Source organism: Poecilia mexicana, unplaced genomic scaffold (assembly GCF_051168715.1).
Source record: "Poecilia mexicana isolate PSO_F unplaced genomic scaffold, ASM5116871v1 scaffold_2, whole genome shotgun sequence".
NCBI classification, from domain to species: Eukaryota; Metazoa; Chordata; class Actinopteri; order Cyprinodontiformes; family Poeciliidae; genus Poecilia; species Poecilia mexicana.
The window spans coordinates 11,941,787-12,013,875 of NW_028263371.1; the positions used below are offsets into that span (position 1 = coordinate 11,941,787).

General features: G+C 38.0%; 1 protein-coding gene and 3 long non-coding RNA genes across 5 annotated transcripts; 1 reads left to right on the forward strand and 3 right to left on the reverse strand.

Moving 5' to 3' along the window:
• Positions 1-4,673: 4,673 nt before the first annotated feature.
• On the reverse strand, positions 4,674-50,983 carry LOC106912772 (NLR family CARD domain-containing protein 3-like). Of its 2 annotated transcripts, none has more exons than XM_088010831.1 (9): positions 50,752-50,983; positions 47,750-47,896; positions 46,484-46,562; positions 46,177-46,378; positions 43,593-45,348; positions 41,647-41,820; positions 40,510-40,683; positions 39,834-39,986; positions 4,674-5,858 (listed from the first exon to the last, which is right to left on the reverse strand). In XM_088010831.1, exons 2-9 carry the CDS (start codon positions 47,875-47,877, stop codon positions 5,852-5,854), a joined length of 2,673 nt encoding a protein of 890 aa, XP_087866957.1. In that variant the 5' UTR covers positions 47,878-47,896; positions 50,752-50,983; the 3' UTR covers positions 4,674-5,851. The 2 variants fall into 2 exon arrangements, with proteins under 2 accessions (XP_087866957.1, XP_087866952.1); XM_088010826.1 differs by lacking the exon at positions 4,674-5,858 and adding an exon at positions 38,176-39,316.
• LOC148160430 (uncharacterized) lies at positions 17,684-18,240 on the forward strand. The gene is made up of 2 exons (XR_015764842.1): positions 17,684-17,914; positions 18,015-18,240. It is a non-coding gene; the product is annotated as an uncharacterized LOC148160430 (long non-coding RNA).
• Positions 25,663-26,278, reverse strand: LOC148160431 (uncharacterized). Its single transcript, XR_015764863.1, has 2 exons — positions 26,198-26,278; positions 25,663-25,788 (listed from the first exon to the last, which is right to left on the reverse strand). It is a non-coding gene; the product is annotated as an uncharacterized LOC148160431 (long non-coding RNA).
• A 14,634-nt stretch (positions 50,984-65,617) lies between the features above and the next one.
• Positions 65,618-68,100, reverse strand: LOC148160432 (uncharacterized). Its single transcript, XR_015764850.1, has 4 exons — positions 67,663-68,100; positions 67,495-67,590; positions 66,960-67,086; positions 65,618-66,747 (listed from the first exon to the last, which is right to left on the reverse strand). It is a non-coding gene; the product is annotated as an uncharacterized LOC148160432 (long non-coding RNA).
• Between the last annotated feature and the right edge of the window lie 3,989 nt (positions 68,101-72,089).

A 72,089-nucleotide genomic window follows, 5' to 3' on the forward strand; every position in this document is an offset into this window, starting at 1 on the left:
AGTTTAGGTAAACTTTGGCTAGTGTTCAGACAATGCTAACCCTATGTTAGAAGTAACAGGTAGAATAACTAACCTTTCAGCATTATTTGGAGAAGATTAGATAAAGGTTTAAGCTAATATTTTAATAAAAATTTTGACGTTATTTAGAAAACCTTAGGTAAAAGTTTTAGCTAACATTTAAATAACAATTTGACGTTATTTACATAACCTTAGGTAAAAGTTTTAGCTAACAATTTAAATAATTTGACATTAGCTAAAGGTTTTAAAATGGTTGATGCAACACGTTCTGTAAAAATAAATTGCCTCAATATTTATTAACTGAGACTTAATGACTTTATTGCATTAATGTCTTCCAATCATGAATCTCAGCAGTTCATGGAAAAGGTTCACCACAAAATCAGTTCAAAAGCTCAGATCAACTGAACAGGAAGTTTCTGTTGTTACTAAATAAACCTCAATTATTTAGTAAACCTAAATAAACAAAGTAAAAATGAAACTTAAATATATTTTAATTTCTTTGTTGATCCTAATACAAAAAGCTAGACAGCATGAAGGATTAAAATAAAAGGTGCAGTTATTATATTTGTACAAAGAGCATTATTAAAATATTTATTAACCAAATAACCCATATTAGGTTAGGAGAAATATAAAAACATGAACCAATCAGCACATTATCCCAGTGATTCTCTGAGGTCTGAATAAATCAGTGAATCTCAGTAAAGAGCCTGATGTGACACATCGAGTCCTAAAGTTCTCTAGAAAACTCAAAACATGAAACATGGAGTTAAAAAAGTAAAAACCAAAACAGGCTGAGGAATATTAAAGCTGAGGATCAATGAATATGATGCAAAACTTCATTATTTAAAGATTTTTAGAATGACTATAACAAAATAACAATATATACAGAATATTAAAATAATGTCCAGATAAATGCTGGATGTTCCTGAAAACTGCTCTAAGATCAGAGTTCCTGTGGGACATCCAGTTCTAAACTGGTTCAACTGGTTTCTGTGATGGAAGCTGAAGTTTCTCTGCAGTTTCCAGTAAAGCATCTTTTTATCTGTGGAGCTTTGAGGAACATTTTCCTGTCAACAGAAGAAGAAGCAGCAGAGAAAAGAGTATTTAGAGAGACGGTATTTAGAGAACATTAGCTAGAGGTTTTAGCTAACAATTTAAATAATTTGACGGTATTTAGAGAACATTAGCTAAAGGTTTTAGCTAACATTAAAATAACAATTTGACGGTATTTAGAGAACATTAGCTTAAGGTTTTAGCTAACATTAAAATAACAATTTGACGGTATTTAGAGAATATTAGCTAAAAGTTTCAGCTAACATTTGAATAACAATTTGATGGTATTTCGAGAACATTAGCTAAAGGTTTTAGCTAACAATTTAAATAACAATTTGACGTATTTAGAGAACATTAGCTAAATGTTTTAGCTAACATTTAAATAACAATTTGACGTATTTAGAGAACATTAGCTAAATGTTTTAGCTAACATTTAAATAATTTGATGGTATTTAGAGAAACTTAGCTTAAAGTTTAAGCTAACAATTTAAATAACAATTTGACGGTATTTAGAGAACATTAGCTTAAGGTTTTAGCTAATATTAAAATAACAATTTGACGGTATTTAGAGAATCTTAGCTAAAAGTTTCAGCTAACATTTGAATAACAATTTGATGGTATTTAGAGAACCTTAGCTTAAACTTTAAGCTAACAATTTAAATAACAATTTGATGGTATTTGGAGAACATTAGCTAAATATTTTAGCTAACATTTAAATAACAATTTGACGTATTTAGAGAACATTAGCTAAATGTTTTGGCTAACATTTAAATAATTTGATGGTATTTAGAGAAACTTAGCTTAAAGTTTAAGCTAACAATTTAAATAACAATTTCATGGTATTTGGAGGACATTAGCTAAAGGTTTTAGCTAACAATTTAAATAACAATTTGACGTATTTAGAGAACATTAGCTAAATGTTTTGGCTAACATTTAAATAATTTGATGGTATTTAGAGAAACTTAGCTTAAAGTTTAAGCTAACAATTTAAATAACAATTTGATGGTGTTTAGAGAACATTAGCTAAAAGTTTCAGCTAACATTTGGATAACAATTTGATGGTATTTAGAGAACCTTAGCTTAAAGTTCAAGCTAACAATTTAAATAACAATTTGAAGGTATTTAGAGAATCTTAGCTAAAAGTTTTAGCTAACAATTTAAATAACAATTTGACGTATTTAGAGAACCTTAGCTAAAAGTTTAAGCTAACAATTTAAATAACGATACGACGTATTTAGAGAATATTAGCTAAAGGTTTCAGCTAACATTTAAATAACAATTTGACGGTATTTAGAGAACATTAGCTTAAGGTTTTAGCTAACATTAAAATAACAATTTGACGGTATTTAGAGAATATTAGCTAAAAGTTTCAGCTAACATTTGAATAACAATTTGATGGTATTTGGAGAACATTAGCTAAAGGTTTTAGCTAACAATTTAAATAACAATTTGACGTATTTAGAGAACATTAGCTAAATGTTTTAGCTAACATTTAAATAACAATTTGACGGTATTTAGAGAATCTTAGCTAAAAGTTTTAGCTAACAATTTAAATAACAATTTGACGTATTTAGAGAACCTTAGCTAAAAGTTTAAGCTAACAATTTAAATAACGATATGACGTATTTAGAGAATATTAGCTAAAGGTTTTAGCTAACACTTTAACAATTTGACGGTATTTAGAGAATCGTAGCTAAAAGTTTTAGCTAACAATTTAAATAACAATTTGACGGTATTTAGAGAACATTAGCTAAAGTTTTTAGCTAACACTTTCAATAACAATTTGACGGTATTTAGAGAACATTAGCTAAAAGTTTTAGCTAACAATTTAAATAACAATTTGACGGTATTTAGAGAACCTTAGCTAAAGCTTTCAACTAATGTTTAGGTAAACTTTGGCTAGTGTTCAGAGAATGCTTAACAGATGTTAGAAGTAACAGGTAGAATAGCTAACCTTTCAGCATTATTTGGAGAAGATTAGCTAAAGGTTTCAGCTAATATTTAAATAAAAATTTGACGGTATTTAGAAAACCTGAGCTAAAAGTTTTAGCTAACAATTTAATTAATAATGTGACGGTATTTAGAGAACATTAGCTAAAGGTTTCAGCTAACATTTAAATAACAATTTGATGGTATTAAGAGAACATTAGCTTAAGGTTTTAGCTAATATTAAAATAACAATTTGACGGTATTTAGAGAAACTTAGCTTAAAGTTTAAGCTAACAATTTAAATAACAATATGATGGTGTTTAGAGAACATTAGCTAAAAGTTTCAGCTAACATTTGAATAACAATTTGATGGTATTTAGAGAACCTTAGCTTAAAGTTCAAGCTAACAATTTAAATAACAATTTGAAGGTATTTAGAGAATCTTAGCTAAAAGTTTTAGCTAACAATTTAAATAACAATTTGACGTATTTAGAGAACCTTAGCTAAAAGTTTAAGCTAACAATTTAAATAACGATACGACGTATTTAGAGAATATTAGCTAAAGGTTTCAGCTAACATTTAAATAACAATTTGACGGTATTTAGAGAACATTAGCTTAAGGTTTTAGCTAACATTAAAATAACAATTTGACGGTATTTAGAGAATATTAGCTAAAAGTTTCAGCTAACATTTGAATAACAATTTGATGGTATTTGGAGAACATTAGCTAAAGGTTTTAGCTAACAATTTAAATAACAATTTGACGTATTTAGAGAACATTAGCTAAATGTTTTAGCTAACATTTAAATAACAATTTGACGGTATTTAGAGAATCTTAGCTAAAAGTTTTAGCTAACAATTTAAATAACAATTTGACGTATTTAGAGAACCTTAGCTAAAAGTTTAAGCTAACAATTTAAATAACGATATGACGTATTTAGAGAATATTAGCTAAAGGTTTTAGCTAACACTTTAACAATTTGACGGTATTTAGAGAATCTTAGCTAAAAGTTTTAGCTAACAATTTAAATAACAATTTGACGGTATTTAGAGAACATTAGCTAAAGTTTTCAACTAATGTTTAGGTAAACTTTGGCTAGTGTTCAGAGAATGCTTAACAGATGTTAGAAGTAACAGGTAGAATAGCTAACCTTTCAGCATTATTTGGAGAACATTAGCTAAAGGTTTCAGCTAACATTTAAATAACAATTTGATGGTATTAAGAGAACATTAGCTTAAGGTTTTAGCTAATATTAAAATAACAATTTGACGGTATTTAGAGAATCTTAGCTAAAAGTTTCAGCTAACATTTGAATAAAAATTTGATGGTATTTAGAGAACCTTAGCTAAAGCTTTCAACTAAAGTTTAGGTAAACTTTGGCTAGTGTTCAGACAATGCTAACCCTATGTTAGAAGTAACAGGTAGAATAACTAACCTTTCAGCATTATTTGGAGAAGATTAGATAAAGGTTTAAGCTAATATTTTAATAAAAATTTTGACGTTATTTAGAAAACCTTAGGTAAAAGTTTTAGCTAACATTTAAATAACAATTTGACGTTATTTACATAACCTTAGGTAAAAGTTTTAGCTAACAATTTAAATAATTTGACATTAGCTAAAGGTTTTAAAATGGTTGATGCAACACGTTCTGTAAAAATAAATTGCCTCAATATTTATTAACTGAGACTTAATGACTTTATTGCATTAATGTCTTCCAATCATGAATCTCAGCAGTTCATGGAAAAGGTTCACCACAAAATCAGTTCAAAAGCTCAGATCAACTGAACAGGAAGTTTCTGTTGTTACTAAATAAACCTCAATTATTTAGTAAACCTAAATAAACAAAGTAAAAATGAAACTTAAATATATTTTAATTTCTTTGTTGATCCTAATACAAAAAGCTAGACAGCATGAAGGATTAAAATAAAAGGTGCCGTTATTATATTTGTACAAAGAGCATTATTAAAATATTTATTAACCAAATAACCCATATTAGGTTAGGAGAAATATAAAAACATGAACCAATCAGCACATTATCCCAGTGATTCTCTGAGGTCTGAATAAATCAGTGAATCTCAGTAAAGAGCCTGATGTGACACATCGAGTCCTAAAGTTCTCTAGAAAACTCAAAACATGAAACATGGAGTTAAAAAAGTAAAAACCAAAACAGGCTGAGGAAAATTAAAGCTGAGGATCAATGAATATGATGCAAAACTTCATTATTTAAAGATTTTTAGAATGACTATAACAAAATAACAATATATACAGAATATTAAAATAATGTCCAGATAAATGCTGGATGTTCCTGAAAACTGCTCTAAGATCAGAGTTCCTGTGGGACATCCAGTTCTAAACTGGTTCAACTGGTTTCTGTGATGGAAGCTGAAGTTTCTCTGCAGTTTCCAGTAAAGCATCTTTTTATCTGTGGAGCTTTGAGGAACATTTTCCTGTCAACAGAAGAAGAAGCAGCAGAGAAAAGAGGTTTGAAGTGTCTTTTTGATTCAAAGCTGAACTGAAATGATTCCCATGTTTCCATCTCAGACCATTTCTGGTTCCAGGATGAAAATGAATCAGAGAGAAAAAAGATCAACTTTCCAGTTGAATCCAGTTCAGATCAAAACTCCATGAAGCCTCAAAATGGAGCCCAGTTTGAATCGGATCTTTATTGATCCAAAGAGACAAACAATATCAGACACTAAATGACAGACATGAGAAAATAAACAGGAGGAAAATCTTGGAGGTCAGAGGTCATCATCAGGATCCAGTCAGAGTCTCTTTAGACTCAAACTACTGCAGCTTCAACCTCTGAGGATCAGCAGGACACAGAGACCGTTCTCTACTTTACAGAGATCAGAACCTGCAGAGAGAAGAAGGAAGGAGAGATCAGATCAGTGAGTGTTTCCAGCCTCTCCAGCAGCAGTCAGTGACGCAGCACATCCAGTAGATGGTTTCCAGGCTGCAGTCAGACTGATCTCAGAGCTGTGACCAAGATGAACCTGATCACTTGTTTCCTGTTGAACTGAGAGAACAAGCAGATCTGAGATCAGATCTGCTGCTGCCACAGTTTGATGAATGAGGACCACTGTCTCTAGACATGTTGGACGGCTGGACGCTGGAGTCCAGCTGGACGTCCTGGAGACATGGACACAGCAACAACACTCATCTTCACACCAACACAAACACAGGAACACAGCAAGCTGCTGCTCCTCTGATTGGCTGATTGCTGTCTCTGTGTCCAATCAGGAAGCCTGAACCATTCTCCTCCCACTGAGAAGCTGCAGCTTTACTGGGAACACTGGAGCTTTGCTTTGATGCTAACTGGGTTTAGTTCAATATGCTGACAGCAGCTGGACTCACTACAAACATTTACTTACTGTAAAGTCTCTACAAAACACTTCAGCTGCTGAACATCTGAATCCTTCAGGTTGTTTCCTCCCAGGTTCAGTTCTGTCAGATGGAGGCTGTTGGACTTCAGAGCTGAGGCCAGAAAATCACAGCTGATCTTTGACAATCTGCATCTGATCAACCTGAATAAAGAATAAAAGATGAGCTGAAGCCAACAGGATGCAGGTGAACCAGTCCAACAGAACCAGTTAAAGATTCTCATGAATATTAAAGCCAACAAGCTGCTGCTTCAATAAAGACCTGCTGACTTCAGAACCAGAACCAGAACCTGGTACTGGGTCATGTTGTGTTGGAGGATTTTAGTCAGTAAAATCATTCCAGGTTCTGATCAAAGTGTTGAAGCATCAATCATTGATTATTGATTTGTTCCTGTCAGATTCCAGGAATTCACTTTTCTAGACTGGGTTGAATGACCTTTGACCTGCTTGACATGAGGGGGATTTCTACACACTGGGGGTCCGAATGCTGTCCTGTTCTGACCTCAGGTCAGCAGGTCCAACTCAGTTACACAGAGGGACTAAATTAAACTCTGGATCCAGGAACAAACTCAGAAAATATTTATTAGAACAGAAGATATGAACTTTGATTTATGATCAATTATAGATAATTATTCACTGAAATATTGATAATTATATAATAACATACAACAATGATTTCAGTCTGCAGCCTTCAGTCTGTAGAAAACCACAGAGCTCCTTCAGTCCAGAATCTCCCAGGTTGGATCCGTTCAGGTCCAGTTCTCTCAGATGGGTCGGGTTGGACTTCAGAGCTGAGAACAGAGACGTCCAGCTGGTCTCTGACAAACTGCAGATCCACAATCTGAATAAAGAATAAAAGATGAGCTGAAGCCAACAGGATGCAGTTAAAACTGAAATATGAACAAATAAATAATAAAATGTAGAAAATTAATTTCCCTGAATGTAAAAGAAACATGATGAACTGATTCTAACATCTGATCCAGTCAAACTGGTTAAAAGAGTCCAAACCAGCAGAACCAGAACATTTGATCAACAAAGAAACTCAAAGTTTTCTATGAGCAGCAGCCTGGATGAGGTGAGCTATTTCTGCTGGTTCCTGATCATCAGCTGGAGACCCGACTTGGTAACCGGATCAGAACCACTCAGTTTATTCATGAATGGCCTTGGGTTCTTCTTAAAGCTGCTGAAAGCCAATGGAGGCCATTATTTCCTAAGGAGACGTGACCTGATGAAGCTTCATCACAGAGACGAGGCTCCAACCGACTGACAGCTGTCAGACTGAAGAGGACGGTTCCTCTCTGACCCGGCCCAACAGAACCACAGCTTCAGGACAAAGTGAGGAACCTGCTGCTGCTGCAAACCTCACTGTCATTCAGTTCATCTAGATTTGCTTTTCTACAATCAGTCACTTCTTAGATGTTTCATTAATGATGGTTTGAACTGGTCAGTGTTTGTGGCTCGACTGGAGGAAAACATTTCATTCTGGATGTAAAGATGAGAATCAGAAATAAAACAATCTGAATCTTTACAAACCAAACTGAAACATCTCCATCGTTAATTAACTGCATTTGAATTATTTTACTCATTTTGTTCATCAGTCAGAAACATTTTAAAAACTGAAAAACAAAGTTCAATGATCTCAAAGTCTGAAATAAGAAAATCATTTATTTATAAGGTAAAATTGTTTGAAATTTGAATCTGACATTTAAAAATATTGTTTTTAAATATTACAACTAAATTATTAATTAAACTAAGGATTAAAGTATCAATGAATGATTTTATTGTATAAATAGAGAAAACAAACCTCAGTTTCTTCACTTTACTGACTGAACTCTGCAGGATCTCAGACACATTCTTCATTTCAGAGTCTCCAAAGGTTGTAAAACTGAAAGGGTTTCCTTCTAGTTTAATCTCACTTATTTCCAGTTCAGTCAGATCTGGGTTGGACTTCAGAGCTGAAGCCAAAACTTCACATTCAGCCTGTTGGATCTCACAGCCACCAAGTCTGTGATGAGAGAAGAAATAAATTCAGTTCTAATGAAATCAATCTGGATCATAAACAGATAAAATATGATAACAGTGATGTCATCATGATGTCATCATCTGATCAACATCTGATCTTCAGTTTACTGAGTTTGACCCGACAGAGAGTCTGTGCAGCTCCTGACTAAAGTCCAGGTTCTGGTTCTGGTTCTGGTCCAGGCTTCATGTCCTCAGACCTTCAGCTCAGTCAGATGTTGAAGATCTTCTATCATCTGTGAAGGAAAGTTCAGTTTCTCTGCAGCATCAGAGCCTCAAAGGAGCTGCAGCAGCTGATGAAGAGGCTGACTGAGCTGAATGAAGGAAACTACTGGAGATGATGGAGAGGAGGAGGAACTGCTCACAGCTCTGACAAGTCACACTGACTTGGACTAGACCGTTTGGCTCCTTGAGATCTTCCACCAAGCAGGAAGTGAGTTATAAATGAAGTGAGCAGAGCAGGAAGTCCAGCCTGCTGTGGACCTCTGGCATCTCTGGGTTTGTTTAGCCCATATCTGCTGCTGCAGCATCTAGAATCCTCCTCATCATTAATAATAGTAGTATATTCTATAGAAACGTGGCTCCCAGCAGCAGATTATTAAATGCTGCCACAGAGGGAACTGGGAGCAGACCAGACACATGATGCTCCCAGTTGTGTCTCCGTCCATCTGCTGGATTTGATGCTGTAACAAAGTAGAAAGTGGACAGTCGTCAACCTGCTTCAGCTAAAAGCTGCAGATTGTTCTGGTCGTCCTGCAGAGCAGCAGCAGAACCGGTCCTGCTGCTCCTTCAGGTCTGGACTGTCCTCTGTTGACCTGAGAGGAACTGGGACAAACTGGTTGGAAGAGGGACACGTGTCTCTGCAGTGGTCTGTCCATCGTCTCAGAGGAACAAAGGTTTGGATGTCAGAAGAAATTGTTGCTAAACTCCTAAAGAGCTGAAGAGCAAAACCCCTGGAGGAGACGGAGCGTTTGGGTCCAGCAGCATCTTCATGGTGAAGCAGTGAAAGTTCTCCAGAACTAAAGAGGCTGGGATGTCTAAAGAGCTGAAGCTCATGTCTCTGCAGGTCTTCATGGAGGACAGCTAACAGCTTCAACAAAGGCTGCAGATGAAGAGTTGATGAGGAAAATGGTTCCAGCTCTGGAAGCAGAGTTCTCAGAGCTTTGGGAGGATCTGACAGAAACTAGGACTTTTTCTGGAACCAGACAACAATCACCACATTTTGGTCTCAGTTACAAACTCAGAGGAAACTAGTGGAGGAGGAAGAGGAGAGGATGATGACGGGATGAAGAAGATCAACACTGTTCACAAAGTTTATAATTAATGCAACGGTTTATTTTAATGGTTCAACTTTCCATCAAACCTAAACAATTATTTTATAAAAACAGTCAAAGATCCTAAAAGGTGAATTATGGAGCAGCAGCTCAATGAGTGAAGAGAGTTTAAAGTTTAAAAAGTCTCTCTGGCTGATTGGATCTGAGAGGAAATAGACATTTTCCAGAGTTCAGGGTTTTCTATTCATTTCAACCTGAAAACTGATAAAAAGTTAAATATTTTTAAAAGATCAAAATGTGTAAAAACCAGAAGCTGCAGCTGTCCTGGATGAACTGAATGTTTAGATGTTTGAATGGCTGAAATCATCCAGAGGATGAAGGAAGTAGTTAAAGGCCAAAAACATCCAGAATCAACTTGAAGAAAGAAGAAGAAACAGGAGGACAATAGTGCTGAATCAGCATTCACACAATGAAAACATCTGGACTCACCGAGCCTTTCTGCAGTTCCTCACAGCTGGAACCAGTCTCTGTCGTCCATCTGATGATGTGTTGTACTTCTCCAGGTCCAACTCATCCAGAACCTCTGACATCTGCAGCATGAAGGCCAGAGCTGAACAGTCAGTCTCTGAGAGCTCCTTCCCTGAATCCAGCAGCCGTTGGATCTCCTGATAAAATGAGACGTCGTTCATCTCCACCAGACAGTAGAAGATGTTGATGCTTCTGTCAGGAGAGATTCTATCAGTGTTCATCCACTTCAGGTTGGTGATGATTCTCTGGATGGTTTCTGGACGGTTCTCTGTCTGACCCAGCAGATCCTCTAAGAGTCTCTGGTTGGACTCCACAGTGAGACCATGAAGGAAGCGGACAAACAGGTCCAGGTGGCCATTTTTACTGCTGAGGGATTTATACATGACTTCCTCCATGAACTCATCTAGAGATGTTTCATTGTATTCTTCTTCCAGGAACGTCTTGATGACCTCTGACCTCCTGCTGGTGAAGCAGTGGAGCATGTAGACGGCAGCCAGAAACTCCTGGATGCTCAGATGAACAAAGGAGTAGACGGAGATGTTGCGCGTTCCTCTCTCCGTTTTAAACATCTCAGTGAAAACTCCTGAGAACAACGCAGCATCTTCGATGTTGATGCCACATTTATCAAGATCTTTGTCATAGAAGACCAGGTTTCCCTCCAGCAGCTGATCTAGAGCCAGTCTTCCTAGAGACTCAATCAGCTTCCTGTTCTCTGGACTCCAGATATTTCTTGTCTTTCGTCCTCCATCAAACTTTTCCTCCTTGATTTTGAGCTGAACCAGCAGGAACTCTATGTACATCTCAGTCAGGGTCTTGGGCAGCTCTCCTCCCTCTCTGGTCTCCATCACATCCTCCAGAACTTTAGCAGTGATCCAGCAGAAAACTGGGATGTGACACATGATGTGGAGACTTTTTGATTTCTGGATGTGGGAGATGATCCTGCTGGCCTTCTCTTCATCACCTCTGAATCTCTTCCTGAAGTACTCCTCCTTCTGGGGGTCAGTGAACCCTCTGACCTCTGTTACCATGCCAATGCACTCAGCAGGGATCTGATTGGCTGCTGCAGGTCGTGTGGTTATCCAGAGGAGAGCAGAGGGAAGCAGTTTCCCCCTGATGAGGTTTGTCAGCAGAACATCCACTGAGCTGGACTCTGTAGCATCAGTCAGGATCAGATTATCATCAAAGTCCAGAGGAAGTCGACTCTCATCCAGACCGTCAAAGATGAACAGAACCTGGAACTTTTTAAAGCTGCGGATTCCTGCGTCTTTAATATCTTCAAAGAAGTGATGAATCAGTTCCACCAAGCTGAACTTTTCTTCTTTCACTACATTCAGCTCTCTGAAAGTCAATGGAAATATGAACTGGATGTTCTGGTTGGTTCTGCCCTCAGCCCAGTCCAGAGTGAACTTCTGTGTTAACAGTGTTTTCCCAATGCCAGCCACTCCCATGGTCATCACTGTTCTGATTGGTTGATCACTTCCAGGTTTAAAGATGTCTTCTCTCCTGATTGTTTCTTGTCTCCTGGATGCAGTTTCAATCCGTCTGACCTCATGTTCCTGGTTGACCTCTCTAGTTAACCCCTCTGTGATGTGGAGCTCTGTGTAGATGTGGTTCAGAAAGGTTTGATTTCCAGGTTCAGCGACGCCTTCAGAGAGACTCTGGAACTTCTTCTTCAAGTTTAACTTGAATTTCCGTTGACATTTTCCAGCTCCAGTCCCTGCATGGAGACAACACACTGTAAGGTCTGGACAGGCCACTGTAGCTGGGGAGAGTGACCAATGAAAACAGCAAACTGGGACACAATATTACGCAGCACTGGGTCAAGCCAGGGAACTGTTCTCTCCACTGTCCTGTTTACTCTTTACAAAGCGACTTCCAGTAGAAATCCAGGTTCTGCCCTAAGCAGAAGGATTCAGAGACACTTTGATAGTTGGTTGTTTAGGGATAAACAGGAAAAACTGTAGAAAAACCTTGGCAAGAACTTTTTGAACTTGATCTGCATCAAATGCCTGCAGCTCAGTTCAACAAGGAGACCTTCTAGCCACCTCTTCTGTCTGGATGCATGTAGATGGACGGTAGACAGTCGGAGAGTTCATGTCATGCAGATCAGCAGCAGTTTATCATTTACTGGCCCTCAATGTTGGCGCTGCTGCATCACAGGGTGAATTTGGTAGCTGTCTGTGTGTTTCTGAAGGTTCTTCATCTGCAGCTGAATGGAACATTTTTATGTACTGGGTGCAGGAATTAAAACTAAAATGGGTTTTTATCTTGTGCATTGCTGCCATGTTTGTTTTTTACAGTATTTTACGGTAAATATAAAGTTCCCAAAGTTTATATTTCATGAGCAGCACATCAGTCACCACAGGTGATGTTTAAATAAAAAAGCTGCTGAATCCAGAACGTCATTGAGCTCATGTGACTGTTTGATTAAGATTTTCTGTGTTTGTTCGTTTCTCTTGTTTGATTTCAGTTGAATTCATTTTCTCATGTAATCATGTTTTAATTATTCAACATAACAGCAGAATTGTTGTAGAAATCCTCTTACTGCTCTGCAGACGGTCAGCCAGCTCCTCCTGCTTCATCTTCCTCAGGAAGTTCAGGGTGATCTTCATCACCGCCTCTCTGCTGCTCCTCCTCTGCTCCTCATCCTCACTCTGACCCTCTGAGCATTCTGGGTCATCTGGACTCAGAACCTTTTGGATCTTCTTCAGCTCGTTCTTCACGAATGTGACAATGTTTTCCTCCAGCAGCTGGAACAGAATGAGAAGATATCAGACTAGATCTGAACATCAGGTCCATGTTGGACAGACTGACAGTCCTCTGGTCTACAGACTGAACAGAACCGATGTACAGACCAGAAATATGGAGTCCAGCTGTGTTTGGTGCTGCTGGACAGACGGATCAGTGGGAACCTCTGAGCTCTGCAGATCCTCTCTGTGGAGGAACCAGGACAAATGAACCAGAATCTGTCTGTCCACACAGAGACAACATTATAGGTGCATGGCCACTTCTAGTTAGATTTTCTATGTTACATTTTAATACCTTATGTATATGTGGCTCAGATTTGTATAGATAATCTATTCCAGAGTAGCTTTTGTGTGGATCTGAGTAAAATGTGTCGTCTCTCTTCTTGGGGTTGATATTTCTCCAAGCATCAATCAGACCAGCTCTTTAGTAATATTATTTAGCATTCTGGATGTCGTTGTCTGTGGCCCATAATCAGAAGAGTATCTAACTAATATATTATTTTAAACCGTATTAAAGTCTCCCCCCATCAGTTTCATTCCTTTTCCATCATCAGTTTTTATTCTGACTGTTTGTTTCAGGAAACTGTCCTTCTCCTCATAAACATTTATTACTCAAATTGTCATTTCTCCGATTCGTCCTACAATCATTACATATCTTCCTTCTTTATCCTTTTCCTCTTTTTCAACTTCAAACAAAATCCCTATTTTGAGTCAAATTGCTGCCTTTTCCAAATGAAACAGAAAATGTCTGACCTGCCCTCTCCCTTCTCATTTTCTGTGTTGGTTCTCCATCAGGTGTGTCTCCTGTAATAAAGCTGCTGTGCATCACCTGAGCCAATGCTGGGTAACCAACCACAGCCAACATTCAGTGAATCTTTAAGATCATTCATCCTGCCTGATGTCTCATTGAGCACTGAAGCAAAGAGACAGTAGAAAACAGGAGCAGGAAGAAAGACTTTTGAAGCTTTGAGTTTAAAAACCTTCTGCTTTAGTCTGTCTGTTATTACTGTTTGAAAGAAATGTGTTTTTATCTTCATTTATGTTCAAATCAGCTTAAGATGCAAAACTGCATGATCACAATCCAAGTAGATAAATGTTATGTTGTTGGTTAAATCTTGGATTTAACTAGAAAATAAAAAGTTTATGAAGAAACTTTTTAATTTCAAGGTTTTAGGGTTGAGTTTTGTTGTGGAGTTGGACAAAGTTTATCCCATGAATCAATCACTAGTCATCAATGTTAATAAATATCATGGAGCAGAAAATGGACGTATAATAAAGCCTCCTTTACTTTCTGCCTGTCTCCTCGTGTATCCAAGCCTAGAACCAGTCCTGCTCTGCAGAGTCACATGAACCAGATAGAAACTGGTTTCTTACTCTGGTTCTGATGGTCCAGGTTCAGGACTGAAGTCTGGAGGTTTATCTTTGGACCAGTCACTCCTCATGGAGGAACAGCTGGATCCTGGAGGTTCTGCTCTCCCTCTGTGGTTCTGACCTCTGAAACACAAACATGTTGTTATTCAGATCAATCAGTGAGAAACTGAGATAAAAACCAGAGAAGAAGCTCTGAACACAAACTGCTGCAGGTCTGAAGCTCCAGAGTGAAACATTCAGACTGATCTGTTGGTCAAACTGAACCTTCATTCAACTTTATTAGTTCAGTTCATTTCAGCAGCAAGGCAGTTCAAGGCGCTTTGCATAATAAAGACAGAAAGCTATAAAGAAAACACCAGGCATTCAACAACTGAACAGACATTATATTTGATGAGAGCATCACCAAAATCATAACCATCAAATATGTTGGTCACTGTTTCATTTATAATCAAAGCCACTAAAATCAGATGGTTTTTAGTCTGGAGTTAAAGAAATTCAGTGTTTCGACTCTTGTACAGTTTTCTGGAAGTTTATACAATTTAAACTTTGACAAACTCACCTGGTTCATCTTCTTGTAAAAATCAGTTTAGTGACGTGATTGAGACGAGAGACTAGTGATGGAAAAGTTACTACAGAGTAAAGAGTCAACTAGTTGCTGCAACATCCAGTTCAGAGACAATCTGAGTCGTTGCTCCTCACATTGTTGCTGGTTTTTGTTTCATTTTCATCATTTTTCATTCAAACTGATTTACTGACCAACATCCTTCATGTTTAACTTTAAATTAATGTGGAAGAAATTTAAGTTACTTTTGATCAAACACTGAAGATCAACCAGTTAATATCATCTATATTTTATCTCTATAGATTCACATGAACCAGATAGAAACTTGTTTCTTACTCTGGTTCTGATGGTCCAGGTTCATTACTGAAGTCTGGAGGATGATGTTTGGACCGGTCACTCCTCACAGACGGACTGATGGGTCCTGGAGGTTTTGCTCTGTCCTTCTTTAGATCCAGATCTTCCATCTTCAGTCAGCCTGAGAAAGAAACCAGAACCAATCAGACCAGTGGTCCAGGTCCAGTAAGTGTCCTGTGAAGCAGAAAGCTGGTTCCCATCAGGAGTTCAGAGGATCAGAGTGAATCAGATGAATGAACAAGTGAACATTTCCTATGAACTAGTGAACTTGTTTAGCTCCCACAGTGGACCTGAACGCATCATGACTCTATTGTAGCTCCGTATGGAGGGAGTCAGTGTGCAGAAGGTTCTGAAGGAGCAGCAGCTCAGGTCGGGTCCACAGCTCTCCTCCAGACAGAACCGGGTCCAGCTGGGATCTCAGCAACATGTCAGCCTCTGTGGTCATGTGAGCAGCTCAGCAGGATTTCCTCTCAGCTAATGCTGCTTTCAGGGACCACAGCATCCAGCTGAGGTACCAGCTGGACCCACTGCAAGGAATCATGGGTAATCAGCTGCTTCAATGAGGGGATGAAGCCCCCAAACACTCAGCGAGGCCCGATTCTTTCTGCTGCAAGGAGCAACAAGAGGTAAAAATTAAAAAAGACCAAAGTCAGTGAAGAGGAAGAGAGGAAATCTGTGGACTGGTTAAAGCCGGTTCTGATCCAGACAAGAGAAACATCAGTTTGTGATGAACCCAGACTGATGAGGGACGGAGTGATGTGTTTCACTTTCTGCTGACTTCAACAAGCAAAGAAACTAGTTTAAAACTGTTTTTGTTCTGATTTTTAGGTTAAAAAGATTCACAGAGAGTCCCTACAACAAGAACACTGATGTAAAAAGTTACATGAGGTTAACTTTTTTAGTTTAGTTCATTTAGGTTAGATTGAGAAGGTCGTTGCTGCACACTCCACTCAAACAGATCAGATTTAGATGCAGCTGTCATGGTGGACCACTTTATCTCTAAAGCACTTAAAATAAAACAGCAGCTGACCAAAGGGATGCAGGAAAATGAAAACAAATGATAAAATATAAGAAAAATAGAAATCAAACATCAGAAATACAAGTAGCAGTGCAGCATTAACCCTTGTGGGTGCAGGACTGAGGCAAACGTAGAGGTCTATGGAAAATGATGCAGGTTTTACGTGTGTGGGGTCGATTGGACCCCATTTCAACATACAAGGTGGAGACAAGGGTTTTAACCCTATAGCTCACTCAGGGTTAAAACCCAGAGAAATAAATGGGTTTTAAGTGAGTTTTTAAAAGTTGTATCATAGAGTTGATCATTCACCAGGTTAACTCTGCAGTTACTGAGCTGTGTTGTGGTCAAGACCACCTAACCCGAGACCAAGACAAGACCAAGACTTTTAGGGTCCGAGACCAAGACCAGCGGCCTGCGCTAAATGACACGATAAAATTTGAAATATTATCAAAATTGTTTCTCAAATTGATCTGAAAGATCCATATTCCCATAAAAACACCTAGATATTAAATACTTAATAAATTTTACCAATATTAAAGTGAAGTGCTGCAATCCGCTGTGGTCTCGTGCCATCCCTAAAAAGATAACGCCCATATTAGTCATGTCAGAAACCATCACTGTCTGCACCTTTAAACATAGTAATTGAGGCAATGCTCTGACGGTAAATAACGCTCAACTATGAACACTGACCAGGGAGCAACAAAGAAGTAACCAAGCACAAGGTGCTCACTGTGACTGTTTTCACCCTCTCTCCCGCTACATGAGGCCAGGTAGTCTGACACCATGGCAGACATGACAGCTGCCACTTTGAACAAAAACGATCATAGAGCAATGTGCATGCTTTTTCATTCTTGTGTTTTATTTGTCAATTAAAAAAATATCAATGCATATGATTAAATAATGATAGCTACTGCAGTGTACCCAAAGCATTACAAGAACAAAGAACGGCTCTCAGTGACCCTCCAGTCCTATTTTCTAAGTAAAGAGCCGTTCAGAAGAACCGGACTGTTCCTGAATATCACATCATTATATTGCAGACTTTTGGACACAGCGTTGTCCCATATCTGGGACAAGTCAGTCAACACCTCCGCACAATAATTAAGTGCAGTGAGTGACTTTTTTTCCATCACAAATGCTTAGTGTCTTTATACAGCTAGCTTAGCTAACATCACGTCAACGGAGCTTACCTTTCTTTGAGCTACTTTTCTAAGTGACGAAAAAAGTTAGACGTTTTCCCCACTGGCTGTGAAAATGAAGCGCTGCTGAGTTAGCAGTGCCCATTGGATTTCTTATGATTTATGCAGCGCTATTATATTACTGACGATTAGACAGACATCTTCTGCCACTCAAAGGAAACCACTGCGCATGTCCTGGAGCGCCGCGTTGCGAGTGAAGGGTGGGCAGGGGGAGTAACAGAAACACGTTATTGCCTGGATTTTAGTCGGTGCGTTTGGCATCCACGGAAAACAAAGATGTTAACAAAGAAACTGGACAGTATGCTGTACGCTTAGTGATATTTTCACAGTTGCGGTCTCGACTGATCTTGCAATAAAATGCCGAGTCCTCAGCGCCCGAGACCAAATGCCATCAAAAAATGGTCTAGAGACCAAGACCGATCTCGAGTACTACAACACTGTTACTGAGCTGTGTGTTTATGGTTTGTGTTATTTCTCTCATAATGTATCCTCACTTAGAATCACTTTATAAGCAGCAACGTCTCACAATAAAACATTTCATTGAATCTAATTCCTTTCCAGATCAGAGCACTGCTGTGGGGACCACACCCTATGAGAGACGAGGGACCCAGACCGAGGTGGCCGAGGCCCCGGGAAGCCTCGGAGGGTTTATCGGTCAGAAAGGCTCCAGAGAGCCGAGAGAGACTCGGAGGGACCCGGAGCGGCAATACTTACCTCTGTTAACAAGTCAACATGTTATTTCCACCCTCCGCTCAAAATGGAGGCTGACTTGAAGAAAAATAACAAAGTTAGTTTCAGTTTCTTTTTCCACAGAAAGTCACGTGACTTGTGTTTCCTTCTGCGTCCAGAATCAAAGTTTGATTCTGGACGCAGTTTCAGTTTACAAAGTGAAATAAATCTAGAATAAAGATAGAAAACTTTCGGTATTTCTGTTTTGCTGTTATTGAAGAAGATTTGGAGCTGAGCAGCTTTTTGTTCTGCAGAAAACCAGCAGAACAAACGAGTTTAACAGGTTTTTGATTGTGGATTATGAGCGCTCACTGCCCTCTGGTGGTCAACTATTGTAACTACAGATATTCCGCTACATACTAACCAGGTAATTTGTTTAACTTCATTTGTTCTCATTTTCACCTTTACCAGGTCAAATAAAATCAGCTTAAATTAATGTTTTTAAAGAGCCACTGCAGGGTTAATAAATGGAAAAGAAAATTAAACTTACTTAGTTAAAAATCCTCACAAAAAGAGGATGTCTGTAACTTTAAGAATCAAGCCTGAAAAAATATATAAACTATAAAAATGCGTAATTAAATCCAACCTGCTGAGATCAGAGCATTGAGCAGGATGAAAATGCTGCTCAATGCATTTTTTTTCCTAATGGGAAAAAAACTTAATATAAAAGTTAAAGTTTAAAATGTGACTAGTTAATATTACTTATTTAACTGCAATCTGTTGCATAACTGAATTCATCTGTGAATAAATGTATTACATGTACAACAACATCAAGGTGCAACTGCTAATATTATTTAAATACTTTAATCTGTTTTAAATGACTAGGAACAGGAAAGTTATACGGTGGTGGTGGAAAACCTCGGCAGAATTTAATTTCATGCTTCTAAATAAAAGTTTAAGGGTGGAAACAAGAAAAGTAAAATGCATTATTTAATATAAAGCTAACAGAGGATATGAACTCATTTCCATAGCTCTTAATGTGAAAGTATTCAAAAGAAGTGGAAGTGATGTGTAAATTCTCTAGCTTAATGGCATAGCTGTAGTTTCTTATCACCATAGACATCGTACTGATTGTTTTGAAAAACACAAACCGGAAGTGTCTTATTTGTCTTTAAATTTGTCTCAGTATATAATATAAATATTACTTAATAATGTTGTAATGTTATTTACACATTTAAAAGTATTATTTAGTAACTTACCAATAATTATCATTAACATAATATTAAAAATTATTCAATCTCCCGATAATTATAAAGGTTCTTTAAAACCCCAGCAACTTAGTCTTGCAAGAATATTTTACGCTTTCTTATTTTGTTTTACTGTTGGATCCACGAGCGCATCAGTGCATATTAATACATTTTAAAATATTAATTAAAGTGTGCAGTGTTGTGTAGCTGGTGCCCCCTCTCTTCCCTAGGGGGCAGCAGAGAGCAACATGTAGGCGATGGGAGGAAGAAGAGCTAGAAAAGTGTCCGGTTGTTGTGGGGAGCGCAGTGTGTTAGTTTTAGGGAAGCCAGCTGTTTGTTGTACTTGAGACCAGCCCGTTTAAAACCAGCCTCTGATTGGACTCTGAGCCAATGACAGTCCACACATCCTCCTTTTCATGCAGGCCTTTAAATAAAGACCTGGACTAAAGATTCTCTTTTTATCCTGCATTGTGATGCTCGACCATTAAGAAAGGATAACCTATGTTTAATGGCTTTTTTTTTTTTTTTTTACAAGTATTTACCTGCAAGACAAAGAAAATGATTAGTGACCAAATGATCGATGAAGGCCTACATTCAATGACTCTCAGGCGGTCATTGACGTCAATCTGTGACGTGTGATTCGGGGTTTGAGTATCCGAGGATCACGTCACCAATGACCAGCTGAGCCAATCAGGTGCAGATTACGAACAGGCCTTATTACCTACAGTATTTCAATGTATTCTTTATAATTTTATATATTTCTATTTATAGCCCCTTTAGTTAAGATTGTATGTAATTTTTTTTTTTTTGGTAATATAAATATACATTTTATAAACTGTTAGAATATTTGCGTTTTTGTTTTTACAAACACTGACTTGACAAAAAAAGACAAAGTGACCAAATTATCACAGAAGCGTTTTTTCGTTTGATTTTTACCCAGGAAGCACTTCGGCAAAACCGTGAGTGAAACGGTCAATGGGACTGATATATATTCCATTGAGGGACTTTAACATTAAATAGTCTTTTCTCAACAGGCGTGGACCCACTTTCTCTGTCTATAAGCGACTTGAAACCGCATCCCGGGCCGGGGGGCAGCCGCACCCCCAGCCCCCCCCATAGCTCCGCACCTGGCAATGTCGTTATACAAATTATTGTTTGGTCAAATCAGGACAAAATACGTTGTCTTGTGGACTTTTTTTGTGCCTATACTTTAAAATATCACCGTACTCGTTATTACAAAACTTTGCTAAATAGATGTTGGCAGCGACACTGAAGCTGTGTAATATCAGTGTACGTGAATCATATCCTGTCATTTCAGGTGCACAGTGACCTGCGCAGTTCGGTGGACACATTGCGGCTGCGCTGCATTGAATAAAGTCTGTCATGCAACGTATTAATGCGCAAAAAAAGAGTTGCGGTGATCTGTATTTGTCTGTATCCCTTGTTGTGGGGAGGGGGGACAAGCACTGTTCGGGTAAAATTACTCAGTCAGGTTTATTTATGAATTGTGCACAACTCAGAGCTGGTAGGACAACCAATCATGAAGCAGATCTCGGTGAAAAGCTCTGCCACACAGTCTGGTTCTGATGCAGCTGCAGAAAACGACTCCCAGCCTTCTACATGTGACCCAAATAGCTCTTTTAATGAGAGCTCACAAGCATTTCATATAATATGATTAGCAGATGTTAACTTGTAGTAATTTTCCACCACTTTTCCCTCCTTTTGATTATTAGTAAATATGTAATATTTACTATTAATCACACGTCAAATTTTATTCCATCCCCACTGATTATATAAAAGGACATTTGTGCAATTTTTATGGTGAGAAGTGAGAAATTATCCCATACATTTGAAGACATTACATATTCATTCAGTCACTGAAACATTATTCTGTAAGATGAAACAAAAACATATAGGCAGGATACAAAAAACCTACCGGCATTCATCCATTCATCCCTTTATTGTTTCTCCTTGCCAGGGAGACGGTCATCTATATCTTTTGTCATCTATATCTTTTGTCATCTTTCACAAAACTTTAAAAGGAGAAATTTGAAGTAATGTATTTGGACCAGCAGAATACCAAACCGTTTTCAAAGTAATATGTCCAATTGCTTAAATAAGTCATTATTTTAATCCCAAATTCTTCCGTGCAAAATAAGTGCATCTATTTCAATCCTTAGACCTCCCTGTGAATAATTTAATTTTACATTTCTACACATGCATTACATGCTTTTATGTTAACCCCATTCACTTTTGATCTATGCACAGTTTAATTTTGGTGTTACAGCCTAAATGTACATATTAAGTCATTTAGTTCATTTGTTTAATCTAAACCTTAATGTCTTATTTTAATGTGGTAACAGAACATAAATTTGTGCATTCCTGATGCGTAATTAAATAAGTCCAAAGTTTTAAACTTATCAGTTTTAATTTTACACACATTAAAGTTAATTTTAAGTTGACTTCTCTTATGTCTAGAAGAATGAATTTCTAAACTCTTAAACATCCTGAGGAGTCAAACAACTAAGAAAGATTATAATTAAGCTACCAAATTTCATGTGTTTTCTAGGAAACCCCACAAAAAAATGACATTAGTGCAGTGAAGGTACAGATAAGTTTCTGTTCAAAACCCAACAAGAAAGCACAGATTTTCCATCTGTGGGTAAAGCGTAGAAGGAGGAACACGGATCGTCTGTCTGCTCAGGAGGATTTGTTCCCTCCTGTCAGAAAAGTCTAAATCTTCACTCTCCGCTTCGGTCACTCGCCAGTGGACCAGCAATAGTCCTTTGAGTGGAGATCCTTTCAGAAACATCTAAAGTCGCTGTTGCTCTGGACGTTGTCCTCTTTGGTGTCAACAGTTGAAGTTCTTGATACTTGGTAGAGGGAAGTCTTGCTGCTGCTTCAGATTTAAAGTCGTGATCTAGATGGACGTTACAGACAGGTCGTCCTTCACAGTGGTTGATGTGGATCCAGGTTGTTCCTTCCTTCTCGCCCCTCTGCCCCAGTCGGTCTCGGTGCTGCTGCAGCCAAATCCTGCCCCGTCTCTCTCCTCCAGCTTCCTGTCAGTCCAACTGGTTCTGGTGTTGGTTCTTTGGGTTATCCAGATCGTCCCTCAGGAAATGTCCATGTTGTCCACAGATGAAACAAGAGTCAACAGTTCAGAGTCTTTTTCTCTCACAGCTCCTGTGAGAGAAGAGCTTTTCTTCCTCTTCGCTGATACTGGACAGCAGACCAGCAGAGGTTTTCAGTCCAAATGCCCAACAGGAGACCGACAGTTGTCCCCTGCAGGTGATGGAGGTCTTTTTTGTCTTCTTCATCCTCCAGATCTTCTCCATCATTTTCATTGGCTGGTTTTGTAGGAGGGACAGATGGGAGGCGTTGAGGTCAGAGGTCAGATGCACCGTGTGAGGCTCAGACAGAAGGGAAGGGAAAAAGCAAACAGAAAATCGATGAGGGTTTGTCTTGTCATTTTCCTTGTTGTTTTCCATACATATACATTTATACTTATGAATCTTATTTTAACCTTTTACGTGATCATATAGTTTTAGTCATTTATTATCCATCCAGTATTATGGCTCCTGTTTTTGGAAAAGTTTGTCAGAGAAACCTGAGGGCTCATTGTTGGAACAGCTCTTAGAGCTGCTTTTAGTATGAAAGGGTCCCTTATAAATAAAATTCATTAATTGATTGATCCTTTTAAGAAATATTTTTTTATTTATTCAAACACACAAAAGAAAAATTAAACATATTAAGGCCTGTAATTTATCAACAAGAGATTTATGTTCAGCATTTTATTCCAATCAATTCACCCAGAGGAGGAGGTTGTGTGCTGGAACCACTTAGACCCGTTCTTCTAGAACTGGGTGGGATTTCCTCTGTAGACTGCAAACGTCTTCACAGAATCCAACAAATCAGCTTTGTGGTCGCTCTGCCTCTTAATCCTCTAAGAGGGGCCTTTATTTCCAATAAAGGTCTTTAGGATTCTCTAAAGGTTTGGTTCCCTCAATTTAGAAAACCAAAACTCAAGGAACCACCTGCCTTATTGACCTTCCTTACGGCTCGTGTTCAGTCTCAGGGTGCTGGATTTGAGGTGGAACCCTCCATGCATGGTTAGTAGCTTCCAAGTCTTAACATCCGTGGTGTTTGTCTCCTCCTTTGGCCAGCTAGTTATTCTTGCAGGGTGTCTGATTACTGGTAAGGCATAGCTGTTTATCACACAGATCTTGTTCTTGCCATTGAGCTGGCTTCTCAGGACTTGCCTTATTCGTTGGAGGTATTTGGCTGTGGCTCCTTTCCTTGTGACCTCATCCAGGTTGCCATTTGCTTGTGGTATTCCCAGGTTCTTGTAGCTGTGCTCTATGTCTGCTATTGTTCCTTCTGGGAGTGAGACCCCTCTGTGCGGACGACCTTCCCTCTCTTTGTAACCATCCGGCCACACTTCTCTAGTCCGAATGACATCCCGATGTCAGTGCTGTAGATCCTGGTGGTGTGGATCAGTGAGTCGATGTCTCGCTCGCTCTTGGCGTACAGCTTGATGCCATCGTCTCAAAAGTGAAAATCAGATGTTTACTTTACAAAGATCCTGGAACAAGTCTTTAAAGACACAAATATCTCCATCACGGTGTACAGCCTGCCCATTTAACATCCCATTGATGTAAAATAAACAAATGAGGGTGGAATATGGGGGTAAATACAACATTATATATTTACAAGGTCCTAAATATAGAACCTCCTCCTGCAGCACTATTATCTAAGGAATAAAAGTTCTTCAAATAAAAGTACCATAATGACAACTCAGTTTCCTGCCATTGATTTAATGCAAAACTTATTGCAAACTTTGATGTTGCTCTCTGTCACTATCGCACTACATGATATTACTAGTACTAGTACATCAAGCTACAAAAATGATCCAACAAAGAACACCAGGCAAATGAAATACAATGGTTATGTATACATTGTTTTATTTATTAAAATGTAAATTTAAATGGAGGAAGAGTTTGCTCCTCTAGCTTTATTTTCCTGAGCCAGATTCAGGAGCAAGAATGTTTTCACAAGCGTTTTTAGGTCATGACTTTATGGTGATTCTTATGCTTGTTTTTAGACTGTTTAGACTTTGTGTACTGTGAATTATGCCGAACAGGATATTATGACTAGTGTGTTTGAAAATTGGTTCGTAAGTCAAACTTAACATCACGGTTTCTGACAATAGGGATGACCTTCATCTGCTCAGACACCAGGCCATGGTATGTGGAAAAATGTATTGGAAAGAAATGTACATATTTTTAGTTTGACCTCAAAAATGAACTTTTCATGTTACCAAAAAAATACCAATTTTTGCTTTCATCATCCTATAAAACATTGCTCATCATTTTTCTTCAGTCCAGTCCGTTGGGCAAATTGAAACCTTTCATAATACAATTAATTTGATTTACATAACACTAATTTACAATAGGTAATCTTAAGACAATTTACAAAAAAGTCATTTCCATTCTACTTAACAGTGCAGCAATTTAAATGTATTATTTAAGACAGTAAAAAAAAAGTTAAGTTATCCTAGTTAAAAATGTGGATTGCATCAAGTCATTGACTTGTTATTGACTTGACTTGTTTATATGCTTCCCCCTCTTCAAATTACTTTTACCCTGTAATGACTGATTTTATCCATTTCTTCAGGGGAACCAACATGTACGTATGCTACCTTCTTTCTTTGTTTCTTTACTACTGGGCACCAATGGAGTTCCATAAAGTCTTGTAGTAAAAGTCACATTAAGACACAATCAGAAAGCCTCATGCTGAACCGATTCTCCCCACAACCAGCCATCCTCCAACGTTTGTTTATCACGTCAGAGTTTTAACAAGAAAGAGTACAACCGGTAAAATTGTTGCTTTATAAGTCACAACAAGTGTACATTTTATCTCTAGGTTTTATGTAACAACATACTAATAAGCTACATGATTGTTGGTAAATAATATCACACAAAACACAAATCCTAATCATAAATCTCTACTGGATCTGCTCCTCTCTTCTTCTTCTGCAGTCCCTGGATTAAAAGGAGCAATTGATGTTTGTTCGTTCTGTAAGAAAAAAACAACAAAGTTTTGCTTCTTTTACATTGTTGTTTTTAGAGCACACAAATTATACAGTACTTAATAAATTAAAATAAATGTTGTTCATTTACATTATATTCATTTAGCCACAAAAGGAAAGTTATTAGTTATGCTCTACAATTCAGAGGGGAAAAGGTTTTAGACATTTTAATGAGATCCACATTTTTTTAAAGTTTTGACAAACCTTGAAGTCTCTTCATCTCGTGGAGTCGTTTCAGTGAAGTTAGCGTTTGTGGAGGGAAACTTGCTGTCGCTGCTCTGCTCAGTCAGAAAGTTACTAATGTCAGAAAAATCTGCTGTCATGTCATGAGCTGGAAAAAAACATCAACAAGCATGTTTGCAAAAATAGAAGTCACATCGAATTTTCACTTAAGACCTATAAAATTGTTTTATGATTTTGGTTATGGCTGTAGAATTTAAACTGAGGTAACACTGAACAATAAATTGTTGGGTAAATAGTGTGAAAAAGAGGAGATATTAAAGACATGCTAACCTAAATGGCTGCAAATGCATCCAATGCTCAAAATGAATCAAACTCACGTAACACAGTGTAATGATTCACCTCTGCAGCACTTTGAGTCACCAAGCTTTATGCTTTTCAAACCCTTGTTATTTGGTCAGTTTGATTTCAGAAGAGCCGATGACATTTTTTATTACAGAAACATGAAATTTACTCTATTAAAATGTACTCATCTTTCAGATGACTAGAAGAAGACTCACTGCGTTCACTGATGGCGATGAGTTCAGCCAAAAGTAAAACATTCAGGAATCCCAAAGCCACACAGAGGCAGAGCCTCTTTGGAGCCGTTCGGACCTTAACGAAAACCTGAACTTTACCAAAATGTAATTAGATACATACTAGATTTATCTGTAACTTTATTCTTACCTGTGTGATTAGATGCAGTTTGTCCAACAGGTTCCATGTTGACGTAAATTTCCTCCATCGGTTCAGACTCTGTGCTGCTTTAAACACTGACTATAAAATCCACTGCAGTCGCAGAACTAAATGAAAAACTGTGGGAAAGAGGTGAGATGTCTGGTGTTCAACATAAAAAGTAACATATTTTAGAGATAACAGTCAAATAAAGAAATTCATGTGTGCGGTTTCAGAATTATTTTCTTACACAACATAAGATTCTTGAAGGTTTTCAATAGTTTCATAAGTTCATATTTGCTGATTCGGTTCTGTATCGTTGAATATTTATTTCTCCTTTGTTTTCCTTCAGCTCGGTTAATCCTACTCATAATAAACACATTGCACTTTTCTATCGGTGAAGAAAATAATTGACTTTTACAGTCATGCACAACTTTGCAGCCTGCCGTATGGTATCAGAAATTAGAAATAGTTTTAAATCGCTGATATAAGGATGAAAAGTGTTTGATATAAGGATGTTGTGATGTTCCTGCTCCTTGTGTCCAGACATAGTTCCTAAAGGGTAATAAATTGTTGGAGCAGATGACCGGTTGGATCATATGGACCCAACAGTTTTACGGGTCTCATTCTGTCCTGATAACTAGTCATAGCCTTTCTCCCAGTAAATACAACTATCATCTTTGTAGTTTTATTTCTAAATCCTCGTTTAACCCTATTCCTTGTCTTCTTACTGTCTAGTAGCAGAAACACTGACATTAAGAAACAACAATATTACCAAACTTCTATAACCGCTGGATCGAATAATTATGAAATTGTACGTATTTATTCATAATTTAAAGATATATACTTTTAGGACTGCCGTTTAGTAAAAAAGCCGTATGACCTGGCTGCTAGTGTCTAAAACTCAGTCACCATGTCTTCTGAGGGACATCAACAGTTTGACAAACAGTTTGCTTTGTGAAGCACCGCCTCACTGGGAGGGAATGGAAAGGCTAACAAGCCAATCAGCTGCATGTTGGGCGGGTTAAAGTAAGAGAAACCAGATACTGCATTCAAAGCATGAAGAAGACCAGCAAGCAAAGCTTTCACAGAGTGGATGTAGTAGAATATCAAAGTACAGGAGACACAGGATAGAAGATTTGACTGAATCGAGACATTGTGCAGAAGTTCAGACTGGGAAGCTAACTGGAAAATTGCTAGCCAAGTATGTGGAGCAGGAAAATGGGTTGTAGTTACTTAAATTTATGCAAACCAATTGTCTCAAAAGATTCAATTACTGCAACATGTAAAAGACAAGTGTAGCTACATTGTGTGATTTTGGCAAATAATATTCTTAAACTCATCCAAAATATTATTCAATGCAAAATGTATTTTACTTTCTGCCAGCAGCGGCAGCAGCAGCAGCAGCTGCGGCAGCAGCAGCAGCTGCAGCAGCAGCAGCTGCAGCAATGTATTTACTGCATGTCGTTACTTGACATAGCGGTTCTGTTCCAAACCTTTTGGTTTGCTTGAGTAGAAATGGAGTAATGTCTGTGTATGTTAAAATGTTAAACATTTACCACCCAAAATCCTCACTACTTTCAAATAGTTCACTTTTTATTTTATTCTAGTTGTTGCAGACTCAACTTAAATGGATTAACTTATAAAGCATCTTTTTTTCTTTTCTAAATCCAAAAGTTCCTGCCGCTTGTTTAAGATGAGTACAAACAAGTTGTTGAGAATGAAGTGATGTTCACTTGAACTCTTTAATAAAGCAGAATGTTTTATTTTACAGTGAGGAAGGCCGGAGTCTAGCTTTAGCAGACGGCTGGAGGCATCTGATCCACGCTTCAAACTCAGTACCTGTTTGCTCTACAGCTAAAATGTGGTAAGATTAAATTTAGTCGACTAAAGAAAGTCAGACGGTTCATTCTCCAACGAGTGAAATCTCTTGAGGTAGTCAAGTTTCTTGTTTGTTCAGATCTTGGTGGTCATTTCCATAGTATTGTTACTAATTAACAGTTGATTCTTTTGTGTCTAGATACAATCTAATCATTCAGTTCACAATTGAAGTTTTATTATCAGGATTCTGCAAATTGAATTTTTTCATAGTATATTTCATTCATTCTTTTCACAGTCAAAGCTCCCTAAAAGGGATAGATTACCTTTCTGTGAACTATAATTTTGATTCCTTGGAGTTTCATGATATTTTACGAAATCTGACTGATGTGATCTTCTTGAACGCAGACTGATGCTTCACATTTATACACTTATCAGTTACCAGAGGTGACCTGTCTGTTAGTGAACATTAATGAACAGGTAGCATCATTAGGACCAAGGGAAAAATAAAGCTGTAGATAATTTTAAAGGAAACAAAACAATTTACCACGTTGTGACCAACTCATGGAGCTTGGTTGTGTAGCGAGCAGGTTTTACTCTTTAGGTAAGTGTACCAACAGCTAAGTTGGTTAATGTTAGTATAAGTTGGGCCAGGTGTCAGAAGATGTAAGTAAGTCTCCGTGAGAGGGGCTACTTGAGAAAAAAGCAAAGATTCACTGATTGAATTGTTGGTCGATAGCCTGCATATGTTTGAATTTGTGCAACAAACATTGAAAGAAAAGCAAAAAGCTATATAAATCCTGAATGATCATTCAGTTTGATAAATATTTACATAGAGCATCATTCAATAAATCGATAGAAATCCAAGTGCTCACATCAAAACATCAAATCTAAATAAATAGAAATTTTACTAAATATTTTAAGACTGACGGTTCACATTGATAATTTATAATTTTTTAGTAATGGAACCTTAACAACTACAGGTGAACTATATTTTGTTAGAGCACTTAAGCATGTAAGATAACGGATGGAGTAAAAGAATCATTAGGGCCAACAAAAGCAAACAGCGTATAAGTCAGAGACAAAAGCTGTAGATAATTTTAAAGGTAACAAAACAATTTACCATGTTGGAGCAACTCTTGGAGTGTGGTTGTACAGTGTAAAAAAACTTTAAACTTTGGGGAAAACTGAAAGATAAATATGAGCAGCAGCCTCACCTGGGCCTGTTTAGTCGCTGTCACATATTCTTAAGAAATACATTTACAGATGAGGAACTTTTACTGAAATGTGTCACACTAGCAAGTGTTGCATAAAAAAAATCTGTGAGTTTCAAATGTACCAACCTTTACTATTTTGGAGAAACCATGAAGCACTGAGAAGATCAGTATTGATTCAACAACAGAAAAAAAAGACTGAAGCAAAGTAGCATTCACAATGATGTGAGGACAAATTCTGGAAAGGGATCGATGTTAGAGTTTGTCTTTCACTTTAACTGCAGAAAGCTAAAAGTAAAATTTGAGTAGCCTCATGTAGGCCTGTTTAGTACCTGACACATATCCTTAAGAAATACAGTTACCGATGAGGAACTTTTACTGAAATGTATCACACTAGCAGGTGTTACACATAAATATTGGAGTAAAACAGTTAAACTGTTGTTTTCCTTCAGAACAATTGCCTGAGACAGTCATCAACGGTTGCAGGGTCAGAGGTCAGCCCCTCTTAACTAGCTATAAGTCTGTTGTCTAACACCAAATAATGCAGTGTAAGCTATTGTCAGAAGGAATGTCTCACATATTCTAGGGATTTCGCATACTTTACGACATCAGAGGCTGTAGGACCAAAGATCAGTTCTATCTAGGACTTCGCATAGTTGAGGACATCACAGGCTGTGATGTCAGAGGTCACACCTGTCTGCCGTGCTCTAAGTTTTTTCTCATGTCCTGTTAAAGAGAACATTAGAGAACATTAGCTAAAGGTTTTAGCTAACATTAAAATAACAATTTGACGGTATTTAGAGAACATTAGCTAAAGGTTTTAGCTAACATTAAAATAACAATTTGACGGTATTTAGAGAACATTAGCTAAAGGTTTTAGCTAACAATTTAAATAATTTGACGGTATTTAGATAACATTAGCTAAAGGTTTTAGCTAACATTGAAATAACAATTTGACGGTATTTAGAGAACATTAGCTAAAGGTTTTAGCTAACAATTTAAATAATTTGACGGTATTTAGAGAACATTAGCTAAAGGTATTAGCTAACACTTTAAATAACAATTTGACGGTATTTAGAGAACCTTAGCTAAAGCTTTCAACTAATGTTTAGGTAAACTTTGGCTAGTGTTCAGAGAATGCTAACCAGATGTTAGAAGTAACAGGTAGAATAGCTAACCTTTCAGCATTATTTGGAGAAGATTAGCTAAAGGTTTCAGCTAATATTTAAATAAAAAATTTGACGGTATTTAGAAAACCTTAGCTAAAAGTTTTAGCTAACAATTTAAATAATAACGTGACGGTATTTAGAGAATCTTAGCTGAAAGTGTTAGCTAACAATTTAAATAACAATTTGACGTATTTAGAGAACATTAGCTAAAGGTTTCAGCTAACGTTTAAATAACAATTTGACGTTATTTATAAAACCTTAGGTAAAAGTTTTAGCTAACAATTTAAATAATTTGACGGTATTTAGATAACATTAGCCAAAGGTTTTAGCTAACAATTTAAATAACAATTTGACGTATTTAGAGAACATTAGCTAAATGTTTTAGCTAACATTTAAATAACAATTTGATGGTACTTAGAGAACCTTAGCTTAAAGTTTAAGCTAACAATTTAAATAATTTGATAGTATTTAGAGAACATTAGCTAAATGTTTTAGCTAACATTTAAATAACAATTTGACGGTATTTAGAGAATCTTAGCTAAAAGTTTAAGCTAACAATTTAAATAACGATATGACGTATTTAGAGAACCTTAGCTAAAAGTTTAAGCTAACAATTTAAATAACAATTTGACGTATTTAGAGAACATTAGCTAAATGTTTTAGCTAACAATTTAAATAACAATTTGACGTATTTAGAGAATCTTAGCTTAAAGTTTAAGCTAACAATTTAAATAACAATTTGATGGTATTTAGAGAAAATTAGCTAAAGGTTTTAGCTAACATTTAAATAACAATTTGACGGTATTTAGAGAATCCTAGCAAAAAGTTTTAGCTGACATTTAATGAATTTGATGGTATTAAGAGAACCTTAGCTTAAAGTTTATGCTAACAATTTAAATAGGTTAGCTAAATAGGTTTTAGCTAACATTTAAATAACAATTTGACGGTATTTAGAGAATCTTAGCAAAAAGTTTTAGCTGACATTTAATGAATTTGATGGTATTAAGAGAACCTTAGCTAAAAGTTTAAGCTAACAATTTAAATAATGATGTGATGGTATTTAGAGAACATTAGCTAAAAGATTCAGCTAACAATTTAAATAATGATGTGATGGTATTTAGATAACATTAGCTAAAGGTCTCAGCTAACGTTTAAATAACAATTTGACGGTATTTAGAGAATCTTAGCTAAAGGTTTTAGCTAACAATTTAAATAACAATTTGACGTATTTAGAGAACATTAGCTAAAGGTTTTAGCTAAAAATATAAATTATTTGACGGTATTTAGAGAACATTAGCTAAAGGTTTTAGCTAACACTTTAAATAACAATTTGATGGTATTTAGAGAACATTAGCTAAAGGTTTTAGCTAACACTTTAAATAACAATTTGACGGTATTTAGAGAACCTTAGCTAAAGCTTTCAACTAATGTTTAGGTAAACTTTGGCTAGTGTTCAGAGAATGCTAACCAGATGTTAGAACTAACAGGTAGAATAGCTAACCTTTCAGCATTATTTGGAGAAGATTAGCTAAAGGTTTCAGCTAATATGTAAATAAAAAATTTGACGGTATTTAGAAAACCTTAGCTAAAAGTTTTAGCTAACAATTTAAATAATAACGTGACGGTATTTAGAGAACATTGGCTAAAGGTTTCAGCTAACGTTTAAATAACAATTTGACGTTATTTATAAAACCTTAGGTAAAAGTTTTAGCTAACAAATTAAATAATTTGACGGTATTTAAAGACCATTAGCTAAAGGTTTTAGCTAACATTTAAATAATTTGATGGTATTTAGAGAACCTTAGCTTAAATTTTAAGCTAACAATTTAAATAACAATTTGATGGTATTTAGAGATTCTTAGATGAAAGTTTTAGCTAACAATTTAAATAACAATTTGACGTATTTAGAGAACATTAGCTAAAGGTTTCAGCTAACATTTAAATAACAATTTGACGGTATTCAGAGAATCTTAGCTAAAGGTTTTAGCTAACAATTTAAATAACAATTTGACATATTTAGAGAACCTTAGCTTAAAGTTTAAGCTAACAATTTAAATAACAATTTGATGGTATTTAGAGAAAATTAGCTAAAGGTTTTAGCTAACATTTAAATAACAATTTGACGGTATTTAGATAATCTTAGCTAAAGGTTTTAGCTAACAATTTAAATAATTTGATGGTATTTAGAGAACATTAGCTAAAGGTATTAGCTAACACTTTAAATAACGATTTGACGGTATTTAGAGAACCTTAGCTAAAGCTTTCAACTAATGTTTAGGTAAACTTTGGCTAGTGTTCAGAGAATGCTAACCAGATGTTAGAAGTAACAGGTAGAATAGCTAACCTTTCAGCATTATTTGGAGAAGATTAGCTAAAGGTTTCAGCTAATATTTAAATAAAAAATTTGACGGTATTTAGAAAACCTTAGCTAAAAGTTTTAGCTAACAATTTAAATAATAACGTGACGGTATTTAGAGAATCTTAGCTGAAAGTGTTAGCTAACAATTTAAATAACAATTTGACGTATTTAGAGAACATTAGCTAAAGGTTTCAGCTAACGTTTAAATAACAATTTGACGTTATTTATAAAACCTTAGGTAAAAGTTTTAGCTAACAATTTAAATAATTTGACGGTATTTAGATAACATTAGCCAAAGGTTTTAGCTAACAATTTAAATAACAATTTGACGTATTTAGAGAACATTAGCTAAATGTTTTAGCTAACATTTAAATAACAATTTGATGGTACTTAGAGAACCTTAGCTTAAAGTTTAAGCTAACAATTTAAATAATTTGATAGTATTTAGAGAACATTAGCTAAATGTTTTAGCTAACATTTAAATAACAATTTGACGGTATTTAGAGAATCTTAGCTAAACGTTTTAGCTAACACTTTGAATAACAATTTGACGTATTTAGAGAACCTTAGCTAAAAGTTTAAGCTAACAATTTAAATAACGATATGACGTATTTAGAGAACCTTAGCTAAAAGTTTAAGCTAACAATTTAAATAACAATTTGACGTATTTAGAGAACATTAGCTAAATGGTTTAGCTAACAATTTAAATAACAATTTGACGTATTTAGAGAATCTTAGCTTAAAGTTTAAGATAACAATTTAAATAACAATTTGATGGTATTTAGAGACAATTAGCTAAAGGTTTTAGCTAACATTTAAATAACAATTTGACGGTATTTAGAGAATCTTAGCAAAAAGTTTTAGCTGACATTTAATGAATTTGATGGTATTAAGAGAACCTTAGCTTAAAGTTTATGCTAACAATTTAAACAACCATTTGATGGTATTTACAGAACATTAGCTAAAGGTTTTAGCTAACATTTAAATAACAATTTGACGGTATTTAGAGAACATTAGCTAAAGGTTTTAGCTAACAATTTAAATAATGATGTGATGGTATTTAGAGAACATTAGCTAAAGGATTCAGCTAACAATTTAAATAATGATGTGATGGTATTTAGATAACATTAGCTAAAGGTCTCAGCTAACGTTTAAATAACAATTTGACGGTATTTAGAGAATCTTAGCTAAAGGTTTTAGCTAACAATTTAAATAACAATTTGACGTATTTAGAGAACATTGGCTAAAGGTTTCAGCTAACGTTTAAATAACAATTTGACGTTATTTATAAAACCTTAGGTAAAAGTTTTAGCTAACAAATTAAATAATTTGACGGTATTTAAAGACCATTAGCTAAAGGTTTTAGCTAACATTTAAATAATTTGATGGTATTTAGAGAACCTTAGCTTAAATTTTAAGCTAACAATTTAAATAACAATTTGATGGTATTTAGAGAACAGTAGCTAAAGGTTTTAGCTAACATTAAAATAACAATTTGATGGTATTTAGAGAATCTTAGATGAAAGTTTTAGCTAACAATTTAAATAACAATTTCACGTATTTAGAGAACATTAGCTAATGGTTTCAGCTAACATTTAAATAACAATTTGACGGTATTCAGAGAATCTTAGCTAAAGGTTTTAGCTAACAATTTAAATAACAATTTGACATATTTAGAGAACCTTAGCTTAAAGTTTAAGCTAACAATTTAAATAACAATTTGATGGTATTTAGAGAAAATTAGATAAAGGTTTTAGCTAACATTTAAATAACAATTTGACGGTATTTAGAGAATCTTAGCTAAAGGTTTTAGCTAACAATTTAAATAATTTGATGGTATTTAGAGAACATTAGCTAAAGGTTTTAGCTAACACTTTAAATAACAATTTGATGGTATTTAGAGAACATTAGCTAAAGGTTTTAGCTAACACTTTAAATAACAATTTCAAGGTATTTAGAGAACCTTAGCTAAAGCTTTCAACTAATGTTTAGGTAAACTTTGGCTAGTGTTCAGAGAATGCTAACCAGATGTTAGAAGTAACAGGTAGAATAGCTAACATTTCAGCATTATTTGGAGAAGATTAGCTAAAGGTTTCAGCTAATATTTAAATAAAAAATTTGACGGTATTTAGAAAACTTTAGCTAAAAGTTTTAGCTAACAATTTAAATAATAACGTGACGGTATTTAGAGAACATTGGCTAAAGGTTTCAGCTAACGTTTAAATAACAATTTGACGTTATTTATAAAACCTTAGGTAAAAGTTTTAGCTAACAATTTAAAGAATTTGACAGTATTTAGATAACATTAGCTATAGGTTTTAGCTAACATTTAAATAACAATTTGACTGTATTTACAGAACCTTAGCCAAAGGTTTTAGCTAACAATTTAAATAACAATTTGACGTATTTAGAGAACATTGGCTAAATGTTTTAGCTAACATTTAAATAACAATTTGATGGTATTTAGAGAACCTTAGCTTAAAGTTTAAGCTAACTATTTAAATAACAATTTGATAGTATTTAGAGAACATTAGCTAAATGTTTTAGCTAACATTTAAATAACAATTTGACGGTATTTAGAGAATCTTAGCTAAAAGTTTTAGCTAACTCTTTAAATAACAATTTGACGGATTTAGAGAACCTTAGCTAAAAGCTTAAGCTAACAATTTAAGTAACGATATGACGTATTTAGAGAAACTTAGCTAAAAGTTTAAGCTAACAATTTAAATAACAATTTGACGTATTTAGAGAACATTAGCTAAATGTTTTAGCTAACATTTAAATAACAATTTGACGGTATTTAGAGAATCTTAGCTAAAAGTTTTAGCTAACTCTTTAAATAACAATTTGACGGATTTAGAGAACCTTAGCTAAAAGCTTAAGCTAACAATTTAAGTAACGATATGACGTATTTAGAGAAACTTAGCTAAAAGTTTAAGCTAACAATTTAAATAACAATTTGACGTATTTAGAGAACATTAGCTAAATGGTTTAGCTAACATTTAAATAATTTGATGGTATTTAGAGAACCTTAGCTTAAAGTTTAAGCTAACAATTTAAATAACAATTTGACGGTATTTAGAGAATCTAAATACCAAATTGTCATTAAATAACAATTTGACGGTATTTAGAAAACCTTAGCTAAAAGTTTTAGCTAACAATTTGAATAATAATGTGACGGTATTTAGAGAACATTAGCTAAAGGTTTCAGCTAACATTTAAATAACAATTTGACGTTATTTATAAAACCTTGGGTAAAAGTTTTAGCTAACAATTTAGATAATTTGACGGTATTTAGATAACATTAGCTAAAGGTTTTAGCTAACAATTTAAATAATAATTTGACGTATTTAGAGAACATTAGCTAAATGTTTTAGCTAACATTTAAATAACAATCTGACGTATTTAGAGAACATTAGCTAAATGTTTTAGCTAATATTAAAATAACAATTTGACGGTATTTAGAGAATCTTAGCTAAAAGTTTCAGCTAACATTTGAATAACAATTTGATGGTATTTAGAGAACCTTAGCTAAAGCTTTCAACTAAAGTTTAGGTAAACTTTGGCTAGTGTTCAGAGAATGCGAACCCTATGTTAGAAGTAACAGGCAGAATAACTAACCTTTCAGCATTATTTGGAGAAGATTATATAAAGGTTTAAGCTAATATTTTAATAAAAATTTTGACGGTATTTAGAAAACCTTAGGTAAAAGTTTTAGCTAACATTTAAATAACAATTTGATGGTATTTAGGGAACCTTAGCTTAAAGTTTAAGCTAACAATTTAAATAACAATTTGATGTTATTTAGAGAACATTAGCTAAAGGTTTTAGCTAACATTTAAATAATTTGATGGTATTTAGAGAACCTTAGCTTAAATTTTAAGCTAACAATTTAAATAACAATTTGATGGTATTTAGAGAACAGTAGCTAAAGGTTTTAGCTAACATTAAAATAACACATTGACGGTATTTAGAGAATCTTAGCTGGAAGTTTTAGCTAACAATTTAAATAACAATTTGAAGTATTTAGAAAACATTAGCTAAAGGTTTCAGCTAACATTTAAATAACAATTTGACGTTATTTATAAAACCTTAGGTAAAAGTTTTAGCTAACAATTTAAATAACAATTTGACGTATTTAGAGAATCTTAGCTAAAGGTTTTAGCAAACAATTTAAATAACAACTTGACGTTTTTAGAGAACCTTAGCTAAAAGTTTAAGCTAACAATTTAAATAACGATATGACGGAATTTAGAGAACATTAGCTAAAGGTTTCAGCTAACATTTAAATAACAATTTGACTGCATTTAGAGAACATTAGCTAAAGGTTTTAGCTAACAATTTAAATAACAATTTGACGTATTTAGAGAACCTTAGCTTAAAGTTTAAGCTAACAATTTAAATAACAATTTGATGGTATTTAGAGAACATTAGCTAAAGTTTTTAGCTAACATTTAAATAACAATTTGACTGTATTTAGAGAATCTTAGCTAAAAGTTTTAGCTGACATTTAATTAATTTGATGGTATTAAGAGAACCTTAGCTTAAAGTTTAAGCTAACAATTTAAACAACAAATTGATGGTATTTAGAGAACATTAGCTAAAGGTTTTAGCTTACAATTTAAATAACAATTTGACGTATTTAGAGAACCTTAGCTAAAGCTTTCAACTAATGTTTAGGTAAACTTTGGCTAGTGTTCAAGGAATGCTAACCAGATGTTAGAAGTAACAGGTAGAATAGCTAACCTTTCAGCATTATTTGGAGAAGATTAGCTAAATGTTTCAGCTAATATTTAAATAAAAAATTTGACAGTATTTAGAAAACCTTAGCTAAAAGTTTTAGCTAACAATTTAAATAATATGACGGTATTTAGATAACATTAGCTAAAAGTTTAAGCTAACAATTTAAATAACGATATGACGTATTTAGAGAATATTAGCTAAAGGTTTTAGCTAACAATTGAAATACCATTTTGACGGTATTTAGAGAACATTAGCTAAAGGTTTTAGCTAACAATTTAAATAAAAATTTGACGGTATTTAGAAAACTTGAGCTAAAGGTTTTAGCTAACAATTGAAATAACATTTTGACGGTATTTAGAGAACATTAGCTAAAGGTTTTAGCTAATATTTAAATAAAAATTTGACGGTATTTAGAAAACTTGAGCTAAAAGTTTTAGCTAACAATTTAAATAATTTGAAGTTAGCTAAAGGTTTTAAAATGGTTGATGCAACACGTTCTGTAAAATAAAACTGCCTCAATATTTATTAACTGAGACTTAATGACTTTATTGCATTAATGTCTTCCAATCATGAATCTCAGCAGTTCATGGAAAAGGTTCACCACAAAATCAGTTCAAAAGCTCAGATCAACTGAACAGGAAGTTTCTGTTGTTACTAAATAAACCTAAATTATTTAGTAAACCTAAATAAACAAAGTAAAAATGAAAACTTAAATATAGACTGGATTAAAATAAAAGGTGCAGTTATTATATTTGTACAAAGAGCATTATTAAAATATTTATTAACCAAATAATCCATATTAGGTTAGAAGAAATATAAAAACATGAACCAATCAGCACATTATCCCAGTGATTCTCTGAGGTCTGAATAAATCAGTGAATCTCAGTAAAGAGCCTGATGTGACACATCGAGTCCTAAAGTTCTCTAGAAAACTCAAAACATGAAACATGGAGTTAAAAAAGTAAAAACCAAAACAGGCTGAGGAATATTAAAGCTGATGATCAATGAATATGATGCAAAACTTCATTATTTAAAGATTTTTAGAATGACGATAACAAAATAACAATATATACAGAATATTAAAATAATGTCCAGATAAATGCTGGACGTTCCTGAAAACTGCTCTAAGGTCAGAGTTCCTGTGGGACATCCAGTTCTAAACTGGTTCAACTGGTTTCTGTGATGGAAGCTGAAGTTTCTCTGCAGTTTCCAGTAAAGCATCTTTTTATCTGTGGAGCTTTGAGGAACATTTTCCTGTCAACAGAAGAAGAAGCAGCAGAGAAAAGAGGTTTGAAGTGTCTTTATGATTCAAAGCTGAACTGAAATGATTCCCATGTTTCCATCTCAGACCATTTCTGGTTCCAGGATGAAAATGAATCAGAGAAAAAAGATCAACTTTCCAGTTGAATCCAGTTCAGATCAAAACTCCATGAAGCCTCTAAATGGAGCCCAGTTTGAATCGGATCTTTATTGATCCAAAGAGACAAACAATATCAGACACTAAATGACAGACATGAGAAAATAAACAGGAGGAAAATCATGGAGGTCAGAGGTCATCATCATGATCCAGTCAGAGTCTCTTTAGACTCAAACTGCTGCAGCTTCAACCTCTGAGGATCAGCAGGGCACAGAGACCGTTCTCTACTTTACAGAGATCAGAACCTGCAGAGAGAAGAAGGAAGGAGAGATCAGATCAGTGAGTGTTTCCAGCCTCTCCAGCAGCAGTCAGTGACGCAGCACATCCAGTAGATGGTTTCCAGGCTGCAGTCAGACTGATCTCAGAGCTGTGACCAAGATGAACCTGATCACTTGTTTCCTGTTGAACTGAGAGAACAAGCAGATCTGAGATCAGATCTGCTGCTGCCACAGTTTGATGAATGAGGACCACTGTCTCTAGACATGTTGGACGGCTGGACGCTGGAGTCCAGCTGGACGTCCTGGAGACATGGACACAGCAACAACACTCATCTTCACACCAACACAAACACAGGAACACAGCAAGCTGCTGCTCCTCTGATTGGCTGATTGCTGTCTCTGTGTCCAATCAGGAAGCCTGAACCATTCTCCTCCCACTGAGAAGCTGCAGCTTTACTGGGAACACTGGAGCTTTGCTTTGATGCTAACTGGGTTTAGTTCAATATGCTGACAGCAGCTGGACTCACTACAAACATTTACTTACAGTAAAGTCTTTACAAAACGCTTCAGCTGCTGAACATCTGAATCCTTCAGGTTGTTTCCTTCCAGGTCCAGTTCTGTCAGATGGAGGCTGTTGGACTTCAGAGCTGAGGCCAGAAAATCACAGCTGATCTTTGACAATCTGCAGCTCATCAACCTGAATAAAGAATAAAAGATGAGCTGAAGCCAACAGGATGCAGGTGAACCAGTCCAACAGAACCAGTTAAAGATTCTCATGAATATTAAAGCCAACAAGCTGCTGCTTCAATAAAGACCTGCTGACTTCAGAACCAGAACCAGAACCTGGTACTGGGTCATGTTGTGTTGGAGGATTTTAGTCAGTAAAATCATTCCAGGATCTGATCAAAGTGTTGAAGCATCAATCATTGATTATTGATTTGTTCCTGTCAGATTCCAGGAATTCACTTTTCTAGACTGGGTTGAATGACCTTTGACCTGCTTGACATGAGGGGGATTTCTACACACTGGGGGTCCGAATGCTGTCCTGTTCTGACCTCAGGTCAGCAGGTCCAACTCAGTTACACAGAGGGACTAAATTAAACTCTGGATCCAGGAACAAACTCAGAAAATATTTATTAGAACAGAAGATATGAACTTTGATTTATGATCAATTATAGATAATTATTCACTGAAACATTGATAATTATATAATTACAAACCCCAATGATTTCATTCTGCAGCCTTCAGTCTGTAGAAAACCACAGAGCTCCTTCAGTCCAGAATCTCCCAGGTTGGTGTTGTACAGGATCAGTACTGTCAGATGGGTCGGGTTGGACTTCAGAGCTGAGAACAGAGACGTCCAGCTGGTCTCTGACAAACTGCAGAACCACAATCTGAATAAAGAATAAAAGATGAGCTGAAGCCAACAGGATGCAGTTAAAACTGAAATATGAACAAATAAATAATAAAATGTAGAAAATTAATTTCCCTGAATGTAAAAGAAACATGATGAACTGATTCTAACATCTGATCCAGTCAAACTGGTTTAAAGAGTCCAAACCAGCAGAACCAGAACATTTGATCAACAAAGAAACTCAAAGTTTTCTCTGAGCAGCAGCCTGGATGAGGTGAGCTATTTCTGCTGGCTCCTGATCATCAGCTGGAGACCCGACTTGGTAACCGGATCAGAACCACTCAGTTTATTCATGAATGGCCTTGGGTTCTTCTTAAAGCTGCTGAAAGCCAATGGAGGCCATTATTTCCTAAGGAGACGTGACCTGATGAAGCTTCATCACAGAGACGAGGCTCCAACCGACTGACAGCTGTCAGACTGAAGAGGACGGTTCCTCTCTGACCCGGCCCAACAGAACCACAGCTTCAGGACAAAGTGAGGAACCTGCTGCTGCTGCAAACCTCACTGTCATTCAGCTCATCTAGATTTGCTTTTCTACAATCAGTCACTTCTTAGATGTTTCATTAATGATGATTTGAACTGGTCAGTGTTTGTGGCTCGACTGGAGGAAAACATTTCATTCTGGATGTAAAGATGAGAATCAGAAATAAAACAATCTGAATCTTTACCAACCAAACTGAAACATCTCCATCGTTAATTAACTTCATTTGAATTATTTTACTCATTTTGTTCATCAATCAGAAACATTTTAAAAACTGAAAAACAAAGTTCAATGATCTCAAAGTCTGAAATAAGAAAATTATTTATTTATAAGGTAAAATTGTTTGAAATTTGAATCTGACATTTAAAAATATTATTTTTAAATATTACGACTAAATTATTAATTAAACTAAGGATTAAAGTATCAATGAATGATTTTATTGTATAAATAGAGAAAACAAACCTCAGATTCTTCACTTTACTGACTGAACTCTGCAGGATCTCAGACACATTCTTCATATCAGAGTCTCCAGCTTTATTTATGTAGATCTGACTTATTTCCAGTTCAATCAGATCTGGGTTGGACTTCAGAGCTGAAGCCAAAACTTCACATTCAGCCTTTTGGATCGAACCAAGTCTGTGATGAGAGAAGAAATAAATTCAGTTCTAATGAAATCAATCTGGATCATAAACAGATAAAATATGATAACAGTGATGTCATCATGATGTCATCATCTGATCAACATCTGATCTTCAGTTTACTGAGTTTGACCCGACAGAGAGTCTGTGCAGCTCCTGACTAAAGTCCAGGTTCTGGTTCTGGTTCTGGTCCAGGCTTCATGTCCTCAGACCTTCAGCTCAGTCAGATGTTGAAGATCTTCTATCATCTGTGAAGGAAAGTTCAGTTTCTCTGCAGCATCAGAGCCTCAAAGGAGCTGCAGCAGCTGATGAAGAGGCTGACTGAGCTGAATGAAGGAAACTACTGGAGATGATGGAGAGGAGGAGGAACTGCTCACAGCTCTGACAAGTCACACTGACTTGGACTAGACCGTTTGGCTCCTTGAGATCTTCCACCAAGCAGGAAGTGAGTTATAAATGAAGTGAGCAGAGCAGGAAGTCCAGCCTGCTGTGGACCTCTGGCATCTCTGGGTTTGTTTAGCCCATATCTGCTGCTGCAGCATCTAGAATCCTCCTCATCATTAATAATAGTAGTATATTCTATAGAAACGTGGCTCCCAGCAGCAGATGATTAAATGCTGCCACAGAGGAAACTGGGAGCAGACCAGACACATGATGCTCCCAGTTGTGTCTCCGTCCATCTGCTGGATTTGATGCTGTAACAAAGTAGAAAGTGGACAGTCGTCAACCTGCTTCAGCTAAAAGCTGCAGATTGTTCTGGTCGTCCTGCAGAGCAGCAGCAGAACCGGTCCTGCTGCTCCTTCAGGTCTGGACCATCCTCTGTTGACCTGAGAGGAACTGGGACAAACTGGCTGGAAGAGGGACACGTGTCTCTGCAGTGGTCTGTCCATCGTCTCAGAGGAACAAAGGTTTGGATGTCAGAAGAAATTGTTGCTAAACTCCTAAAGAGCTGAAGAGCAAAACCCCTGGAGGAGACGGAGCGTTTGGGTCCAGCAGCATCTTCATGGTGAAGCAGTGAAAGTTCTCCAGAACTAAAGAGGCTGGGATGTCTAAAGAGCTGAAGCTCATGTCTCTGCAGGTCTTCATGGAGGACAGCTAACAGCTTCAACAAAGGCTGCAGATGAAGAGTTGATGAGGAAAATGGTTCCAGCTCTGGAAGCAGAGTTCTCAGAGCTTTGGGAGGATCTGACAGAAACTAGGACTTTTCCTGGAACCAGACAATAATCACCACATTTTGGTCTCAGTTACAAACTCAGAGGAAACTAGTGGAGGAGGAAGAGGTGAGGATGATGACGGGATGAAGAAGATCAACACTGTTCACAAAGTTTATAATTAATGCAACGGTTTATTTTAATGGTTCAACTTTCCATCAAACCTAAACAATTATTTTATAAAAACAGTCAAAGATCCTAAAAGGTGAATTATGGAGCAGCAGCTCAACGAGTGAAGAGAGTTTAAAGTTTAAAAAGTCTCTCTGGCTGATTGAATCTGAGAGGAAATAGACATTTTCTAGAGTTCAGGGTTTTCTATTCATTTCAACCTGAAAACTGATAAAAAGTTAAATATTTTTAAAAGATCAAAATGTGTAAAAACCAGAAGCTGCAGCTGTCCTGGATGAACTGAATGTTTAGATGTTTGAATGGCTGAAATCATCCAGAGGATGAAGGAAGTAGCTAAAGGCCAAAAACATCCAGAATCAACTTGAAGAAAGAAGAAGAAACAGGAGGACAATAGTGCTGAATCAGCATTAATGAAAACATCTGGACTCACCGAGCCTTTCTGCAGTTCCTCACAGCTGGAACCAGTCTCTGTCGTCCATCTGATGATGTGTTGTACTTCTCCAGGTCCAACTCATCCAGAACCTCTGACATCTGCAGCATGAAGGCCAGAGCTGAACAGTCAGTCTCTGAGAGCTGCTTCCCTGAATCCAGCAGCCGTTGGATCTCCTGATAAAATGAGACGTCGTTCATCTCCACCAGACAGTAGAAGATGTTGATGCTTCTGGCAGGAGAGATAAAATAGGTGTTCATCTTCTTCAGGTTGGTGATGATTCTCTGGATGGTTTCTGGACGGTTCTCTGTCTGACCCAGCAGATCCTCTAAGAGTCTCTGGTTGGACTCCACAGTGAGACCATGAAGGAAGCGGACAAACAGGTCCAGGTGGCCATTTTCACTGCTGAGGGATTTCTCCATGACTTTCTTCATGAAGTCATCTAGAGATGTTTCATTGTGTTCTTCTCCCAGGAACGTCTTGATGACCTCTGACCTCCTGCTGGTGAAGCAGTGGAGCATGTAGACGCCAGCCAGAAACTCCTGGATGCTCAGATGAACAAAGGAGTAGACGGAGATGTTGCGCGTTCCTCTCTCCGTTTTAAACATCTCAGTGAAAACTCCTGAGAACAACGCAGCATCTTCGATGTTGATGCCACATTTATCAAGATCTTTGTCATAGAATACCAGGTTTCCCTCCAGCAGCTGATCTAGAGCCAGTCTTCCTAGAGACTCAATCAGCTTCCTGTTCTCTGGACTCCAGATATTTTTCGTCTTTCGTCGTCCATCAAACTTTTCCTCCTTGATTTTGATCTGAACCAGCAGGAACTCTATGTACATCTCAGTCAGGGTCTTGGGCAGCTCTCCTCCCTCTCTGGTCTTCATCACATCCTCCAGAACTTTAGCAGTGATCCAGCAGAAAACTGGGATGTGACACATGATGTGGAGACTTTTGGATTTCTGGATGTGGGAGATGATCCTGCTGGCCTTCTCTTCATCACCTCTGAATCTCTTCCTGAAGTACTCCTCCTTCTGGGGGTCAGTGAACCCTCTGACCTCTGTTACCATGCCAACGCACTCAGCAGGGATCTGATTGGCTGCTGCAGGTCGTGTGGTTATCCAGAGGAGAGCAGAGGGAAGCAGTTTCCCCCTGATGAGGTTTGTCAGCAGAACATCCACTGAGCTGGACTCTGTAGCATCAGTCAGGATCAGATTATCATCAAAGTCCAGAGGAAGTCGACTCTCATCCAGACCGTCAAAGATGAACAGAACCTGGAACTTTTTAAAGCTGCGGATTCCTGCGTCTTTAATATCTTCAAAGAAGTGATGAATCAGTTCCACCAAGCTGAACTTTTCTTCTTTCAGTACATTCAGCTCTCTGAAAGTCAATGGAAATATGAACTGGATGTTCTGGTTGGTTCTGCCCTCAGCCCAGTCCAGAGTGAACTTCTGTGTTAACAGTGTTTTCCCAATGCCAGCCACTCCCATGGTCATCACTGTTCTGATTGGTTGATCACTTCCAGGTTTAAAGATGTCTTCTCTCCTGATTGTTTCTTGTTTCCTGGATGCTGTTTCAATCCGTCTGACCTCATGTTCCTGGTTGACCTCTCTAGTTAACCCCTCTGTGATGTGGAGCTCTGTGTAGATCTGGTTCAGAAAGGTTTGATTTCCAGGTTCAGCGACGCCTTCAGAGAGACTCTGGAACTTCTTCTTCAAGTTTAACTTGAGTTTCCGTTGACATTTTCCAGCTCCAGTCCCTGCATGGAGACAACACACTGTAAGGTCTGGACAGGCCACTGCAGCTGGGGAGAGTGACCAATGAAAACAGCAAACTGGGACACAATATTACGCAGCACTGGGTCAAGCCAGGGAACTGTTCTCTCCACTGTCCTGTTTACTCTTTACAAACCGACTTCCAGTAGAAATCCAGGTTCTGCCCTAAGCAGAAGGATTCAGAGACACTTTGATAGTTGCTTGTTTAGGGATAAACAGGAAAAACTGTATAAAAACCTTGGCAAGAACCTTTTGAACTTGATCTGCATCAAATGCCTGCAGCTCAGTTCAACAAGGAGACCTTCTAGCCACCTCTTCTGTCTGGATGCATGTAGATGGACGGTAGACAGTCGGAGAGTTCATGTCATGCAGATCAGCAGCAGTTTATCATTTACTGGCCCTCAATGTTGGCGCTGCTGCATCACAGGGTGAATTTGGTAGCTGTCTGTGTGTTTCTGAAGGTTCTTCATCTGCAGCTGAATGGAACATTTTTATGTACTGGGTGCAGGAATTAAAACTAAAATGGGTTTTTATCTTGTGCATTGCTGCCATGTTGGTTTTTTACAGTATTTTACGGTAAATATAAAGTTCCCAAAGTTTATATTTCATGAGCAGCACATCAGTCACCACAGGTGATGTTTAAATAAAAAAGCTGCTGAATCCAGAACATCATTGAGCTCATGTGACTGTTTGATTAAGATTTTCTGTGTTTGTTCGTTTCTCTTGTTTGATTCCAGTTGAATTCATTTTCTCATGTAATCATGTTTTAATTATTCAACATAACAGCAGAATTGTTGTAGAAATCCTCTTACTGCTCTGCAGACGGTCAGCCAGCTCCTCCTGCTTCATCTTCCTCAGGAAGTTCAGGGTGATCTTCATCACCGCCTCTCTGCTGCTCCTCTGCTCCTCATCCTCACTCTGACCCTCTGAGCATTCTGGGTCATCTGGACTCAGAACCTTTTGGATCTTCTTCAGCTCGTTCTTCACGAATGTGACAATGTTTTCCTCCAGCAGCTGGAACAGAATGAGAAGATATCAGACTAGATCTGAACATCAGGTCCATGTTGGACAGACTGACAGTCCTCTGGTCTACAGACTGAACAGAACCGATGTACAGACCAGAAATATGGAGTCCAGCTGTGTTTGGTGCTGCTGGACAGACGGATCAGTGGGAACCTCTGAGCTCTGCAGATCCTCTCTGTGGAGGAACCAGGACAAATGAACCACAATCTGTCTGTCCACACAGAGACAACATTATAGCTGCATGGCCACTTATAGTTAGATTTTCTATGTTACATTTTAATACCTTATGTATATGTGGCTCAGATTTGTATAGATAATCTATTCCAGAGTAGCTTTTGTGTGGATCTGAGTAAAATGTGTCGTCTCTCTTCTTGGGGTTGATATTTCTCCAAGCATCAATCAGACCAGCTCTTTAGTAATATTATTTAGCATTCTGGATGTCGTTGTCTGTGGCCCATAATCAGAAGAGTATCTAACTAATATATTATTTTAAACCGAATTAAAGTCTCCCCCCATCAGTTTCATTCCTTTTCCATCATCAGTTATTAATCTGACTGGTTGTTTCAGGAAACTGTCCTTCTCCTCATAAACATTTATTACTCAAATTGTCATTTCTCCGATTCGTCCTACAATCATTACATATCTTCCTTCTTTATCCTTTTCCTCTTTTTCAACTTCAAACAAAATCCCTATTTTGAGTCAAATTGCTGCCTTTTCCAAATGAAACAGAAAATGTCTGACCTGCCCTCTCCCTTCTCATTTTCTGTGTTGGTTCTCCATCAGGTGTGTCTCCTGTAATAAAGCTGCTGTGCATCACCTGAGCCAATGCTGGGTAACCAACCACAGCCAACATTCAGTGAATCTTTAAGATCATTCATCCTGCCTGATGTCTCACTGAGCACTGAAGCAAAGAGACAGTAGAAAACAGGAGCAGGAAGAAAGACTTTTGAAGCTTTGACTTTAAAAACCTTCTGCTTTAGTCTGTCTGTTATTACTGTTTGAAAGAAATGTGTTTTTATCTTCATTTAGGTTCAAATCAGCTTAAGATGCAAAACTGCATGATCACAATCCAAGTAGATAAATGTTATGTTGTTGGTTAAATCTTGGATTTAACAAGAAAATAAAAAGTTTATGAAGAAACTTTTTCATTTCAAGGTTTTAGGGTTGAGTTTTGTTGTGGAGTTGGACAAAGTTTATCCCATCAATCAATCACTAGTCATCAATGTTAATAAATATCATGGAGCAGAAAATGGACGCATAATAAAGCCTCCTTTACTTTCTGCCTGTCTCCTCGTGTATCCAAGCCTAGAACCAGTCCTGCTCTGCAGAGTCACATGAACCAGTTAGAAACTGGTTTCTTACTTTCTGTCTGAGGGTCCAGGTTCAGTCCTGAACTCTGGAGGATGATCTTTGGACCAGTCACTCCTCACAGACGGACTGATGGGTCCTGGAGGTTTTGCTCTGTCCTTCTTTAGATCCAGATCTTCCATCTTCTGGACTTCAGTCAGCCTGAGAAAGAAACCAAAACCAGTCAGACCAGTGGTCCAGGTCCAGTAAGTGTCCTGTGAAGCAGAAAGCTGGTTCCCATCAGGAGTTCAGAGGATCAGAGTGAATCAGATGAATGAACAAGTGAACATTTCCTATGAACTAGTGAACTTGTTTAGCTCCCACAGTGGACCTGAACGCATCGTGACTCTATTGTAGCTCTGTATGGAGGGAGTCAGTGTGCAGAAGGTTCTGAGGGAGCAGCAGCTCAGGTCGGGTCCACAGCTCTCCTCCAGACAGAACCGGGTCCAGCTGGGATCTCAGCAACATGTCAGCCTCTGTGGTCATGTGAGCAGCTCAGCAGGATTTCCTCTCAGCTAAAGCTGCTTTCAGGGACCACAGCATCCAGCTGAGGTACCAGCTGGACCCACTGCAAGGAATCATGGGTAATCAGCTGCTTCAATGAGGGGATGAAGGCCCCAAACACTCAGCGAGGCCCGATTCTTTCTGCTGCAAGGAGCAACAAGAGGTAAAAACTAAAAAAGACCAAAGTCAGTGAAGAGGAAGAGAGGAAATCTGTGGACTGGTTAAAGCCGGTTCTGATCCAGACAAGAGAAACATCAGTTTGTGATGAACCCAGACTGATGAGGGACGGAGTGATGTCTTTCACTTTCTGCTGACTTCAACAAGCAAAGAAACTAGTTTAAAACTGTTTTGGTTCTGATTTTTAGGTTAAAAAGATTCACAGAGAGTCCCTACAACAAGAACACTGATGTAAAAAAGTTACATGAGGTTAACTTTTTTAGTTTAGTTTATTTAGGTTAGATTTGAGAAGATCGTTGCTGCACACTCCACTCAAACAGATCAGATTTAGATGCAGCTGTCATGGTGGACCACTTTATCTCTAAAGCACTTAAAATAAAACAGCAGCTGACCAAAGGGTTGCAGGAAAATGAAAACAAATGATAAAATATAAGAAAAATAGAAATCAAACATCAGAAATACAAGTAGCAGTGCAGCATTAACCCTTGTGTGTGCAGGACTGAGGCAAACGTAGAGGTCTATGGAAAATGATGCAGGTTTTACGTGTGTGGGGTCGATTGGACCCCATTTCGACATACAAGGTGAAGACAAGGGTTTTAATCCTATAGCTCACTCAGGGTTAAAACCCAGAGAAATAAATGGGTTTTAAGTGAGTTTTTAAAAGTTGTATCATAGAGTTGATCATTCACCAGGTTAACTCTGCAGTTACTGAGCTGTGTTGTGGTCAAGACCACCTAACCCGAGACCAAGACAAGACCAAGACTTTTAGGGTCCGAAACCAAGTCGAGACCAAGACCGAGGGAAGTCGAGACCAAGTCGAGACCGAGAACAGCGGCCTGCGCTAAATGACACGATAAAATTTGAAATATTATCAAAATTGCTTCTCAAATTGATCTGAAAGATCCATATTCCCATAAAAACACCTAAATATTAAATACTTAATAAATTTTACCAATATTAAAGTGAAGTGCTACAATCTGCTGTGGTCTCGTGCCATCCCTAAAAAGATAACGCCCATATTAGTCATGTCAGAAACCATCACTGTCTGCACCTTTAAACATAGCAATTGAGGCAATGCTCTGACGGTAAATAACGCTCAACTGTGAACACTGACCAGGGAGCAACAAAGAAGTAACCAAGCACAAGGTGCTCACTGTGAGTGTTTTCACCCTCTCTCCTGCTACATGAGGCCAGGTAGTCTGACACCATGGCAGACATGACAGCTGCCACTTTGAACAAAAACGATCATAGAGCAATGTGCATGCTTTTTCATTCTTGTGTTTTATTTATTTTTCAATTAAAAAAATATCAATGCATATGATTAAATAATGATAGCTACTGCAGTGTACCCAAAGCATTACAAGAACAAAGAACGGCTCCCAGTGACCCTCCAGTCCTATTTTCTAAGTAAAGAGCCGTTCAGAAGAACCGGACTGTTCCTGAATATCACATCATTATATTGCAGACTTTTGGACACAGCGTTGTCCCATATCTGGGACAAGTCAGTCAACACCTCCGCACAATAATTAAGTGCAGTAAGTGACTTTTTTTCCATCACAAATGCTTAGTGTCTCTATACAGCTAGCTTTGCTAACATCACGTCAACGGAGCTTACCTTTCTTTGAGCTACTTTTCTAAGTGACGAAAAAAGTTAGACGTTTTCCCCACTGGCTGTGAAAATGAAGCGCTGCTGAGTTAGCAGTGCCCATTGGATTTCTTGATTTATGCAGCGCTATTATATTACTGACGATTAGACAGACATCTTCTGCCACTCAGAGGAAACCACTGCGCATGTCCTGGAGCGCCGCGTTGCGAGTGAAGGGTGGGGAGGGGGAGTAACAGAAACACGTTATTGCCTGGATTTTAGTCGGTGCGTTTGGCATCCACGGAAAACAAAGATGTTAACAAAGAAACTGGACAGTATGCTGTACGCTTAGTGATATTTTCACAGTTGCGGTCTCGACTGATCTTGCAATAAAATGCGGAGTCCTCAGCGCCCGAGACCAAATGCCATCAAAAAATGGTCTAGAGACCAAGACCGATCTCGAGTACTACAACACTGTTACTGAGCTGTGTGTTTATGGTTTGTGTTATTTCTCTCATAATGTATCCTCACTTAGAATCACTTTATAAGCAGCAACGTCTCACAATAAAACATTTCATTGAATCTAATTCCTTTCCAGATCAGAGCGCTGCTGTGGGGACCACACCGTATGAGAGACGAGGGACCCAGACCGAGGTGGCCGAGGCCCCGGGAAGCCTCGGAGGGTTTATCGGTCAGAAAGGCTCCAGAGAGCCGAGAGAGACTCGGAGGGACCCGGAGCGGCAACACTTACCTCTGTTAACAAGTCAACATGTTAATTCCACCCTCCGCTCAAAATGGAGGCTGACTTGAAGAAAAATATCAAAGTTAGTTTCAGTTTCTTTTTCACAGAAAGTCACGTGACTTGTGTTTCCTTCTGCGTCCAGAATCAAAGTTTGATTCTTCAGTTTCAGTTTACAAAGTGAAATAAAACTAGAATAAAGATAGAAAACTTTCGGTATTTCTGTTTTGCTGTTATTGAAGAAGATTTGGAGCTGAGCAGCTTTTTGTTCTGCAGAAAACCAGCAGAACAAACGAGTTTAACAGGTTTTTGATTGTGGATTATGAGCGCTCACTGCCCTCTGGTGGTCAACTATTGTAACTACAGATATTCCGCTACATACTAACCAGGTAATTTGTTTAACTTCATTTGTTCTCATTTTCACCTTTACCAGGTCAAATAAAATCAGCTTAAATTAATGTTGTTAAAGAGCCACTGCAGGGTTAATAAATGGAAAAGAAAATTAAACTTACTTAGTTAAAAATCCTCACAAAAAGAGGATGTCTGTAACTTTAAGAATCAAGCCTGAAAAAATATATAAACTATAAAAATGCGTAATTAAATCTAACCTGCTGAGATCAGAGCATTGAGCAGGATGAAAATGCTGCTCAATGCATTTTTTTTCCTAATGGGAAAAAAACTTAATATAAAAGTTAAAGTTCAAAATGTGACTAGTTAATATTACTTATTTAACTGCAATCTGTTGCATAACTGAATTCATCTGTGAATAAATGTATTACATGTACAACAACATCATGGTGCAACTGCTAATATTATTTAAATACTTTAATCTGTTTTAAATGACTAGGAACAGGAAAGTTATATGGTGGTGGTGGAAAACCTCGGCAGAATTTAATTTCATGCTTCTAAATAAAAGTTTAAGGGTGGAAACAAGAAAAGTAAAATGCATTATTTAATATAAAGCTAACAGAGGATATGAACTCATTTCCATAGCTCTTAATGTGAAAGTATTCAAAAGAAGTGGAAGTGATGTGTAAATTCTCCAGCTTAATGGCATAGCTGTAGTTTCTTATCACCATAGACATCATACTGATTGTTTTGAACAACACAAACCGGAAGTGTCTTATTTGTCTTTAAATTTGTCTCAGTATATAATATAAATATTACTTAATAATGTTGTAATGTTATTTACACATTTAAAAATATTATTTAGTAACTTACCAATAATTATCATTAACATAATATTAAAAATTATTCAATCTCCCGATTATTATAAAGGTTCTTTAAAACCCCAGCAACTTAGTCTTGCAAGAATATTTTACGCTTTCTTATTTTGTTTTACTGTTGGTTCCACGAGCGCATCAGTGCATATTAATACATTTTAAAATATTAATTAAAGTGTGCAGTGTTGTGTAGCTGGTGCCCCCTCTCTTCCCTAGGGGGCAGCAGAGAGCAACATGTAGGCGATGGGAGGAAGAAGAGCTAGAAAAGTGTCCGGTTGTTGTGGGGAGCGCAGTGTGTTAGTTTTAGGGAAGCCAGCTGTTTGTTGTACTTGAGACCAGCCCGTTTAAAACCAGCCTCTGATTGGACTCTGAGCCAATGACAGTCCACACATCCTCCTTTTCATGCAGGCCTTTAAATAAAGACCTGGACTAAAGATTCTCTTTTTATCCTGCATTGTGATGCTCGACCATTAAGAAAGGATAACCTATGTTTAATGGCTTTTTTTTTTTTTTTTTTTTTTACAAGTATTTACCTGCAAGACAAAGAAAATGATTAGTGACCAAATGATCGATGAAGGCCTACATTCAATGACTCTCCTCAGGCGGTCATTGACGTCAATCTGTGACGTGTGATTCGGGTTTGAGTATCCGAGGATCACGTCACCAATGACCAGCTGAGCCAATCAGGTGCAGATTACGAACAGGCCTTATTACCTACAGTATTTCAATGTATTCTTTATAATTTTATATATTTCTATTTATAGCCCCTTTAGTTAAGATTGTATGTAATTTTTTTTGTAATATAAATATACATTTTATAAACTGTTAGAATATTTGCGTTTTTGTTTTTACAAACACTGACTTGACAAAAAAAGACAAAGTGACCAAATTATCACAGAAGCGTTTTTTTCGTTTGATTTTTACCCAGGAAGCACTTCGGCAAAACCGTGAGTGAAACGGTCAATGGGACTGATATATATTCCATTGAGGGACTTTAACATTAAATAGTCCTTTCTCAACAGGCGTGGACCCACTTTCTCTGTCTATAAGCGATTTGAAACCGCATCCCTGGCCGGGGGGGCAGCCGCCCCCCCCGCCCCCCCATAGCTCCGCACCTGGCAATGTCGTTATACAAATTATTGATTGGTGGTTAATCAGGACAAAATACGTTGTCTTGTGGACTTTTTTTGTGCCTATACTTTAAAATATCACCGTACTCGTTATTACAAAACTTTGCTAAATAGATGTTGGCAGCGACACTGAAGCTGTGTGTAGCACCCCACTGCTCCATCACCTATTCTCAGGGCAGAACTTTAACTCACTTGCAGGGTGGCTACTTGGGTTCGTGATTTTCAGGTAGATACCATGCAGGTTTACCTCATGTAAGTAGCTATTACTCCACTACTGTTTTTTTACCTTCCCAGTAAAACAATCCAGACACCCACACAAAGTTGTTTTTCTTATTTATCTTCAACATCCCACAAACTAACCTGGCTTATTCTACCCTGAACGTTGGTAGGAAATTAACACATAACAGCTTCTATAACCCCTTATATGCATTTACAAACATTAACAGTTCTTAAACTTACACCAACTTCACATTTCAGCATATAACTTCACACACATCCGCACCAGGGCCCACACTCACACATACAGTCCAATACCCGTTGACGCTTCCGTTGCAGGCCTGTTGACGTTTGAGTTCGCAAAACGAACGCAGAAGTCCTTGTTATTTTCCCTCTTGTTGGAACCGGATGGACCAACGAAACCGGCTCGCACCGCCGACGTCCTCACCGTCACCGCTGCTTAGCGAGTCCACTTTCCTTTTCTTCTTTCCCTTTAGCGTCTCCACGCAGGATTCTTGTAGCTTTCTTTATCTTTAGGGAAACGTCCCCGCCATCTTGCTGCTTTCCCCCCCACACGTGCTCTGCAGCAGTGTCCTCTAAACAGTAGCAGTAGCAGTCCTCGTTAACAGGTCCACACTCCTCATTACTCAATTATCAATTATACTCTGCGTATAATCTTATTTCTAACTCGCCAACTATGTTTAACACGATTTTTTTTCCGTATTGTTCCAATCCCTCTTTCTTTCTATTCCCCTATCTCCTTCCTCTCTCTTTCTCGTTTTTTTTTTCTCCCAGAATCCTCTCTCTTTTTTTTTTTTTTTTTTTTTTTTACACTTCACTTCCCCTCGTAAATCTCAGTTACTCTCAGTCATAGGAATTCATTCACCCCCCCCCCACTTCTTGTGGTTCTCAAAACCCAGGGCTACACTCTCCCCTCTTTAAACCTGTTTGATGTCCCCATCAAACATCAAAGTTACACAACCCAAATAAAAGTAGGAAACTGGGGTAAGTTAGAATTAACACAGCTAGAACATAGTGCCATAGAGTGACACCATACAGTAGAACAAAAAGAATGTCTTGGTTCTTTAACGGTTCCACTTCCAAGAAGTACTCCACAACTAACAACACTTACTGGCTGGTATGATGGCTGTCCTAGTTCATCATAGCTTAATCTTAGGATTGGTTTCCTCACTCGCTTAGAGCGTTCTGTAATGACATGTTCTCCCTCCCTTACTACCTCATCACTTTCCCCTTCTCCCCCTTCTAAATCTAGATCAGAGCAGAGCAGTGAGTCTTGATTGTGAGGTGAGTTGGGACTTAACCCAGCATCATCAATAGTCTCGTGGGGCGACGAAATCTGAACTTCACTTGTGACTGTAGAGGGTTCTTTAGCCCTCCTCTCTGTTTGTCTCAAAAGTTCTCTCAGATTGACTTGTAGTGGAACTGCCGTGTTCACCTCCTCATACTCAGAATCAGAAGAGAGTGCAACATCTTCTTGAGCAACAGGCTTGACAGACTCAGACCGTCTCTGTTGGCCCCTAGTGACAGGTTTCCGCACTTGTTCTGTCTCCGCATCAGCTGGAAATCGGACCAGATGACCAATGGGTAACAGGTGGTTGCGATGCACCGTTTTCTCAACCCCAAGTCCTCTCTCTGGTTTCACCTTGTAGACTGGCAAGTTAGGCATTCTCTCCAACACAATGTATGGCACTGTTCTCCATTTCTCTTTCAACTTGTGCTTACCGGTGACGCCAAAGTTCCTCAGAAGCACACGGTCTCCCTCTTCTAGGATCTGCTCTTTCACATGTTTGTCATGTGCCTTCTTGTTTCGCTGATGATTTTTGTCAGCATTCTTTGCAGCGAGATGATAAGCTTGTTCCAGATCTTTCCGCAGCTTGGATACATATTGGTGATAGGTTGGGCCTTTTCCAGTCTCATCTGATACTCCGAAACAGATGTCCACAGGAAGACGAGCCTCCCTTCCGAACATTAATAGATAGGGTGAATATCCGGTTGCTTCATTCTGGGTGCAATTATAGGCATGCACCAACTGGCTGATGTTCTGACTCCATCTCTGTTTCTGAGCGGGATCCAGAGTCCCGAGCATGGACAACAATGTTCGGTTAAATCTCTCAGGTTGAGGATCTCCCTGAGGATGGTAGGGAGATGTTCTGGACTTTCGGATCCCCAACATCCTCAGTAAATCCTGGATGAGCTTGCTTTCGAAATCACGTCCCTGATCGGAATGTATCCGTGCAGGAAGTCCATAGTGGACAAAGAAACGTTCACACAGAATCTTGGCCACTGTGGATGCTTGTTGGTCTTTAGCCGGAAACGCCTGAGCGTACCTTGTAAAGTGATCAGTCACCACAAGGATATTTGCATATCCTTTCGAGTCAGGCTCGAGAGAAAGAAAGTCAATGCAGACCAGATCTAGTGGTCCCCGGCTGGTGATCTGATTTAAAGGAGCTGCTCGCTGTGGCAAAGCTTTGCGGGTAATACATCTACCACAAGTTTTCACATACTGCTCCACTTCTGACCCCATCTTAGGCCAGTAGAATCTGTTGCGAATCAACTCAAGCGTCTTTTCCACTCCAAGATGACCCGATTCATCGTGGAGAGACTTGAGCACCATGGGAACATGTTCTCTGGGTAGAACCAGCTGCAGTACTTCTGTACTAGGTGGTTTATTAATCTTTCTATGAAGCAATCCATCCACCAGCACAAGCTTACTCGCCTCTCTTTGCAGGTAGATGGCTCCAGGGTCAGTACACTTCTCAGATGAGACTGTTGGTCCTCCACTTAAGGATTTCTTGACCAGTGAAATCATTGGGTCATGGTCTTGTGCCTTAATCAGATCTGCTCTGCTGAGCTGGGTCAAACAACCAAGATCTAGTCGGGTTGGAAACACATAGCATTCTGGCATGGCAGTAGGAGGGACACAGAGAGATTCTGCACAACTAACTGGTTCAACAGACTGGTCTCTGGATACCTGCTTGCAGAGTGCTCTAACATCGTCAGGTGTTAAACTCTTGAACTCATCTCTGTCATCAGAAACAGGGTTTCGCGACAATGCGTCTGCATCAATGTTGCTAGAGCCTGGCCGATACTGCAGAGTGAAGTTATAGGTGGAAAGAGCTGCAAGCCAGCGATGACCTGTGGCGTTCAGTTTGGCGGTGGTGAGTATATATGTAAGGGGGTTGTTATCTGTCCTTACAACAAACTCTGCGCCATACAGGTAATCGTGGAATTTATCCACCACAGCCCACTTGAGTGCCAGAAACTCTAGCTGATGTACTGGATAGTTCTTTTCTGAAGAACTGAGCTTTCTGCTGGCAAAAGCGACTGGCCTCAGTCCTTCAGGATGCTCTTGGTTTAGCACCGCCCCCAAGCCATGGAAACTAGCATCTATGTGCAGCACATAAGGCTTCGACGGGTCAGCGAATGCTAACACTGGCGCTTGGGTGAGGCATTTGAGGATCTGTTGGAAAGCCTCTGTGCAGCTCCCATCCCATCTTTCTCCAAAAGGTTCACTGATTTTATAGTAGGTTTTCTCAGGAGACTTTGTGGATTTCCACTTCTTCTGAGTTGGCGGATATCCCTTACACAGTTCGGTTAGTGGTCTGACGATAATTGAATAGTTTTTAATGAAACGTCTGTAATATCCACAGAATCCTAGAAAGGACTGGAGTGATGGAAGATCAGTGGGTTCCTTCCAGTGGGCAACGGCCTCCACTTTGCTTGGATCTGTAGCAATGCCCCGTTCAGACACTACATGTCCAACATATGTCACTTGGGGTCTGCAAAACTGGCATTTATCAAGTGACAATTTCAGTCCAATTTCGCCTAAGCGATCGATGACTTTGAGGAGCCTCTGCTCATGCTCCTCCAAAGTTTTCCCGAAAACAATCAGGTCATCAAGGTATACGATAACCTCCAGCATGTGCATGTCCCCAACGGCTTTTTCCATGAGCCGCTGGAATGTTGAGGGAGCACCAGTTATTCCCTGAGGCATCCTTTCGAACTGGAAAAATCCCAGGGGACAAATGAAGGCGGTTTTTTCTTTATCCTCCTCAGCCATTGGAATCTGGTAATATCCACTCCTTAAATCTAACACTGAGAACCATTTACTTCCAGACAAACAATCCAAAGCGTCATCGATGCGTGGCACCGTGTACTGATCGGGAATGGTTCTGCGGTTCAGTGTACGATAATCGACACACATGCGAATGTGTCCATTTTTCTTTCGTGCCAGCACAATGGGTGAGGCATAAGGACTTCGGGATTCTTTGATTATCCCAGCTGCTATAAGCCCCTGGAGATGGCGACGAAGGTCCTCAACATCAGCAGGTGCTATACGCCGTGACCGCTCTCTGAAGGGGGTGTTGTCAGTTAGTCTTATGTGGTGTTCCACTCCAGATGCTAACCCCACGTCCCACTCCTCAGCTGAGAATACATGGGATCGTTCAGAAAGTTTTTTCTTCAGTCTCTCTTTCCACTCAGAAGGGATATAGGAGTCTTCAAAATTGAATTGAGATGGATCAAGTTTTTTAGGATTTTGTGTCTTGGTGTTTGGGATCTCAGTCACTGTGTCAGCTACATGAAGATGAGCTACTACTGTACCAGTGGGTATGGCAGTTTCTTTCAAAGACTCATTGCGCATGAACACCAAAAACTTGTCTTTATCCAACATCTTGGAAAATAAAACTGTGGGCTGCACAAACAGACTGGGTGGGAGTGCATGTGAAGCTGCACGCTCAGAGATGAGAATGCCATCTCCCACTCTCTTCTTTTCAATGACTTTACAGATGGCTATATGCTCACCACCAGCGGGGATCATTAGTGGCCCTGGGCCTACCCATTTAACATCAGCCACTGTAACATTGTTGTGCTTTGTCTCTTTATAGTTCAGATCTACAGGATCTGCGAGTTCTCGTTCTGTTACACCAACTCGTGCAGCATAAATGGGATCTGAACTGGCTGCTTTATGGTTTCTAGGGAGGGACCATACTTTGCTAACATTGGTGCCAATTAGAGCTGGAATGGTGTCTGAGCATCGGGGGTCTGGGCATACTAAAGCAAGAATGGGAACCGATTTCCCTTTGTGTGATTTCTTCTCAGAAAACTCCAAGTCTACTTGAATGTAGCCTTTATATGGGTAACTGCTCTCAGACTCACTTAAACCCCAGATGGCTAAACCTGACACTGGATGTAGAGGAACATGTGATAAATGTTCAACATACCAGCTGTCAAAAATGATCGTGACCTGAGAGCCACTGTCCAAGAGAGCAGTGCATGGTGTTCCATTTACTTTAACGTGAGCAGTAGCGGGTGGTCCTACTAGTCCTTTGGGCAGGTTACTGCCCTGCAGACTCACAGCGCTCTTCTTCACATTAGCATTTTTCCACTCAGAACGAGGGCTGGTAAATCTTTGACCTGCTTTACCCCTCCTTTGGGCCTGAATCAACTTTTGTATGACTTTTGGATAGTTTTCTGGTGACATACATTTAATAGAAATGTGCCCATCTTCGCCACAACGGTAGCAGAAGATGTCACAGGGTTCTCTGTGCATAGCTGCTTTCGCCGTCTCCTGACTTGGAGAAGGATCGGAGGAAGTTGGACGGTCTTTTGGTATTGCAGTCGACTGGACTGACATGACTGAAACTTGCTTTCTCAGCTTTACAACCTCTTTCCTGAGGGCTTGAAGGCTCCCATCCCCTTCCGAGCTGCTTATTTCTGCTTTAACTGCAGGTTGTGGATCAGGAGGATGTGAATGCTGCGACAGGGACAAAGCTTTGAGTTCACAAATCTGTGACCTCAGCTGTTCAACCTCCACAGCTAGATCTTTCGAGTCCATAGCTGCTACAGTGGTACTTTTAACATGAACAGATTTAGGGGGATTTAATCGACGGCGTGACGCCTCATGTTCCTCCTCAATGCGGATCTCGTTCAGGAGCTCCAGAAATGTGGGTGGAGTACTTCTTCTTTCTCGTAGCCTGAGACTTAGCATCATCATGTCAGACCGCGTGGCACCTTTGATGAGTTGCTCAATGCGTGCCTTGTCTTTGGACGAAGAAGGCAAACCTCCTCTTTGAACCACTTTATTTAGAGCTCTTTCCATTCTCCTAAGAAACTCTGATAGCTTCTCAGTTGGATGTTGGCACATCATTCTGAAAGCAAAGTAGAGCTCTTCGCCAGTCTCTGTGGTGCCAAAGGTGTTTTCAATAACATTTAAATATTCTGTGGACGTTGCATCCGGGTTGTTGAATCTCACAGCTTGTAGGATCTCCATGGCAGGACCTTTTACACTCTCCATTATTCTCATCTTTTTTTCTCTGTCCGGCTTATCAGACTCCTCAATCATCAGTCTAGCTTGCTCCAGCCAGTTCTCTAAGTGCTCTTCCCCTTGAGGTGTGGGAAGCACGCCAGAAAAAGTTCTGAGTCGTCTGTAGCTCGCATAATCGCTAGTGGGTCTTGACGTTAGCTGCAAGACGTCACCAACTGCTCTGATTATAGCCTCTGGACTAGATGCTTGAAAAAGTGAATTTTGACTCGTGTCTAACTCTGGTGATTGTGGAGAATCTGTTTTCCCTTGAGCTGTACTCTCTTCCTCCACCCCTGGTGGCCCAATGATCCTCCACGGAGAATCACTACCTTCTGGGGTTACATCTGCAGGAATGGCTTTAACATTTACTGTCTCCCTACACTCACAAAGAACGGTCAAGCTTTGCGACACAGGATCATACATTCGCCCTCTAACTCTAACACGTCCCAGAGCTTTGATGGCCTGCACTGTGTCTTCTATCACACTAACTTCGGTGTCTTCAGGAACATCTTTAACCAAAACTGCATGTAATGGATCAATTCCCTCCCCCTTACACCAATGTAGTAACTGAGCCATCCTGTCTTTTCACCAAAATAAAACACAACTAATCACTAATGAAAACGTGTCTTTTGCTATGCTTAGCCAATTTGTACGAATCAACTGTTGAAACCTTTTGGTACTTTTTATACTCTACTGATACTCAAAGGGAACCAAGAATGTTTCTGTTTGTTTTTTTTTAGGATTAGCTTATAGCTGGTTGTCTGGGTGTAATACTGTTTTTAGTTAAATAAAATCAAATAAATCCCAGCGGTGCCTCCAATTTTTATGTAGCACCCCACTGCTCCATCACCTATTCTCAGGGCAGAACTTTAACTCACTTGCAGGGTGGCTACTTGGGTTCGTGATTTTCAGGTAGATACCATGCAGGTTTACCTCATGTAAGTAGCTATTACTCCACTACTGTTTTTTTACCTTCCCAGTAAAACAATCCAGACACCCACACAAAGTTGTTTTTCTTATTTATCTTCAACATCCCACAAACTAACCTGGCTTATTCTACCCTGAACGTTGGTAGGAAATTAACACATAACAGCTTCTATAACCCCTTATATGCATTTACAAACATTAACAGTTCTTAAACTTACACCAACTTCACATTTCAGCATATAACTTCACACACATCCGCACCAGGGCCCACACTCACACATACAGTCCAATACCCGTTGACGCTTCCGTTGCAGGCCTGTTGACGTTTGAGTTCGCAAAACGAACGCAGAAGTCCTTGTTATTTTCCCTCTTGTTGGAACCGGATGGACCAACGAAACCGGCTCGCACCGCCGACGTCCTCACCGTCACCGCTGCTTAGCGAGTCCACTTTCCTTTTCTTCTTTCCCTTTAGCGTCTCCACGCAGGATTCTTGTAGCTTTCTTTATCTTTAGGGAAACGTCCCCGCCATCTTGCTGCTTTCCCCCCCACACGTGCTCTGCAGCAGTGTCCTCTAAACAGTAGCAGTAGCAGTCCTCGTTAACAGGTCCACACTCCTCATTACTCAATTATCAATTATACTCTGCGTATAATCTTATTTCTAACTCGCCAACTATGTTTAACACGATTTTTTTTTCCGTATTGTTCCAATCCCTCTTTCTTTCTATTCCCCTATCTCCTTCCTCTCTCTTTCTCGTTTTTTTTTTCTCCCAGAATCCTCTCTCTTTTTTTTTTTTTTTTTTTTTTTTTACACTTCACTTCCCCTCGTAAATCTCAGTTACTCTCAGTCATAGGAATTCATTCACCCCCCCCCCACTTCTTGTGGTTCTAAAAACCCAGGGCTACATGTGTAATATCAGTGTACGTGAATCATATCCTGTCATTTCAGGTGCACAGTGACCTGCGCAGTTCGGTGGACACATTGCGGCTGCGCTGCATTGAATAAAGTCTGTCATGCAACGTATTAATGCGCAAAAAAAGAGTTGCGGTGATCTGTATTTGTCTGTATCCATTGTTGTGGGGAGGGGGGACAAGCACTGTTCGGGTAAAATTACTCAATCAGGTTTATTTATGAATTGTGCACAACTCAGAGCTGGTAGGACAACCAATCATGAAGCAGATCTCGGTGAAAAGCTCTGCCAGGCAGAGACAACATATGAGTTTTATACCAAGGGAAAAGAATTCAAAACATGGGCGACACAGTCTGGTTCTGATGCAGCTGTAGAAAACGACTCCCAGCCTTCTACATGTGACCCAAATAGCTCTTTTAATGAGAGCTCACAAGCATTTCATATAATATGATCAGCAGATGTTAACTTGTAGTAATTTTCCACCACTTTTCCCTCCTTTTGATTATTAGTAAATATGTAATATTTACTATTAATCACACGTCAAATTTTATTCCTGTCATAATAAGGTTGTGGTGGTGCGGTGAGGAGAGACGCTGAGACCCAGGTTATGGTGAAGATGAAGAATTTAATGATGATGCTCACAGTCCAAAACAGGCAGCACGGCAGAAAAACAGGCACACAGCCAAATACCGGTAGCAACTGAAACACCGGACTGAAACGAGAGCTAACGCTTTCCAGGACTTCACAGTTCTACTGGAGCGAACACAAGACGTGACTTAGACACTGACTACGACACATACGACGAGGATCCGACAAAGAACACAGACAACCGGTGGGTTTAAATACACACGGGGTAATTAAGGGAATGAGACACACCTGGGGAGCAATCAACGGGGAGGACAGGACAGAGACTCACAGGGAAACAGGACTGAACACAGAAAACTCAAAAATAAACACACAAAAACACGGATCTTGACAATTCCATCCCCACTGATTATATAAAAGGACATTTGTACAATTTTTATGGTGAGAAGTGAGAAATTATCCCATACATTTGAAGACATTACATATTCATTCAGTCACTGAAACATTATTCTGTAAGATGAAACAAAAACATATAGGCAGGATACAAAAAACCTACCGGCATTCATCCATTCATCCCTTTATTGTTTCTCCTTGCCAGTGAGACGGTCATCTATATCTTTTGTCATCTATATCTTTTGTCATCTTTCACAAAACTTTAAAAGGAGAAATTTGAAGTAATGTATTTGGACCAGCAGAATACCAAACCGTTTTCAAAGTAATATGTCCAATTGCTTAAATAAGTCATTATTTTAATCCCAAATTCTTCCGTGCAAAATAAGTGCATCTATTTCAATCCTTAGACCTCCCTGTGAATAATTTAATTTTACATTTCTACACATGCATTACATGCTTTTATGTTAACCCCATTCACGTTTGATCTATGCACAGTTTAATTTTGGTGTTACAGCCTAAATGTACATATTAAGTCATTTAGTTCATTTGTTTAATCTAAACCTTAATGTCTTATTTTAATGTGGTAACAGAACATAAATTTGTGCATTCCTGATGCGTAATTAAATAAGTCCAAAGTTTTAAACTTATCAGTTTTAATTTTACACACATTAAAGTTAATTTTAAGTTGACTTCTCTTATGTCTAGAAGAATGAATTTCTAAACTCTTAAACATCCTGAGGAGTCAAACAACTAAGAAAGATTAGAATTAAGCTACCAAATTTCATGTGTTTTCTAGGAAACCCCACAAAAAAATGACATTAGTGCAGTGAAGGTACAGATAAGTTTCTGTTCAAAACCCAACAAGAAAGCACAGATTTTCCATCTGTAGGTAAAGCGTAGAAGCAGGAACACGGATCGTCTGTCTGCTCAGGAGGATTTGTTCCCTCCTGTCAGAAAAGTCTAAATCTTCACTCTCCGCTTCGGTCACTCGCCAGTGGACCAGCAATAGTCCTTTGAGTGGAGATCCTTTCAGAAACATCTAAAGTCGCTGTTGCTCTGGACGTTGTCCTCTTTGGTGTCAACAGTTGAAGTTCTTGATACTTGGTAGAGGGAAGTTTTGCTGCTGCTTCAGATTTAAAGTCGTGATCTAGATGGACGTTACAGACAGGTCGTCCTTCACAGTGGTTGATGTGGATCCAGGTTGTTCCTTCCTTCTCGCCCCTCTGCCCCAGTCGGTCTCGGTGCTGCTGCAGCCAAATCCTGCCCCGTCTCTCTCCTCCAGCTTCCTGTCAGTCCAACTGGTTCTGGTGTTGGTTCTTTGGGTTATCCAGATCGTCCCTCAGGAAATGTCCATGTTGTCCACAGATGAAACAAGAGTCAACAGTTCAGAGTCTTTTTCTCTCACAGCTCCTGTGAGAGAAGAGCTTTTCTTCCTCTTCGCTGATACTGGACAGCAGACCAGCGGAGGTTTTCAGTCCAAATGTCCAACAGGAGACCGACAGTTGTCCCCTGCAGGTGATGGAGGTCTTTTTTGTCTTCTTGATCCTCCAGATCTTCTCCATCATTTTCATTGGCTGGTTTTGTAGGAGGGACAGATGGGAGGCGTTGAGGTCAGAGGTCAGATGCACCGTGTGAGGCTCAGACAGAAGGGAAGAGAAAAAGCAAATAGAAAATCGATGAGGGTTTGTCTTGTCATTTTCCTTGTTGTTTTCCATACATATACATTTATACTTATGAATCTTATTTTAACCTTTTACGTGATCATATAGTTTTAGTCATTTATTATCCATCCAGTATTATGGCTCCTGTTTTTGGAAAAGTTTGTCAGAGAAACCTGAGGGCTCATTGTTGGAACAGCTCTTAGAGCTGCTTTTAGTATGAAAGGGTCCCTTATAAATAAAATTCATTAATTGATTGATCCTTTTAAGAAATATTTTTTTATTTATTCAAACACACAACAGAAAAATTAAACATATTAAGGCCTGTAATTTATCAACAAGAGATTTATGTTCAGCATTTTATTCCAATCAATTCACCCAGAGGAGGAGGTTGTGTGCTGGAACCACTTAGACCCGTTCTTCTAGAACTGGGTGGGATTTCCTCTGTAGACTGCAAACGTCTTCACAGAATCCAACAAATCAGCTTTGTGGTCGCTCTGCCTCTTAATCCTCTAAGAGGGGCCTTTATTTCCAATAAAGGTCTTTAGGATTCTCTAAAGGTTTGGTTCCCTCAATTTAGAAAACCAAAACTCAAGGAACCACCTGCCTTATTGACCTTCCTTACGGCTTGTGTTCAGTCTCAGGGTGCTGGATTTGGGGTGGAACCCTCCATGCATGGTTAGTAGTTTCCGAGTCTTAACATCCGTGGTGTTTGTCTCCTCCTTTGGCCAGCTAGTTATTCCTGCAGGGTGTCTGATTACTGGCAAGGCATAGCTGTTTATCGCACAGATCTTGTTCTTGCCATTGAGCTGGCTTCTCAGGACTTGCCTTATTCGTTGGAGGTATTTGGCTGTGGCTCCTTTCCTTGTGACCTCATCGATGTTGCCATTTGCTTGTGGTATTCCCAGGTACTTGTAGCTGTGCTCTATGTCTGCTATTGTTCCTTCTGGGAGTGAGACCCCTCTGTGTGGACGACCTTCCCTCTCTTTGTAACCATCCGGCCACACTTCTCTAGTCCGAATGACATCCCGATGTCAGTGCTGTAGATCCTGGTGGTGTGGATCAGTGAGTCGATGTCTCGCTCGCTCTTGGCGTACAGCTTGATGCCATCGTCTCAAAAGTGAAAATCAGATGTTTACTTTACAAAGATCCTGGAACAAGTCTTTAAAGACACAAATATCTCCATCACGGTGTACAGCCTGCCCATTTAACATCCCATTGATGTAAAATAAACAAATGAGGGTGGAATATGGGGGTAAATACAACATTATATATTTACAAGGTTCTAAATATAGAACCTCCTCCTGCAGCACTATTATCTAAGGAATAAAAGTTCTTCAAATAAAAGTACCATAATGACAACTCAGTTTCCTGCCATTGATTTAATGCAAAACTTATTGCAAACTTTGATGTTGCTCTCTGTCACTATCGCACTACATGATATTACTAGTACTAGTACATCAAGCTACAAAAATGATCCAACAAAGAACACCAGGCAAATGAAATACAATGGTTATGTATACATTGTTTTATTTATTAAAATGTAAATTTAAATTGAGGAAGAGTTTGCTCCTCTAGCTTTATTTTCCTGAGCCAGATTCAGGAGCAAGAATGTTTTCACAAGCGTTTTTAGGTCATGACTTTATGGTGATTCTTATGCTTGTTTTTAGACTGTTTAGACTTTGTGTACTGTGAATTATGCCGAACAGGATATTATGACTAGTGTGTTTGAAAATTGGTTCGTAAGTCAAACTTAACATCACGGTTTCTGACAATAGGGATGACCTTCATCTGCTCAGACACCAGGCCATGGTATGTGGAAAAATGTATTGGAAAGAAATGTACATATTTTTAGTTTGACCTCAAAAATGAACTTTTCATGTTACCAAAAAATACCAATTTTTGCTTTCATCATCCTATAAAACATTGCTCATCATTTTTCTTCAGTCCAGTCCGTTGGGCAAATTGAAACCTTTCATAATACAATTAATTTGATTTACATAACACTAATTTACAATAGGTAATCTTAAGACAATTTACAAAAAAGTCATTTCCATTCTACTTAACAGTGCAGCAATTTAAATGTATTATTTAAGACAGTAAAAAAAAAGTTAAGTTATCCTAGTTAAAAATGTGGATTGCATCAAGTCATTGACTTGTTATTGACTTGACTTGTTTATATGCTTCCCCCTCTTCAAATTACTTTTACCCTGTAATGACTGATTTTATCCATTTCTTCAGGGGAACCAACATGTACGTATGCTACCTTCTTTCTTTGTTTCTTTATTACTGGGCACCAATGGAGTTCCATAAAGTCTCGTAGTAAAAGTCACATTAAGACACAATCAGAAAGCCTCATGCTGAACCGATTCTCCCCACAACCAGCCATCCTCCAACGTTTGTTTATCAAGTCAGAGTTTTAACAAGAAAGAGTACAACCGGTAAAATTGTTGCTTTATAAGTCACAACAAGTGTACATTTTATCTTTAGGTTTTATGTAACACCATACTAATAAGCTACATGATTGTTGGTAAATAATATCACACCGAACACAAATCCTAATCATAAATCTCTACTGGATCTGCTCCTCTCTTCTTCTTCTGCAGTCCCTGGATTAAAAGGAGCAATTGATGTTTGTTCGTTCTGTAAGAAAAAAAAAGTTTTGCTTCTTTTACATTATTGTTTTTAGAGCACACAAATTATACAGTACTTAATTAATTAAAATAAATGTTGTTCATTTACATTATATTCATTTAGCCACAAAAGGAAAGTTATTAGTTATGCTCTACAATTCAGAGGGGAAAAGGTTTTAGACATTTTAATGAGATCCACATTTTTTAAAAGTTTTGACAAACCTTGAAGTCTCTTCAGCTCGTGGAGTCGTTTCAGTGAAGTTATCGTTTGTGGAGGGAAACTTGCTGTCGCTGCTCTGCTCAGTCAGAAAGTTACTAATGTCAGAAAAATCTGCTGTCATGTCATGAGCTGGAAAAAAAAATCAACAAGCATGTTTGCAAAAATAGAAGTCACATCGAATTTTCACTTAAGACCTATAAAATAGTTTTATGATTTTGGTTATGGCTGTAGAATTTAAACTGAGGTAACACTAAACAATAAATTGTTGGGTAAATAGTGAGAAAATAGGAGATATTAAAGACATGCTAACCTAAATGGCTGCAAATGCATCCAATGCTCAAAATGAATCAAACTCACGTAACACAGTGTAATGATTCACCTCTGCAGCACTTTGAGTCACCAAGCTTTATGCTTTTCAAACCCTTGTTATTTGGTCAGTTTGATTTCAGAAGAGCCGATGACATTTTTTATTACAGAAACATGAAATTTACTCTATTAAAATGTACTCATCTTTCAGATGACTAGAAGAAGACTCACTGCGTTCACTGATGGCGATGAGTTCAGCCAAAAGTAAAACATTCAGGAATCCCAAAGCCACACAGAGGCAGAGCCTCTCTTTGGAGCCGTTCGAACCTTAACGGAAACCTGAACTTTACCAAAATGTAATTAAATACATACTAGATTTATCTGTAACTTTATTCTTACCTGTGTGATTAGATGCAGTTTGTCCAACAGGTTCCATGTTGACGTAAATTTCCTCCATCGGTTCAGACTCTGTGCTGCTTTAAACATTGACTATAAAATCCACTGCAGTCGCAGAACTAAATGAAAAACTGTGGGAAAGAGGTGAGATGTCTGGTGTTCATCATAAAAAGTGACATATTTTAGAGATAACAGTCAAATAAAGAAATTCATGTGTGCGGTTTCAGAATTATTTTCTTACACAACATAAGATTCTTGAAGGTTTTCAATAGTTTCATAAGTTCATATTTGCTGATTTGGTTCTGTATCGTTGAATATTTATTTCTCCTTTGTTTTCCTTCAGCTCAGTTAATCCTACTCATAATAAACACATTGCACTTTTCTATCGGTGAAGAAAATAATTGACTTTTACAGTCATGCACAACTTTGCAGCCTGCCGTATGGTATCAGAAATTAGAAATAGTTTTAAATCGCTGATATAAGGATGAAAAGTGTTTGATATAAGGATGTTGTGATGTTCCTGCTCCTTGTGTCCAGACATGGTTCCTAAAGGGTAATAAATTGTTGGAGCAGATGACCGGTTGGATCATATGGACCCAACAGTTTTACGGGTCTCATTCTGTCCTGATAACTAGTCATAGCCTTTCTCCCAGTAAATACAACTATCATCTTTGTAGTTTTATTTCTAAATCCTCGTTTAACCCTGTTCCTTGTCTTCTTACTGTCTAGTAGCAGAAACACTGACATTAAGAAACAACAATATTACCAAACTTCTATAACCGCTGGATCGAATAATTATGAAATTGTACGTATTTATTCATAAATAAAGATATATACTTTTAGGACTGCCGTTTAGTAAAAAAGCCGTATGACCTGGATACTAGTGTCTAAAACTCAGTCACCATGTCTTCTGAGGGACATCAACAGTTTGACAAACAGTTTGCTTTGTGAAGCACCGCCTCACTGGGAGGGAATGGAAAGGCTAACAAGCCAATCAGCTGCATGTTGGGCGGGTTAAAGTAAGAGAAACCAGATACTGCATTCAAAGCATGAAGAAGACCAGCAAGCAAAGCTTTCACAGAGTAGATGTAGTAGAATATCAAAGTACAGGAGACACAGGATAGAAGATTTGACTGAATCGAGACATTGTGCAGAAGTTCAGACTGGGAAGCTAACTGGAAAATTGCTAGCCAAGTATGTGGAGCAGGAAAATAGGTTGTAGTTACTTAAATTTATGCAAACCAATTGTCTCAAAAGATTCAATTACTGCAACATGTAAAAGACAAGTGTAGCTACATTGTGTGATTTTGGCAAATAATATTCTTAAACTCATCCAAAATATTATTCAATACAAAATGTATTTTACTTTCTGCCAGCAGCAGCAGCAGCAGCAGCAGCTGCAGCAGCGGCAGCAGCGGCAGCAGCAGCTGCAGCAGCAGTAGCAGCAGTAGCAGCTGCAGCAATGTATTTACTGCATGTCGTTACTTGACATAGCGGTTCTGTTCCAAACCTTTTGGTTTGCTTGAGTAGAAATGGAGTAATGTCTGTGTATGTTAAAATGTTAAACATTTACCACCCAAAATCCTCACTACTTTCAAATAGTTCACTTTTTATTTTATTCTAGTTGTTGAACACTCAACTTAAATGGATTAACTTATAAAGCATCTTTTTTTCTTTTCTAAATCCAAAAGTTCCTGCCGCTTGTTTAAGATGAGAACAAACAAGTTGTTGAGAATGAAGTGATGTTCACTTGAACTCTTTAATAAAGCAGAATGTTTTATTTTACAGTGAGGAAGGCCGGAGTCTAGCTTTAGCAGACGGCTGGAGGCATCTGATCCACTTCAAACTCAGTACCTGTTTGCTCTACAGCTAAAATTTGGTAAGATTAAATTTAGTCGACTAAAGAAAGTCAGACGGTTCATTCTCCAACGAGTGAAATCTCTTGAGGTAGTCAAGTTTCTTGTTTGTTCAGATCTTGGTGGTCATTTCCATAGTATTGTTACTAATTAACAGTTGATTCTTTTGTGTCTAGATACAATCTAATCATTCAGTTCACAATTGAAGTTTTATTATCAGGATTCTGCAAATTGAAATGTTTCAAAGTATATTTCATTCATTCTTTTCACAGTCAAAGCTCCCTAAAAGGGATAGATTACCTTTCTGTGAACTATAATTTTGATTCCTTGGAGTTTCATGATATTTTACGAAATCTGACTGATGTGATCTTCTTGAACGCAGACTGATGCTTCACATTTATACACTTATCAGTTACAAGAGGTGACCTGTCTGTTAGTGAACATTAATGAACAGGTAGCATCATTAGGACCAAGGGAAAAATAAAGCTATAGATAATTTTAAAGGTAACAAAACAATTTACCACGTTGTGACCAACTCTTGGAGCTTGGTTGTGTAGCGAGCAGGTTTTACTCTTTAGGTAAGTGTACCAACAGCTAAGTTGGTTAATGTTATTATAAGTTGGGCCAGGTGTCAGAAGATGTAAGTAAGTCTCCGTGAGAGGGGCTACTTGAGAAAAAAGCAAAGATTCACTGATTGAATTGGTGGTCGATAGCCTGCATATATTTGAATTTGTGCAACAAACATTGAAAGAAAAGCAAAAAACTATATAAATCCTGAATGATCATTCAGTTTGATAAATATTTACATAGAGCATCATTCAATAAATCGATAGAAATCCAAGTGCTCACATCAAAACATCAAATCTAAATAAATAGAAATTTTACTAAATATTTTAAGACTGACGGTTCACATTGATCATTTATAATTTTTTAGTAATGGAACCTTAACAACTACAGGTGAACTATATTTTGTTAGAGCACTTAAGCATGTAAGATAACGGATGGAGTAAAAGAATCATTAGGGCCAAAAAAAGCAAACAGCGTATAAGTCAGAGACAAAAGCTGTAGATAATTTTAAAGGTAGCAAAACAATTTACCATGTTGGAGCAACTCTTGGAGTGTGGTTGTACAGTGTAAAAAAACTTTAAACTTTGGGGAAAACTGAAAGATAAATATGAGCAGCAGCCTCACCTGGGCCTGTTTAGTCGCTGTCACATATACTTAAGAAATACATTTACAGATGAGGAACTTTTACTGAAATGTATCACACTAGCAAGTGTTGCATAAAAAAAATCTGTGAGTTTCAAATGTACCAACCTTTACTATTTTGGAGAAACCATGAAGCACTGAGAAGATCAGTGTTGATTCAACAACAGAAAAAAAAGACTGAAGCAAAGTAGCATTCACAATGATGTGAGGACAAATTCTGGAAAGGGATCAATGTTAGAGTTTGTCTTTCACTTTAACTGCAGAAAGCTAAAAGTAAAATTTGAGTAGCCTCATGTAGGCCTGTTTAGTACCTGACACATATCCTTAAGAAATACAGTTACAGATGAGGAACTTTTACTGAAATATATCACACTAGCAGGTGTTACACATAAATATTGCAGTAAAACAGTTAAACTGTTGTTTTCCTTCAGAACAATTGCCTGAGACAGTCATCAACGGTTGCAGGGTCAGAGGTCAGCCCCTCTTAACTAGCTATAAGTCTGTTGTCTAACACCAAATAATGCAGTGTAAGCTATTGTCAGAAGGAATGTCTCACATATTCTAGGGATTTCGCATACTTTACGACATCAGAGGCTGTAGGACCAAAGATCAGTTCTATCTAGGACTTCACATAGTTGAGGACATCACAGGCTGTGAGGTCAGAGGTCACACCTGTCTGCCATGCTCTAAGTTTTTTCTCATGTCCTGTTAAAGAGAACATTAGAGAACATTAGCTAAAGGTTTTAGCTAACATTAAAATAACAATTTGACGGTATTTAGAGAACATTAGCTAAAGGTTTTAGCTAACACTTTAAATAACAATTTGACGGTATTTAGAGAACCTTAGCTAAAGCTTTCAACTAATGTTTAGGTAAACTTTGGCTAGTGTTCAGAGAATGCTAACCAGATGTTAGAAGTAACAGGTAGAATAGCTAACCTTTCAGCATTATTTGGAGAAGATTAGCTAAAGGTTTCAGCTAATATTTAAATAAAAAATTTGACGGTATTTAGAAAACCTTAGCTAAAAGTTTTAGCTAACAATTTAAATAATAACGTGACGGTATTTAGAGAACATTAGCTAAAGGTTTCAGCAAACGTTTAAATAACAATTTGACGTTATTTATAAAACCTTAGGTAAAAGTTTTAGCTAACAATTTAAATAATTTGATGGTATTTAGATAACATTAGCTAAAGGTTTTAGCTAATATTTAAATAACAATTTGACGGTATTTAGACAACCTTAGCTAAAGGTTTTAGCTAACAATTTAAATAACAATTTGACGTATTTACAGAACCTTAGCCAAAGGTTTTAGCTAACAATTTAAATAACAATTTGACATATTTAGAGATCATTAGCTAATTGTT

Bases quoted from the DNA above. Each gene is read 5' to 3' on its own strand.
- LOC106912772 (XM_088010831.1), bottom strand. From the start codon at position 47,877: ATGGAAGATCTGGATCTAAAGAAGGACAGAGCAAAACCTCCAGGACCC. The intron at 46,379-46,483 runs GTCTGTACATCG...ATTCTGTTCCAG, and splicing joins AGCTGGACTCCATATTTCTG to CTGCTGGAGGAAAACATTGT. The intron at 40,684-41,646 runs GTTTGTTTTCTC...TTCTTTATTCAG, and splicing joins AGTAAAGTGAAGAATCTGAG to ATTGTGGTTCTGCAGTTTGT.